This window comes from Mustela nivalis, assembly GCF_964662115.1.
Source record: "Mustela nivalis genome assembly, chromosome: 6".
Lineage (NCBI taxonomy): Eukaryota > Metazoa > Chordata > Mammalia > Carnivora > Mustelidae > Mustela > Mustela nivalis.
Window position 1 is genome coordinate 4768825 of NC_139025.1, and position 51639 is coordinate 4820463.

Sequence of the window (51639 nt, forward strand, 5' to 3'; positions counted from 1 at the left end):
CCAGGGTGTGTTCTCTCAGTACTTTGGTTCTTGTACTGGGAGTTCTAGCCAGGACAATCAGGAAAGAAAAAGCAATAAAAGGCAGTTAGTTTGAAAGTGAAGTGAAGCTGACCTTATTCCCAAATGATGAGATTATCTATAATAGAAATCTGATGGAATCGACAACAAAGTTGTCAGAATGGTTAAGTTAGCTTAACAAGGTTGTAGGACGCAAAATCAATGAACAAATAGTATTTCTCTATATTAATAAGGAAAAACCATAAAAGTTTAAAGATATCTTTCATAACAGCGTCAGAAGTATGAAATACGTTAAGGCTAAGTTTACCAAACAATGTGTGGGTTCTGAACACTGAAATCTACGGAAGTTGATGATAAAAATCAAGGGAGACCTAAACGCATGGAAAGACGTTCTCTGTCCACACATTAGAAGAGTATTTTGGTCACACGTGAATTCTCCCACATTTGCTGTACGGCTTGAATGCAATCCCAGTCAGAAATCCCAGTCCCAACGCCCTTTTGTAGTGCTTGACAGATGGATTCTAAGATTCCCTTGGAAATGGAAAGGACTGGGAAGAGCCCAGACAAATTTGAAAAATGAAGATTAACATTTTTAAATTTCAAGACATCATAAAATAACAGTAATCAAGGCAGTGTTGTACTTGCTTGAAAAATGCACGAGAGGAACAGGACAAAGCTCAGATATAAATCTACACGTCTATGAACAGCTTCACGGGTGTTCAAGGCAAGTCCGTGGGGAAAGCGTAATCTTGTGGACAGTTGGTACTGGGGCTTTGACCCAAGCATGTACAGAGCATTAACCCAAGTGGATCCTCATCCTTATCACAAAACCGAAATTTTAGAACTTGTAGGAGAAAGGGAGGAGAAAACTTTGTTGAGATTGGATTAGATGAAGATTTCTTTGATACAACAATAAAAACATGATCCACAAAAGAAGAGATTGGTAAATCAGACTTGATCAATACTAAAGACTGCTCTTCAAAAAACATTCCTAGGAAAATGAGCCGGCTGGAGGAAATACTTGCAAATTGTGTATCTGATAAAAGATGTGTCCAGATTATATGAAGAATTTTAAAGGCTCAGCGATAAGAAAATAAGTAATCTAACTGAAAATTCGGCAAAATGTGCGAACAGATGGCAAGTAGAGGCATGGAAAGATTCTCAACATCATTAGTCATTAGGGAACTATATGTAAATGAAAAACAATGAGTTGCCACTACACACCCATTTAAATGGATACATTAAAGAAACTGATCATAGCAAGTGTTGGCGAGAATGAGGGGCATTCGAAACTCTCATCCCCTACAAGTAGGATGGTAGGATGAGGAAGCCACTTTACAAAGAAAATATTTTGATGGCCACTCCGTTCCGCCCCAGAGAAACGGCAGACGCATGGACCTATGTCTACACAAAGACTCGCATGCAGATGTTCATAGCTTTGTTTTGTCAATTGCCGATATCTAGAAATAGCCCAAATGTCATCCGTAGGTGAATGGGTCAACTGTAGTATATCCATATGGTGGAATCAATCAGTCAATCATTAATAAAAAGAAATTATTAACATTTGCTAGGTATGGATCCATTTCAGGTTCATTGCACTGAGTGAAAGAAGCCAGGCAGAATATATACAGTACGAGTTCATTCACATGAAGCTCTGGGAAACTGAAAGTAATCTACGGTGACAGAAAGCTGATTCGTAGCTGCCTAAGGATGGTGGGGAGAGGCGTGGCACAGAGGAGCCCGAGGAAGTCCTGGGGGTGGATGGTGACGAATCATTTTATTATCCTGATTGCGGTAATGGTTTCGGTGGTTTATATGTGTAGAAACTCACCAGCTTGTATACTTTAAATATACGCAGTTTTTTTTTAATATTTCCTTTGTATATCAATAAGGTTATTAAATATTCAAATAGCATCTCCCAAACAAAATTGTTTGCAAAATTGTTGACAAAATGGTCCCCCTCCCAGTTTTTCTCAGTGCCCCTAAGACTCTCACGGGGATCGCTGGTTGCAAGTATAGACATCATTGCTGAACTTTACTTGTTTGTCCTTTACCCATGTCATACTGGCTGGATCCTAAGAGACACTTTCCCTGAGTTTGAGTTTGCTCTCCAGTCCTGGGACGAGCCAGATCACTGTTAAAACCTCAAACAGTATCATTGTCCTTGCTGTTGGTTTACCCCCGAATTAAAGTTGATATTTAAGGCTATTCCTTTGTTTTCCTTATGCCAGTGCAAAACCAACCCATCATTTAAGGGTTTTAGCTTTCTTGTCCATGAATTTTTACCATCTCTGTCGACTCATTGACTTTCTAGTCTGTCTTAGCGTGGCAGACAGCGAGGACCTCCGTCTCAGCTCTGTTCTGCTTAACACCACGAGCTCTTTAAGGCTGGAGTGACAGCTTGCCTTTGTGCTTCTGGTGTCGAGCTTAACCAATGCTGAAATAAACTGTTACTCTAGCATGTGAATACTGTACTGTATTATTTGCTAATGATTTTGTGTACTTTCTTCTCTTTTTCTATATTCTTGCCTCTAGCACAGACTTAACACAGGAAGCGACTAGTGCTTATAGATCAAATGATTTTACAGGGAGAATAGACAATCCATTAACAACCGATGAATAGCCTTAGAACTTGCTTCCATATGTCAGGACCCACTTATTAAATATGAATGCCTTCATCGTGTGCTTGGCTGGACAGAACCATTTCCTCTTATAAAAAAAGAAAATGAAAAGGTAATGTCTACCAGGCCTGTGTACACCAGTTACTTCATTCCCCAAACATCTGTTGTTGGTATTGGCTGTGGTAGGACATGTTTTAAATAATACTAATTAATTCACCTACAACAGCATCACACTAACAGGTACTCCTCGGTATGTGGTTTATGAGTCCTGAGCACTGTGTGTTTACATAGTTGTTTTTATTATAGAATCTGAATCACTAAGATTAGCTGAACTTGGGTTTTACCTAAGTTTTACCAAATTCAGAAATACTAGAGTCAGAGAGAAGAACTGAGATAGTTTTAGGAAATGTAAAAAGAACAGCTGTATGTAACCTGTTATTATTACGCCCAAGAGATGACTGCTACTTCTTAAAAACACGAACTCCCAGGGGGCTTAGGTGAATTTGCGAATGACCCACCCAGACCTTGGTATAGGGAAGTTCAAGAATGTTTGAGATCTTTTATCCATTTTGAGTTTATCTTTGTGTACGGTGTAAGAGAATGGTCGAGTTTCATTCTTCTGCTTATAGCTGTCCAGTTTTCCCAGAACCATTTATTGAAGAGACTGTCTTTTTTCCATTGTATATTTTTTCCTGTTTTGTCAAAGATTAATTGACCATAGAGTGGAGGGTCCATATCTGGGCTCTCTACTCTGTTCCACTGGTCTATGTGTCTGTTTTTATGCCAGTACCATGATGTCTTGGTGATCACAGCTTTGTAGTAAAGCTTGAAATCAGGTAACGTGATGCCCCCAGTTTTATTTTTGTTTTTCAACATTTCCTTAGCGATTCGGGGTCTCTTCTGATTCCATACAAATTTTAAGATTATTTGCTCCAGCTCTTTGAAGAATACCGGTGGAATTTTGGTTGGAATGGCATTAAAAGTATAGATTGCTCTAGGCAGTAGAGACATTTTAACAATGTTTATTTTTCCGGTCCAAGAGCATGGAATGGTCTTCCATCTTTTTGTGTCTTCTTCAATTTCTTTCATGAGTGTTCTGTAGTTCATCGAGTACAGTTCCTTTACCTCTTTGGTTAGGTTTATTCCCAGGTATCTTATGGTTCTTGGTGCTATAGTAAATGGAATCGATTCTCTAAATTTCCCTTTCTGTATTTTCATTGTTAGTGTGTAAGAAAGTCACTGATTTCTGTACGTTGACTTTGTATCCTGCCACATTACTGAATTGCTATATGAGTTCTAGTAGTTTGGGGGTGGAGTCTTTGGGGTTTTCCATATAAAGAATCATGTCTTCTGCAAAGAGAGAGAGTTTGACTTCTTCATTGCCAATTTGGATACCTTTTATTTCTCTTTGTTGTCTGATTGCTGTTGCTAGGACTTCTAAAACTATGTTGAACAAGAGTGGTGAGAGTGGGCATCCTTGTTGTGTTCCTGATCTCAACGGGAAGATCTCAACATGAGACAGGAATCCATCAGAATCCTAGAGGAGAACATAGGCAGTAACCTCTTCGATGTCAGCCACAGCAACTTCTTTCAAGATATGCCTCCAAAGGCAAAGGAAACAAAAGCAAAGATGAACTTTTGGGACTTCATCAAGATCAAAAGCTTCTGCACAACAAAGGAAACAGTCAATAAAACAATGAGGCAACCCACAGAATGGGAGAAGATATTTGCAAATGACAGTACAGACAAAAGGTTGATATCCAGGATCTATAAAGAACTCCTGAAACTCAACACACACACACAATCATATAAAAAAAAATGGGCAGAAGATATGAACAGACACTCCTCCAATGAAGACATACAGAGGCTATCAGACACATGAAAAAATGTTCATCATCACTAGCCATCAGGGAGATTCAAATTAAAACCACATTGAGATACCACCTTACACCAGTTAGAATGGCCAAAATTAGCAAGACAGGAAACAGCATATGTTGGAGAGGATGTGGAGAAAGGGGAACCTTCTTCTACTGTTGGTGGGAATGCAAGTTGGTGCAGCCACTTTGGAGAATAGTGTGGAGATTCCTCAAGAAATTAAAAATAGAGCTTCCCTATGATCCTGCAATTGCACTACTGGGTATTTACCCCAAAGATAGAGATGTAGTGAAAAGAAGGACCATCTGTACCCCAATGTTTATAGCAGCAATGGCCACGGTCACCAAACTGTGGAAAGAACCAAGATGCCCTTCAACAGAAGAATGGAAAAAGAAGATGTGGTCCATATACACTATGGAGTATGATGCCTCCATCAGAAAGGATGAACACCCAACTTTTGTAGCAACATGGTCAGGACTGGAATAGATTTTGCTGAGTGAAATAAGTCAAGCAGAGAGAGTCAATTATCATATGGTTTCACTTATTTGTGGAGCATAACAAATAACATGGAGGACATAGGGAGATGGAGAGGAGAAGGGAGTTGAGGGAAATTGGAAGGGGAGGTGAACCATGAGAGACTATGGACTCTGAAAAACAATCTGAGGGTTTTGAAGGGGTGGGGGGTGGGAGGTTGGGGGAACCAGGTGGTGGGTATTGGAGAGGGCACAGATTGCATGGAGCACTGGGTGTGGTGCAAAAATAATGAATACTGTTAGGCTGAAAAAAAAAAAAAAGAATGTTCGAGATTATGTCCTGCTCTCTTGCAGAACGATACCTAGGAAGGCAGTGATGTTACTGGAGTCCAGCGCTGGGCTGGAGAGATCTTTGGCTTATATATTGGCTCCATTATCAAGTAAACAAAATTTTCCAACTCCTGGTTATACACAAAATTCAAGCTTATTTCAGGAAAGTGGGAAAATGCTGAAAAGTATAAAGAAATAGAAAAGACTCATTCTTGTTACTCAATGATGATTGCTGTCTATGCTCTTTTTATTAGGTGTACTCTGATTTTTCTGCTATTTTATTATGAGAAATTTCAAGTCGATAACAGAAATTTTCAGTGAATGCGCATACATCCACACCTAGATTTTGCCATTGACATTTTGCTGTATGCGCCTTATCATATATTTACCCTCTGTCCGTCCCTCTATTCCTCCATCAGTATGTCTTATTTTACTAATGCTTTCAGAAATTCAGCATGTGTATGTAGAGCTCATTCTATTTTTCCTATTTTTAAAGATTTTATTTATTTATTTATTTATTTATTTATTTATTTGAGAGACAGAGGCAGAGAGCGCACAAGCAGGGAGCCCGAGGCGGGGCTTCATCCCAGGACCTGGAGATCATGTCCTGAGCTGAAGGCAGACACTCCATCATCTGTACCACGCAGGCACCTCCTGTTTTTCCTATTGATGTAAAATGCCCAATCTTAAGTCTTCATTCCCTGAGTGTGTTGGGTATACACTAAGGTGGCCCCTAGTGCTACTCACCTGGCATTCACACCCCTGTAAACTTGCTTGTAACCAATAGCTTATGACAAAGAGGTGAACCTGTCACTCCTGTGACTATGTTGTATGATTTCTGAGTCCATCATGCTGGTAGTTAGAGCAGGACTTTTTGTGGGGTTCATGAAGTAGGAGCCCATATTGGGGAAGCTCACATCACAAGGAGCTGTGGGTGGCATCTAGGGTCTGAGAGTGGTTTCCAGCAAGAACCAACAAAAAGCTAGGCCCTCAGCCATACAGCAAGAAAATAATTCTTGAAACAACTATGAGCGTGAACTTAGGTGAGAATTCTTCTCTAGCTGATCCTCCAGATGAGAACATGGTCTTGCAGGACCCTGAACAGAGGACCTCGCTGAGTCATGTCCAAGCTTCTGACCCACAGAAACTATGAGATAATATGTGTGGTGTTAAGTTGCTAAGTCCACTGGGATCTGTTATGCAGCAATAAAAATCTAATACAGGTTTTGGTACCTGGAAGTGGGGTGCTGTTGTAATGAATACCTAAAAACGGGGAGTGGTTTTGGAGCTCATCAGTGGCAAGAGAAGCATGATAGAGAAAGCCTACATCTTCCCGAAAAAGCTGTTACTAATAGAAACCTGGGCTTTTAAGGGGGATGCCGGTGAGGCTCATAAGGAAGTGAGAAATGTGCATTTGGAAATTGGAGGAAGGGAGTCTTTTTCAGGTAGTGGCTGGAATTTAAGTGACCTTGCTTCCAGTGGTGACGTGGAAAGTAGGACTTGTAGGTCTTGAATTTGGTTATATAGCTCCTGAAATGCCAAGCCAAGTGTTAAAGGCATCCCCTGACTTCTTCTGGCTGCTTACAAGAAAATGTGGGTGGAAAGAGGATTGATGGAGGAACTGTCAAATGGAAAGCAGCAGTGGGAGATTTGGAATATTCTACACCTCTCCAGATGACGACAGGTGCTTAGTTCTGGACAGCATGGTCTACAGAAAAATTGGAGGGTCTGACAGTACAACCTCTTGCTAAAACCCCCCCAAATCACAAGGTCAGATTATTCAGTCCAAGAGACTTTCAGAGGGCGTGCCTCACAGATCCTCTCAGTCAGGCCAGAAGACCTCTGGGAGGTGTGAGTACATGGACCCCCCCCCCCGCCCCCAACATCTCTCTCTTTCAAGCAGACAGGACCACAGTCTCTTCATGTGAGCTTGCTGGAACGAGGGGCCATGTTGCAGAATCCCACACAACAGGGGACCCAGGGCACCTGGGAACTGTGGAGGGGCTGTAGGATGTAAGGCAGTCTCCAGATGATCAGCAGAGAGCTGAAGATAACATCAGCTTAAGAGCTACTGGGACGCGAATTCTGACAACAACCTGAATGAGCGTGGAAGCAGATTCTTCCCCGGACAACCTTCACATGAGAACACAACCCAGCTGTCCCCTCGATTACAGCTCTGAGAGACCCCCAAGAAGAATATCCAGTTCAGTTGTGTGTGAACTTCCAACTAACGAAAACTATGAGATAATAAATGCGTGTGGTTTCAAGCCTCAGAGTTTGTGGTAACTTGTTATGCAATGCTAGAAAACAAATACACTGCATTTTGACAAATTCATACTCTGCAATCCAAGCTTCTGCCCAGAGAGAGAACATTAGCATCACCCTAGAAAGTTCCCTGCTGCTACTTCCCACTCAGTCTCCACCCTCAAACCCCAAGAGGCAGAAACTCTTCTGACATTTTTTTACACTATGGATTAATTTCTCCTGTTCTACAATTTCATATAAATAGAATCATACTGTATGTATTCTGTTGTTTGGCTTCTTGCGCTTAGCATAATTTTTGCAGTTTACCCATGTTTTTGTGTCTATCAGTAGTTTTTTTGTTGTTGTTATTGTGGAATGTTATTCTGTGACACAAACATACCACAGTTTGTCCATTTTTTGGTTGATGGTTGTAGGGATAGTTTCCAGTTTTAGGCCTTTACGAATCAACCTGCTGTAAACATTGTTTTGCGTAAGTCTTTTTGTGAACGAATATATATATATTTTCCTAAATATATATATATGTAATATGTATATATTACATATAAATTTGCAAAATATATATATATATTTTAAAGATTTTATTTATTTGATAGAGAGCACAAGTAGGCAGAGAGACAGGCAGAGAGAGGGGGGGAAGCAGGCTCCCTGCTGAGCAGAGAGCCCGATGCGGGGCTGGATCCCAGGACCCTGAGATCATGACCTGAGCTGAAGGCTTAACCCACTGAGCCACCCAGGCGCCCAAATATATATATATATATTTATTTCCTTAGGTAAACATCCACTTTTGGAATTGTTAAGTCATAGGATATGTGTATGATTAATTTATAGAAAACTTACAGATTTGTTTCCAAAGTGGCTGTATTATTATACATTCCCCCCAATAATATATGAGAGTTCTAGTTGCATTGCCTTCTCACCAACATTTGGTGTTTTCATCTTTGAAAATTTCAGCTATTTTAATAGCTATATAGTAGTATGTCATTGTGATTTTAACTTAGATTTTTCTGATTTTTAATGATATTGAGTACTTTTTCTTGTGCTTATTGGACAATTTGCGTATCTTTTTTTGGAAAATCTCTTTGTAAAACCTTTGCCTCCTGTTCCCTTTTTGAGGAGAGGTGTTGTTTTTGCTTTTACTATAATTGTTGAATTGGAGGGGTCTTTATATAACCTCTATACCAGTCCTATTTCAGATGTTTGTTTTACAAATATTTTCTTGCCTAATAATTTTCCTTATGATGTCTTTTTTCCATTTTATTTTATTTTATTTTATTTCTTCTCAGTGTTCCAGCATTCATTGTTTACACACCACACCTAGTGCTCCACGCAATCCGTGCCCTCCCTAATACCCACCACCAGGCTCACCCAACCGCCCACCCGTCTCTCCTCCAAAACCCTCAGTTTGTTTCTCAGAGTCCACAGTCTCTCATGGTTCATCTCCCCCTCCAATTTCCCCCAGCCCCCTTCTTCTCTCCATCTCCCTATGTCCTCCATGTTACTCCTTATGCTCCACAAGCAAGTGAAACCATATGATAACTGACTTTTCTCTGCTTGACTTATTTCACTCAGCATAAACTCTTCCATTCCCAACCATGTTGCTACAAAAGTTGGGTGTTCATCCTTTCTGGTGAAGGCATAATACTCCATAGCGTATATGGACCACATCTTCTTTTTCCATTCTTCTGTTGAAGGGCATCTTGGTTCTTTCCACAGTTTGGTGACCGCTGCTATGCTATGGCCATTGCTGCTATGAACATTGGGGTACAGATCGCCCTTCTTTTCACTACATCTCTATCTTTGGGGTAAATACCCAGTAGTGCAATTGCAGGGTCATAGGGAGGCTCTATTTTTAATTTCTTGAGGAATCTCCACTCTGTTTTCCAAAGTGGCTGCACCAACTTGCATTCCCACCAACAGTATAAGAGGGTTCCCCTTTCTCCACATCCTCTCCAACACATGTTGTTTACTGTCTTGTTAATTTTGGACATTCTAACTGGTGTAAGGTGGTATCTCAATGTGGTTTTGATTTGAATCTCCCATGGCTAATGATGATGAACATTTTTTGATGTCTTTTGACAAGCAGAAACATTTGATTTCATTAACTCTGATTTTACTTCTATGGTTAATGCTTTATGTGACTTGCTGAACCTTTATCTATCCTTAAGCCATGAAGATATTCTTCTGTTTTTCTATGCAAATACCACAGTTTTTGGATTACTATAGCTTTTTAGTAAGTTTTGAAATCAGGTAGTTTAAGCCCTCTAGTTTTGTTACTTTTTTCCAAGGTTGTTTTTTATATTCAAGGCCACTGATGACCAATAGAACTTTCTGCAGTGATAAAAATATTTTATACCTGCACTGTTTAAGGAGATAACCACTAGCCATATGTGAGTATTTAGCCCTTGAAATGTGGTTAGAACAGAATTTTTTTTTAAAGATTTTATTTATTTATTTGAGAGAGAGACAGTGAGAGATAGCATGAGCGAGGAGAGGGTCAGAGGGAGAAGCAGACTCCCTGTGGAGCTGGGAGCCTGATGCGGGACTCGATCCCAGGACTCCGGGATCATGACCTGAGCCGAAGGCAGTCGTCCAACCAACTGAGCCACCCAGGCGTCCCAGAACAGAATTTTTAATTGTATTTAATTTTAATTAGTCTAGATATAAATTTAAGTAGGTGCATATGGCTAGCAACCACTAAAATGTGCAGTGCAGTTATTGGCCTTTTTAATATCCATATACATTTTAGAATAAGCTTGCCAATTTCTATAGAAAAAAGGCATTAGCATTATAATTGAGATCACATTGAATCTAGTGATCAATATGGGTAGAACTGGCATTTCAGCAATGGTTAGTCTTTTGGTCTATTATCATGCTATATTTTCCCATTTATGTATACCTTCTTTAATTTCTCTCAAAATGTTTTGTAGTTTTAGGTGTACCAGTCTTGCACATAGTTTGTTACATTTACCCTGAATGAGCCCATATGTCCACCTGTAACGGATGGATAGAGAAGATGTGGTAGATTGATAGATAGATATAGGTAATGGAGTATTATGCAGCCATCAAAAAAGAACGAAATCTTGCCATTTGCAATGAAGTGGATGGAACTAGAGGGTATTGTGCTAAGTGAAATAAGTCAATCAGAGAAAGACAAATACCATATGGTTTCCCTTATGTGGAATTTAAGAAGCAAAACAGATGAATAGGGGAAGGGAAAGAAAAATAAAATAAGATGAAAACAGAGAGAGAGGCAAACCATAAGGGACTTTTAACTGCAAGGAACAAACTAAGGGTTGCTGGAGGGGAAGTGGGTGGGAGAATGGGGTACTTGGTGAACAGCATTAAGGAAAGCACTTGATCTAATGAACACTGAGTGTTACACGCAACTGATGAATCACTAAATTCTACCCTGAAACTAGTAATACACTCCATGTTAATTATCTTGGATTTAAATAAAAAAAAAAATTAACCCTGAAGTATTTTATGTTTTTTTATGATATTGTAATGGAATTATTTTTAAGACTTTTTCCAATTGTTAGCTGAAATTAACTTTTGTATATTTACCTTTTATCCTTCAACATTGCTAAATTCACTCTGAGTTCTAGTAGCAGTTTTGTTGATTCCTTTGGATTTTCTGTGTAAACAATCATGTCATCTGAAAATAGAGACAGTTTTTCTTCTTCCTTTCCAATCTGGATGATATTTATTTATTTAATTCTTTATTTATTTTTATTGGCTTATTGTACTGGCTAGAACCTTCAGTGCGATGCTGAGTCAGAATGGGGAGAATAGACATTCTTGCTTTGTTCCCAGCCTTAGTGGAACAAATTTTACTCTTTCATCGTTAAATATGATATTGACTGTATATATGATATTATTTCTAGTTTTTATCATTAACTCATTTTGAGTTTTGTCAAATGCCTCTTACATATTTGGTGAAATACTCATATAGTTTATCTCCTTTAGTCTGTTAATGTTATGAGTTACCTTGACTGATTTTTCAGTGTTAATAAAACCTTTAATTTCTAGGATGGCTGCTACGTGGTCACAATGTATTTTTATATTTTCCTGTATTCTGTTTACTAATATTTTGTGAAGGATTCTTGCATGTATGTTGATGAGGGATATTGTCCATATTTTTGTTTTGTAGTGTCTCTGTCAGGCTTTGATTTTAAGGTTTCAGTAGCTTCATAAAATAAGCTGGGGAGTGTTTCTTCATCCTCTATTTTAATTTTAAAAAAATTTTTAAAGATTTTATCTAATTATTTATTTGAGAGAGAAAGAGAGGGAGAGAGAGATAGAGCATACAACAGGGGGAGGGACAGAAGTAGGGGGAGCAGAAGAACTCTGAGATCATGGCCTGAGTGGAAGGCAGACACATAAGCTACTGAGCCACCCAGGCGCCCCTCCTTCCCTATTTTTAGAAAAAGTGCATATGTGGTTGGTGCTATTTTTTCTTCAAATGTTGTGACTAGTGAAGAAGCTATCTGGATCTGCAGTTTTCCTTGTGGGTATGTGTTTGATAAAGAAACTAATTTCTTTTGTAATTAAATGACAGTTGAGATACTCTGTTATAAAGCATTTGTCCATTTCATCTACATTATCATATTTGTTAGCGGTGGAATTGTCTCTAACATCTGTAGGATGTCTAGTAATGTCCCTGTGTCATTCTTTATACTGTTGATTTGTTCCTCCTCTCTTTATTTTCTTGATTAGAATATCTACGTATCAATCATATTTATTTTTCCAAGAACAGCTTTCGGTTACATGATTTTTTTTTCTTTTTGTTTTGTATTACATTGATTTCTGCTTTCCTATTTACTGTTTCCCTTTGTGTACTTACTTTTGGTTTTCTTTGCTTCTTTTCCTAGTGTCTTAAGTTGGAACTTTGGATCATTCGTTTTAGATCTCTCTTCTTTTCAAAAGTAAGTATTTAAAGCTTGATTTCTAAGCACAGCTATAGATCACTTCCACAAATTCTGATGTGTGTTTCCATCACCATTTTCTAATTTCTTTTGTGCTTTATTGTTTGGCTCATGACATTACTTAGCAATGTTATTATTTAACTTTCAAATATTTAGGATTTTCCAGATATTTTATTGTTTTTTATTTCTAATTCCATTGTGGTCAGAGATCATAGTCTCTGCAATTTTAGAGTGACTTGTTTTATGTTTTGAGGAATCCTGTGAGGAATTATGTTTTGAGGAATCCTTTGAGGTATCCTGTGCATTTGAAAAGAAAGTATATTCCCTAGGTTTTGGGTGTGGCCTTTTATAAATATCAGGTAGGTGGTAGTATGGTTAGATTGTCTGAATCTTCACCATTTCCGTTGGTTGGTTTGTTTCATTGCTTTGTTAATAGTTGAGTGAGGGGTGTTAAAATCTCCAACTCTGATGTTGGGATTGTATATTTCTTTTTAATTCTGTCAATATTTGCACTCGAAGATCTGCTGTTAGATGCAAACACTTTATGGTTTGTTGTGTGGTTATGGTGAGTCAAAGTTTTATCAATGTGAAATATTCCTCCTCTATCTCTGTTAATGTGCCACTCTTGAAGTCTATTTTATCTGATTCATAAGAAGGAATTTAAAACTAAAACAAGGACAAAGAAAATGGTACTCAACTATATGTCTTTCAGAAGAGGGGACATTTTAAGATATAAAGATACAGATCTATTGAAAATAAATGAGTGTAAAAATATGTATCATGAAAATGGTAAGCATCAGAAGGCTGGCAGGATTATAATAATATCAGATAGAATAGAATTTTTTTGTATTTTTTAAAATAATTTTTTATTTTTTTAGTAACATATAATGTATTATTAGCCCCAGGGATACAGGTCTGTGAATCTCCAGGTTTACACACTTCACAGCACTCACCGTAGCACATACCTTCTCCAATGTCCATAACCCCACCACCCTCTCCCTACCCCCCTCCCCACCGGCAACCCTCAGTTTGTTTTGTGAGACATAAGAGTCTCTTATGGTTTCTCTCACTCCCGATCCCAACTTGTTTCATTTATTCCTTTCCTACCCCCAAACCTCTCACGTTGCCTCTCAAATTCCTCATATCAGGGAGATCATATGATAATTGTCTTTCTCCGATTGACTTATTTTACTCGGCATAATACCCTCTAGTTACATCCATGTCATTGCAAATGGCAAGATTTGGGGTTTTTGATGGTTGAAAAGTATTCCATTTTAGATATATACACCACATCTTCTTTATCCATTCATCTGTTGATGGACATCTAGGTTCTTTCCATAGTTTGGCTATGGTGGACATTGCTGCTATAAATATTGGGGTGCATGTGCCCCTTAAGATCACTACATTTGTATCTTTAGGGTAAATACTCAGTAGTGCAGTTGCTGGGTCGTAGGGTAGCTCTATTTTCAACTTTTTGAGGAACCTCCATGCTGTTTTCCAGAGCGGCTGCACCAGCTTGCATTACAACCAACAGTGTTGGAGGGGTCCCCTTTTCTGCATCCTCGCCAGCATCTGTAGAATAGACTTTTAAAAATAAGATATTTAGTCAGTGACCACTTAAAAATTTTTTTTAAAGATTTATTTATTCGTTGTGGGGGAGGGGCAGAGGGAGAGGGAGAATCCTAGGTCAACTCCCTGTTGAGTACAGAGTCTGATGTGGGGCTCAGTCCCATTACCCATGAGATCATGACCTGAGCTGAAATCAGGAGTCAGTTGTCCAACTGACCGAGCCACCCAGGCCCCCTAGTCAGTGAACACTTAGTGTATTTTCTTGTATAGTTGAATTAAGGTTTACTATTTTTATTATTTGTTTTCTATTCATCCCACATATTCTTTGTTCATCTTTGCATTTTTTTAGTGGTTTCTCTAAGCATTACACTATGTGTCCTTCACTTGTCATGGTCTCCTTAGTGTCAATGTTGTAGCTCCTGTAAAAGGTAAAAACTTCCCAGTTGCATAAGTTCATTTATACCTCCCTTCCTTTTATGTTATAGTTGTTATATGTAGTACGTCCACATTATAAATCCATCCAGACAATGCTATAATTTTTCAATGAAATCGTTATAAGTATTTTTAAACACATTGAGAAAATAGTTTTTATAGTTATCTAGATATTTCACATAGTTACCATTTTCCCCAGAAGATCTGAACTTCTGTGAAGCACCATTTCCTTTCAGAATGAAGAACTTCATTTAATATTTCTTAGTGCAGGTCTGTTGTCAGCAAGTTCTCAACAATCTTTTATCTGAAATCGTTTTCATTTTGTCTCGATTCTTAAAGGACATAGTCAATGGGTATAGAATTCTGAGTGAGCAGTTTTAAAATTTTTTTTTTTTTATTTAGGATTTTTAAGGTGTCATTATATTGTATTCTGGCCTTAGTGGTTAACTGGAGGTCATTTGGATTGTTGTTCTTCCAGAGGTGATATTTAACTTTTCTCTGATAGCTTTCATAATTTTTTCTATTTTTGATTTGGAATTATTGCCTATAGGTGGCTGAATGTGGTTTTCTTTGTAGTGTTTCTGCCTGAGGGTCTCTGACTTCCTTATCTGTAAATGTGTATCTTTTATCAAGTGTGGGACGTTTTTGACCATTTTTTTCAAACATTTTTTATACCACTCTTCTGTCATCTTCATTCCAGCAATTGTGATAGACTTGTTAGTACGGTCCCACAGATTCCTGGGACTCAATTAACTTTTTCTAATGTTTTTCTTTATATTTCTCTAATTGGGTGATTTCTGTTGGCATGTCTCCAAGCTCACTGACGTTCTTCTCTCATGTCCGTTGCAGTGTTAAACATATACAATTAACATTTTATTTCATATGTTGTATTTTGATGCTTTAGAATTTCCATTTATTATTATTATTATTTTTAAAGATTTTATTTATTTATTTGACAGATATCACAAGTAGGCAGAAAGGCAGGTTGGGGGGGGGAGTAGGCTCCCTGCTGAGCAGAGAGCACAATGCGGGGCTCGATCCCAGGACCCTGGGATCATGACCTGAGCCAAAGGCAGAGGCTTTAACCCACTGAGCCACCCAGGCGCCCCCCCCATTTATTATTTTTTATAGTTTCTATTTGTCTACTGACATTTCCTCTCTTTTTGTGCACAGAGAACATACTTTCATTTATGTCCTTGTTTTTAAATCCTTGTCTTACAATTTTGACATTTAGATCATTTTAGAATTGGTCTCTGTGTATTACTGTTTTTTCTCTTGAGGATAGGTCACATTTCTTTTTCTTCTGTGTTGCATAATTTTGGAATAATCATGGACATTGTGAATGCCATCTGGATTCTGTTATATTTCTCTGAAGAAGGTTGATTTTTTTTTTTTTTTTTGAAAAGGCAGACTACTAACTTGATTGGATTGAAACTGCCAACTCTTTCTTTTGGAATAGCTAAAAGCTTAGTTGAGCCCTTCATCCTTTGCTTAGCTGCTTTGAATCTGCCTGTCACATACATGGTTCAGGTGTCACCTAGAGAATTTGGAATGCCTTGCCTCTGGTTCCCCCTCTCTCAGAGTTACCCCTCACTCTCCAGTGACCCTGGTTTTCCCTCAAGGCGACAGAGCAGAAGTCTGCCCTTTTGTTCTTCAGGCCAGAAAATTGGTTGGTTTTCTTTCAGAGATTTAGTCACTTCTGTGGTGACAAGTTTGAGTTACCCTCAGGCTGAAAACTGTAAAAAATGAGGATGCCATCTTGTGCCATTTTTTTTTTCCTTCTGAATGTTGACTTCCTCTAGAGTCTGCCTACCTTCTGTTCATCTTCCAGTAAACAAAGGTCTTGTTTTATATTCTTATTCAGAGTTGGTAGCTGTTATCTGTAGGAAAGTGGGGTCTAGGAAAAGTTTACTTGGTCATACTCAGAGGAAAATGTCCTCCCTCCCACATTTACTGAAGGCAAATGCATTTTAGTTTTAGACAACCTACATGACATATGTGTGTGTTTTTCTGAAGGACAGAGGCTAAGCTCCAAGTAAGTCAAGGTCGCAATAAATGAGGAGTTCAAGATGACATCAGTTCAATTTGTCTAATCCCTGGCCCATTTTTAATTTTATAAGAAAGATACTAAGTACAAATTTTGTTCAAAGACTTACAAAATGTTCTACTGCTGAGTAAATATTAAATGAATAGACATTATAATGTTATAGGAATCTTACAGATCATAAAATCATTTTCAAAATATGGCTTTTAATATCCACATACAGTCATAGTATATAACTATATATATTTATATATGGCATATATATGTATATATATGTGCAAATATTCATCATATGGGTATATTTTATGTTTCCATTTTTTTGCCTCTATCAGTTACTATTCCAAAAAATATCTTTGCACGTAAATGTTTGATGACATATCTGATTATAGAAGAAAGCTTTTCACCACTTCTCTCCTCTTAATTGATTGGCTGGCTGGATTAGAGTTTTCCACACGTTCTGCAGTGCTGACCACACAGGAAACATTCACCTTTACCCTGCTCCTGCTGTTTGGGATGGGTGCTTCCCTCGAGCTCATAACGTTTGTTCCCAAACCCCTCGATGCGAGTCGTTGCTGTGATTTAGTTGACTGGAATACTAACCTATGAAATAGAAGCAGGAGAAGGAAGAGCGTGGCTGCTTCTACAAAAACTATAAAAATGAACTTGAATGCTTTGGGGAGGACCCTGTGAAGTGAAGTCATGAATCTGCTACCAAATAAGATTATGGGCAAGGGCCCGTTGTCAATTTGAGGGAAAAGATGTAAACTATAGAAAGAACCTGTTTTCATACTGATACCCAACCATCTTTCTCCCATCCAAGTACTAACCAGGCCCGGCCCTGCTTAGCTTCCGAGATCAGACGAGATCGGGCGCGTTCAGGGTGGTATGGCCGTAGACCCCAACCATCTTTCTGTTTGTGCCCACCTCACAATGAAGACCGTGAACTATGAGGGTGTGGTTTGTGCTAGAAAGATATCACAGGGTTCTTATCAGGGATCAAAACTCTGAGAAAGGCCTTGCCCTTCCTTGTAAGACTGATGAATGAATCCACAATGAACAACTAATAACAAAACCTTTATAGTGTGTTTTTGCCATTGTTTATGATTTCCCCGTTTAACTGACTTTTGAATGAAGTGACTGGACTGTCCAGTTGCTGATCCCAAAAGTGCAAGAAAAGCAAACTTTGGTTGTATTTCCTCAGGACAGATTTTTCTTTTTTAGATCATACATGTCACCTAGTTGCCCATTAGAGAAGCAGTATGGACGGACGTTCCCACATAAGGCTGGTTCTTCAGTCTGCAATTTCCTTCCAGTGATGTCTTCTCCCCAGCGCTGGTCAGCAGTCACATGGTGGTCTTGAGTGCCTGTGGCCTGAAAAGCCTTGAAAAAATGTCCCAGTACTGTCCTTTAAACTATAGTAAAACAGAATGTGATTCTTCCCTTATTAATACCAGATTTTTGCGACTCCCAACCTCAAAAAGCCATAAAAGCTTTGGGGTTTTGTGCCAAACAGACCCAAAATTCCATCTCTCACTTCATAATATTCTGGCGATCACAATTTTTTTTTTCTTTTTAATGCTAGAAGGTTCACAGCGATCAGTTTATTAAACCCTTCCTTTTACAAATTAGGCCCTGGAACGGGTGACAGGGAAAGTGAGTAAAGCTCTGTGATAACTCGGCTGAGCCCAGAGCTCAAGGCTCCGGAGTCCCCAACTAATCTGGCTCTCTCACGGGCCTCAGTTTGCTTCTGATTGGGAAGGGCAGCGATGCGAAACTTTGCCATGTGGAATTCTGTATTATCAAGGGGCGGTGTGCAGAGTGTTATCCGATTATGTCTATAATACGAGCTAACATTTACTGAATGCTTACAGTGCCAGATTCCATTTTAAGTGCTTTAGTGGGATCAAATCATTTTATGATCCCACTTAAACTTCATAATGACTCTCCGAGGCCCCATTTTATAGATAAGGAAACTGAGCCACAGAGCAGTGCCCAGAGTTTTACAGCTAGGAAGTGGGGGAGTCAGGATTTTGATTGCCCACCGTCTTGTTCCAGAGCCTGGGCTTTTCCCCTTCCTGCTAAATCGCCTCTCCATAGGTCAGGAGAATGAAAAGGAGGCGACACTTTTCAGATATTTAGCCTGGTCTTTTAAGATGTTTTACACACCTAAAAAGATTAATCTGGGGAAAAAAAAAAAAAAAAGATTAACCTGGGGCACCTGGGCAGCCCCGTGTAATCATCCGACTCTTGATTTCAGTTAAGATCATGATCTCAGAGTCATAATCTCGGGATCATGAGCCCGCGTTCTGCGCCAGGTTCTCTGCCCAGCATGGACTCTGCTTGTCCCTGTTCCTCTGTTCTTCCCCGTCCCTTTTCTCTCTCAGAAATACATAAACGCAGTCTTTAAAAGCCAAGATTAATATTCATGGTCCCATTTTGAATTTGAACAGGTAAATATCAGGTATATTACATGACTTGCCCAAGGGCACGGTTAGGAGGTAGCAAAGCCAGAAATCAACCCAAGAGTTGACATACCCTGAAGCCTATTACAGAGGCTGGTGCTTTGGTCCCACGTGCAGAGCTTCTGATTTAATTGGGCAGGGGGACCACTTGGGTGGGGGGATTTGCCGCGGATTGCTGGGGATTCTCATAAGCAAGTGAGGATGCTGCCCTCCACCATGGAAGATGCACGTGGTTTTGGTCATACCACCCGATTTCATTCTTTGCCCAAATCACAGCACTCAAAAACATGTTTCAACAGTGCATTAATTTCCCAGGCCTGCCGTGACAAATGACCACAAATCGGGTGGCTTGAAACAGGAGGAACTTATTCCCTTTTGGTTCTGGAAGCCAGAAGTCTGAAGTTGAAGTGTTGGCAGGCCGTGCTCCCTCCGGGGCTCCTGGGAAGAACCTTTCCCTGCCTCTTACTAGCTTCTGGTGGTGGCAGTGATCCTTGTCGTCCCTTAGTTTGTAGACGCATCCCTCCAACCTCTGTCTCCTTCCCACCATGGTCACATGGCCCCTTCCCCTCTGTGTATCTGTGCTTCTGTGTCTGTCTCCTTGAGAAAGAAGAGAAAATATGTCCATTGGTCTCTGGCCCTGGTTCCTGGCACAGACCTTCTAAAACCGTTGGAATTTCCTCAGTGATAAGAGCCCTAAGAGCATCTTCTGTTCCTGTACTTGGTCTTTGACCCTCCCCTGAGCTAGGGCTCCTAGAACCCTTGGAACTTCCTGAGTGATAGAAGTGTGTTTTGTTCCAACGAGGCAAAGCTTGGGGGGCTCCTGCATGGGGGCTGGTTCCCAGCCTGGAAGCTCTCCAAAACCCATATTGTTGGGATCTTCACGGAGGTCGCTTCGCGTGGGCACAAACATGCACACGCAGCGGGAAGATGACACACCACAGCTCCATGGGGACAGACGTGCCTGCCCTCAGGACCCTCCCAGACCTTGCCTTGCTTGCCCCTGCCTCTGGATGTTCCCCTGTGTCCTTCATCCCAGGCTTCACTGTGTCATCCGTTGGTAAGCGTAACAGTTTCCCCGAGTTCTGAGAACGGGTATAGCAGAGTCGAATCCAAGGAGAGGGTCCAAGGAGCCTCTGATTTGTAGTTAAGTTGGCCTGAAGTGGTGGGTGACCTGAAGAACCATTCCTGTAGGCTGGCATCCAGACTGTGGGGACACTTTTGTGGGACTGAGCCCTTTGCCTGTGGTGTCTGCACTCTCTCCAGTTAGTCGCACAACTGAACTGTGGCACACCTTGCTGGTGTGGGAAAAACCTGTATACCCCGTGCCAGGAGCCCTGTAAGTGTGGTAGTAGTGTGCGGGGTCCAAGAGCTACTCAGGAGGAGACCTGAGCTCTCCCTACTCACTTCTCCACTTCCAAGGACCCAGTTAAGTCCAATAAGACCTCATTTTAAATAACCACATCTGCAGAAACCCTGCTTCCAATCGGGTCCTGTTCTGAGGTTCCTGTTGGATGGACGTGAATTTGGAGTGTGTGCGTGTGTCGGGGGAGCATTATTCAACCCAGGACCAACAGAAGAAAATGAATCAACGCCATGTTCTTAAGAAAATGTAAATCTCTAGGGATGGCAAATGAAATTCTATGGCTTTTGAATCTGATTTTTTTCAAAGATATTTTTTAATGTCTTAAATGTAACTACCCCCCCCCCCAAAATACCCAGCCATAGTAGGCATATTACTAAATTAGAGAAAGATCTGCACAGGCTGACACCCTTTTTGTCCCTGGGTCCCTGTAGCAGGCTCAGGAGCAGAGGACCAGAAGTCTCGATTTATTTGTCCAGTTGTGTGTGCATATGTCCGGAAGTTTCTGGAAAAGGTAGGTTGTTCCCAGTGGGATCTTTCTTCTACTATAGACTGACAGAAGAAAGGGACAGCACTTTGTAAAGGTGTCAAGGAGCTCTCCAGCATCTCTTCAAATACGGTTCCAATCCGGTTATGACCCAAAGCAACCAAAAGTTGGAGTTTGGTAACCTTTCCTTTCCTTTTCTGTAATGAAACGTGGATAACCACTAGAAGGTACTGTCAGTGAAAAGCCGAGAATCTGATTCTGAAAGGACATTTGCGGGTCCGATGGTCTATTGCTGTCTCCCCAACCCTCCCCCTCTGCCACCGTGAAAACAATACTTTCTACCAAACACCACTGTTCCGTTATTCGCACTGTCTGCTGAGAAGACCAGCTCCTCAGTTCCCTCTGCCTCAAGCTGATGTTGCTGGTCAGACTCTACAACCTTTGGACAACATCATAGTCTTCATGTGAGAAGTAACGGAAAGAATCCGGTTGTAAGAAGAGGTGAATTTCCCCCGAGGTTCTCACTGAAATCCCCCGACCCCGCTGGCATCGTGAGCACACCCAGAGCTGCTTCTTGGTGCTGATTATTTGTGATGCTTCTCTCGACGCTGGGCAGGCCATGTAGACAGAAGTGACTCATGGATGGGTAATTTACCCAGGACAAACAGAATAATTGGTACAGAATCTGTGGCTTTAGTTTCCTCACCACCCCGTGAGACTTTATAAAGCCTCAGTAGCAACATTAAGGCAATTTCTTAAATAATAAATCTCCATTTCCACCTGGAGAAGAGTCCTGGCTTCTGCGTCTCAAGTCAGCCTTCCTTAAAAAGGTTACACTTGGTTCGAACTTGTACTTAGCCACGTCCTTGGGCAACAATCGAAGGAGAGTCCACAATTTATTCTTCAGGAAGTTCCACGGAATCAAATCCTTAAAGGCTGCCGGGTGACATTATGGCAAACAAGTCATCTGCTCTGTGATACTGTGGAGGGGAGGCTTGCTTTCTGCGCTTTCCCACCGCTCCCCGAGAATGGACTCGTGGCTCTCCACCCCGGGACGCTGGGGACGCCGTCACCGGCGCAGGCCTCTTGATATCACACAGCTCTGCATTGTTAGGAGTGACCATAAATACCTAGCAAGCCACAATTTATTGGGGAGTTTCAATCCCTTACGCATTTAGAAATGACATCATGTCATTTCCCCTTCTGTGCCTCTGAGAAGTTACGAAACAAACACCCATTCATCGCATGGAGAAATAATTAGCAAATGCAATAGGTAATAAAAAAAAAAAACACAGAAAAATATATTTGTGTAGCTTTTCATTCAGCGAGTTCATTAGAGATCTGTGTCCAAGAGCCGGAGAAATGAAATCGCTTCGTGTGTCTAAAGTAGGACTTCCCGGAGTCTTCAGGGCCTCAACCAAGTACTGAGTCCCCCGCTGCAGACCAGCACACGCACGCACACACAGCACTTGGAAGACGGACGCTGACACCGAGTAGATTGGAATTTGGCTGATTCCAGCCAGCTCAAGGTCATGGCTGGTCAGTGGAGTTGGTGAGCACTAACATTCTGGCGTCCACAAACAGGGTTTTGAGGAAGCCCTAGGATGACCCTCAGAGGTGGTCCCTTGGACACCTGCAGGACACCCCAGCCCGTGAGCCCGAAGCAGTTAGACCCGGCAGCCGTCCCGGGCTTGACCTTGGAGGACTCGGATGCTCTGAGAACACGGAGGCTGGACCCTGAAATTCCGATCTGCCCGAAAGTCTGGCTCTTTCTCACTGACTGTGAAAAGTAACGTCCTGGGTGGGGGAGGATCGGGTGTCACACAGTTTAACCGTGGTGGATAAGCCCGTTGACTGCTTTTAAAAAAACTTTGCTGGTCAGAGTGAAGGGCAGTACCTCGTGCAGCTGGTGACGCTGCCGGGGGCGGTGGCTTTAGGGCGGACACTGGCCCATCTTCTGCTCTTCCTTGGTGCTCCTGGCCCCGTGGGAATTTGAAGAAACACTGATTTGATTTGCTTTGTCTGCAACTCACAGAACGGGGCAGGGGGCTCGGTGAGCACCTGTGCCTGCCTGTTACCTGCCCGGTCCCATCCTTCACGGCGGAACACCTGGTGGGCAGGCTTTGAACCCCAGGCCCTCCCCCTGGGGCCCTGACCGTGGGGACAGGGCTGTGAGCATGAGGAGGGCTGCCTGCTTCCCAGGTAAACCCAGATATACCCGTCCCCGAGAGGCGGATCCGTCACTTTGGTAGAACTGGCCTTCCCAACCTCCGTTTTAGTGACATCGCGGGATGACTTCATCAGGCCAAGCCCAGATGGCTTACACAGTTCATCTGGATTCACTTGTGCAAAAAAGCTGAATTTTGGAGGAAGGAGGCATGTCCTAGCATCAAAGGAAGCCTAGAGGCAGGGTTGTGTAGGGAGTCGTGAGGGTGTGAGGAGCATTTGTTGTGTGATGCTTTCCCTGGGGGCAGCCTGGAATTTGGGACGCCGGCGGGGGCGGGGACGGGTGGGCGTCAGGCCTGAGTTTGAACCCTCGTCCTCTGCCTGCGTGTTACGTGGACTCTCCGCGTACCCGGCAGAGCCCGGAGGACTGAATGAAGTGTGCAGACGTGTGGGGTTCTGGGCCTGTGCCCCATAAATGGTGACCTTTCTCTCTGTTCCACCGGCAGACCAACACCTGCCCTCACGCCTGTCCTTACTAAGGCCAAACCGTTTTGTGCAGATTGTGGAAAGCGTCTCTTGCACACTCAACCAAGTGGGTAAGAGTTCTGCCAACTGAACAAAGAAGAAACAGACCTACAGACACAAACGCTCACAGACTGTCCGCCCAAACAGGAAAGGGGGAAGTCTCCCCAGGCCGCCGCGGCCCCCCTCAACTTTCTGACCAGCACGCTGGCCCCACAGGGAGCACGGGGCCCCGTGAGGGAGGAGCCGGCCCCAGACGGAAGGTGACGTGGATTTAAATGGAAGCAGATCTGAAGGAAGACAGCATTCCCTTTTAAAGACTTCTGGAAACATTTGCAGTAGAGGAGGCCAGACATCGGAGTTTCTAACGCGAGGACGGAGGAGTCCATGCACTTCGCGAACAGAGGCGGAGAGGCAGGAAGAGAAACTCCACCCAGAGTCATGCTGACCCTGCCGCTGAGTCACCCGGCTCTCGCCGCTCACATCCTGGCTCCTGGGGAGTTTCTAAAGTTGCCACTCCACGGAAATGTTCGCTCTGCCACTGAGCAGAAGATCGTCCTCTGGGGGCCCGAGCGGGCCAGGGCCTCTCTGTCTCTGCGGCTCTGTGGAGGCTCCAGGCCAGAAGGCTGCTGGCACACGCGTCCGGAGCAGGACTCAGAGCCCAGAAATCAGCTTCTCTTTCAGCAGGACGGGCGCACGCTGCTGTCCTCAGAATCAAGGACCTTGTTTTTCACTCCTGACGGTCTGTGGGGCGCCTGTCACAGCCGGTGCCTATGTGAGCGTCATGGCTCTGTTCTCGTGGAGTGGACGCATGGCAGGGAAAGGAAGGGCACAATGGAGAGCAGGTGGCTCTTTCTTTGGGAAGGCTCTGGTCTTGGTGTTGTTTCTTAGAAGGACTCAGGTCCTCTCCCTCCAGGTCTTGGGCCCCTAAAGGGGCCCTTGAGTACCGGGTGGACATGGGCAGGCCACTCTGGAACCTCATTCTGGAGCCAGTGTTAGTCACCGGAGGCTGAGCCCCTCAGAGACAGGGACTGGGTTTCAGGCACCAGACCTGGCCCTGAGTAGAAGCTCAGTCATGGTTCCTGACTGAAGGCTAGAGGAATCTGGCCTTTTATTTCAAGGGGTGAGGAAAATGACCTTCTAGAAACTTCTGAGGAGTCTGAGAAGCAAAGGCAAGCCAGTTTCTCACCATATTCTTTTCTTGCCTTGTCCATGTTTGTGGCTGTGGCTTTTATGGCCATGCCAAGAGTGGCCTCTGGAGGTTGGCGGAGGCCCTGGTGTACTGGCCAGCTCCGTGTTGTTGAGCAAAGTGTGGCTTCTTGAGCCTCCCATGAGTTCCCGGCGCATCCGCCATTCCACGGGTCCTGGCTCGTGGCTCCCCCAGCCGATCCCATCTTCCGATTCTGTTCTCTTTAGCAGGTCAACAAAGAGAGGGCGGGTGAGGGGGTCACCTGTCCCTGCAGCGGACCGCCTGCTGGGCGGGGGTCATCCCAGGATCCCCCGCCTGAGGATGACAAGGCATTCTGGAAGCGGGTCGGCCTCTCAGTGAGACGCAGGAGAGATCACGACATGGGCAAGTGGGTTGGCGCCGGCCGTGGGTAGCTCAGCAACTGGTCGGTGGGAAGATGCACGTCAGGGGCTCCGTGTTCCGGAGCTTCCGTGCGCTGTGTGCTCTAGAGAAGGGAGGGGCCCGGACGGCGCGGTTCCCTAGCCCAAGGCTGCCTTGCCCGACTGTCGACCGTGACCTCTGACAAATGGATATCTTCGTTACACCAAAGGCTGGAAGGAACCACAAAATGGGATACATATTTGAGGAAATATGCACACAACCCGGTTTATTTTTCTTATCTGATTTTTTTCCCTGCTGCAACATGAGCACTGTTGAGCGCTTGGCAGCCGCCTGTCCATACTTGAGTTGTTTGTCATTTCTGGGGCTGCTGATGCTGTTATGATCTCCCTTTTGGGAGGAGTTTGCAGGCACATGTTGACCCAGCTGAATGGGAACAGGGAGCAGCCGGGATCATGAGCAAGGACGTTGCGGACCAGGGGCTCGTCTCGACGCCGCGGGCCAGAGCGGCTCCCCGCCTCTCCGGGCAGGCCGCTGGACGCGTCCCGACTCCAGTGTGGAAAACCCGGATCCTCCCGTGGCCTGGCCTTGAGATAAACCCACACTCCTTTCAAACCTCCCCGGAGCAGTAGGCAGTTGGCGCTTTGTTGCCGGCGATCGGGAAGGCGCGCTCGGAGCCGCTGTTGCTAGGTGAGGCCTGGTTTCCCAGAGACCAGCTCAGGCCCGATGGGGAGGCTGCTGGCAGAGCGCCGCAGGGGACAGAGGGGACACTCGAGCCTGCGCCGCTGGACAGGACGGGAGGCAGGCCTGGTGGCCGGCCTCCCCCTACCCCATCCTGCCCAGCCTCCCCCTCCTTTCCCAAGCCCCCCTCTGGCCTCTCTCCCCTGAAAGACCTAGCCCGTATCTCATTCCTACAGATCCACGTGTGCAGAACTCACCATGTTTTCTGGACATTTTCAACCTGCCAGGCACTGGGGGTTAGGAGATGAAAGGGCGGTGGGCTCTGCCGTCCAGGAGCTCAGAGTCCTGTGGACAAGGCAGGCCCTGTGAACGGTGAACCACAACCCGGCCCTCACCCCCCTGTGTGGCTGGGGCCACTGTGGTCACCATGGATGCTGCTGGCACCTCACCTGTGTCCCTCTTTTTACCTGACAATGGTCTCTGGTCACGGGAGCTAATACCCCCGGGAAGACGTTCAACCATTGAAGTCTGGGAGTTGTTGGGACAGTTCCTAAAATGGGTAACGACAATAAGATTGGTTTTGTGTATATTACCATGACTAAGCCTGGAGCCGAGGGAGAGGGAGAAGGCCAAGAGCCCTTGGAGGATGTTGGGCCCAGGGGTCCTGGCCCGCAGCCCCTTATGACCTCCGGGGTCTCCACCTCTCCCCTCCCTGACGACGGAGCGGTCAGCCTGCCCCCCAGTGTGGCGTGGCACCGGTAAGCATTGCAGAGTGTTTCTGTTCTTTGCGTCTTCCTGATGCTTCCCTTCCTCCCTCCGCTAGTGGCTCCTGCTTGCACCTCCCGACCTGAGCTGCCTGCTGGGCAGGTGACAGCCCACGGCCATGTCCCAAATGTCCTCCAGGCCTCCAAGCCCCGCTATGGCCAGTGACCGCCTCTGCTGATGAGGAGGGAAGGGCAGGTCCGGAGTTTAAACAGAGCATTCAGCGGACAGCGCCGCAGCACTGGACGGCTCCGCAGCGGGTCACAGCCCCTACCCTTCCTCCACATCCCTGTGTGACCCTCAGTCCCCACCAGGTCGCTTGGGCCCCTTGGACGGGCAGCCTGTTGCACCCAGCTGCTCTTGTAAGACCATCAGCATGATTGCTGGTGTCCCGCACTGGCTTTTCCCGAACTTTCCCCTACTCTTTTTGCCTAAATGCCTTATTTTCAGGAAATCTATGTCGTAAGACTGGAGTCGGCAAATGATGGTCCGGGGATCAAGTCCCTCCCACAGTCTGTTCTTGTAAATAAAGTTTTATTGGCACAGAGCCCAGCCCATTCATGGCCGCATCGCTGGCAACTCCGAGCTTCCAAGACAGAGCCCAGTAGTTGCGACAGGGGTCATGTGACCTGCGAGGCCCAAAATATTTACTATCTGAGCCTTCGCCGAAAACTTTGCCAACATCCTGTTGTAAGAGATGCTCGAATGAAATTTTTTAATTCTTTAAGGATTGGGGCACAGAATTAAGTTTTTGGGGTTTTTTGTTGTTGTTGTTGTTGTTGTTTTAAACTACAACATGTTAGAAGAAAGAAAACCGATCTGCTCTAACGTGCTGTTACAGTCATAAAGCGGCCTCATGGGGTCTTGCCTCCTGGAGCAGTTACTGGTATTTCAGTAAGTGCCAGCTGTAGTTGCACAACACCTAAGGAAGGACCTAGAAGGAGGCAGGGAAGTACTCCATCAGGTTTCTCCCGACCTAACAGCGGGGATATAGGCTGTGAAGAAATCACATCAAAAGCCCTTTGGGGATGTGATCTGCAGCCCTAACGGTTTGTGTGCATACATTTTGAGGGATGGATCTTTTTGTTTGGAAATTCTTGCTAAATTCCAACATAGAGGTATAATGAGTTGTACAGTTTGGGCCTTGTTCTTTAACTCTTATGGGCACTTAACTCCTATGGGACGTTTGGGGTCAGGGCGGAGGACTCCAAGAGAGCCTGTCCCCTCCCCGTATTATGTATGAAAAATCTCACATGACTTCAGATCCACTAGACCAGGTTTTTGCAGCTGCCACACTGTGGACATCTGGGGAGAATTCTGGGTTGTAGGGGCTTTCCTGTGTACTGTAGGACTCCCGGCAGCAGCGTCTCTGGCCTCGCCTGTCAGATACCAGGTGTCAACAAACCCTCTCCCCACCTGCCCCAGTTGTGACAACCCATACTGTCTCCAGACACGGCCACACGTCCCCGAGGTGGCCACAGCACTCCCCGTCCTGTCCGGAACCACAGAATTCACGCAGGGAGGAGGGTGGCTGCTGCTTCCAGGGGGAGGGAGGAGAGGCTTTTGCAGGTGCCTCTGAGGGAGGAGCCAGGACCCCTCGGCTCTGATGGCTCTGGACTTGATGCCTCAGAGCCCTGAGGTCTGGCCCCGTGCTCATAACCACCCTGAGCAGGTGAGCCCGGCTCCTTCCCCAGCTGGGGGCCCCTCCAAAACTCTTGGGACAGAATGGGCATCTCTTCTGTTCAAAACCAGTGCACTCCAATATTTTTCCCGGAGAGGTGTGTATCCTTCATGGCGCACACATGCGCGTACCTCAGATCATGGATCTTTTAGGTTGGAAGTTCTTTCACAGGGAAGAGGTTGGTCTGGAGTAAAAATTCCATTAACTTTAGGGTACAGAGTTCGACCAGACAGGCAGGAGCTGAAGGGCTGGGACGCTTAACACTGCCGAGAAACTGACAGTTAACAGGCCTCTCAGAAACACCGTCCCCCTCCGAGGGCCATTCCTGTGTGACTCTGTCATCAAAACCACAGCTCTTTTCCTTGTGAAAAAGAAAAAAATGGGTCCCACCTCGCCATCAACAGAATCGTGGTTTTGACTAATCTCTATAATCAGCAGCTAATGTGTCTGAGGAGTATGCCGTTCTGAAAGAGCGTGCTTTTCTCATTTTATTTGCCTGTGATTATGTAAATCCCAGATATAGGGTGAAGGGAAGGGAAGCTGTGGGAGCCAGCGGGGAGGTGCAGAGAAGGGCCTTCTGCTAACGAAAGGAGCCAGCTTTCACCCCCTGTGGAAGGAATGTACTTTCTGCAGATTGGCTGAAACATTGGATGGTTGAAATACAATGTGTTGGAAAGAGCGCAGAGCAGGGAGCACTGTCCTTCCTGCTTTCTGGTTTGGGGCATCCCTGGGGGTTCTCCTGAGCCGGGCGCCTGGCTGGAGAGGCCTGCACCCGCTCTGGGTCTCCGTCCCCACCATGATCCCTGGCAGGGTCGCTCCTGGAGGTCTCAGCCTCTGCTCTCTCCCGGCCTCCATGGGTCACCCCCAGAAGGAGAAGATGGCCCCGAGCTGCTGTCGCTGAGGCTACTGTCCCGTGTGCCTGGAGGGTGAGCCCCAGAGCTGGGCCCCTCCCGCTCCAGCCAGCGCTCCCACGGTCTGCCTCTTGACTTTCCCCATTAGCCGTCACAGGAGGAGCGTTGGCAGTGCATGTGGCTAAATTGTTTGTGCAAACTGCTGTTCTTCCTCACGGGTGTCTGCTATGCCCAGAGCTCTGAGACGGCTCTCTTGCAGTGACGAAATCACTGGGTTCTGGAGGACTCTCAGCACGGGGGTGTCCAGTCCGTGGTCAGGACAGGTGGGCTCCGGACAGGTGAGCCTTGGGTCTTGGCTCTGTTACTCCGGTCTTGTAGGCAAACTACTTCACACTCCTGTGTTTCCTTTGGCTTCATGGTGACACAGGAATCATCACCCTATTTCATGGGTCGTCGGGGGGCAGGAAAGACCTCCCTAAACACTGTCCATGTTACTGTGGCAGGTCACTCCCGGGCCAGGGACCTCGAGCCCCACTGAAGGGACTCAAGTCTCATGTGTCTTACTACTGGCCGATTCAAGGTCAACAACAGCTCCGAGATCATACTGAAGAGTGATTGACAGCAGGGCTTCACCTAAGGTCGTGCAGGCACTTGCATATAAAGGAGTGTTTTCTGCAGACCAGCCATGGCTCCCAGGACCTGACCTGGATGTCTTGTTTTGCAACCAAGAACAGGCTCCATGTTACGGATGGGGAAATGGAGACCGGCTCAGAGAGGGTGGCTGTTTGCTCAGTGTCACACAGTACTGGGTGGCCGGCAGAGCAGATTCCAGAGGTGGGCCATCTGGCGCGGGAGCCTCCCTGTCCACCCAGCGTGTCAGCCACAGTGGGCTTGCATTATTAAGCCTGTGCAAAAATGCTGATTTCTCCAGTTTTCCCCAACTCTTATCTATTTGGAGCCACTCTTCCATGCAACGACAGAAGAGTCTGGGTCTAGTTGCATCAGAGAGGGGGGACACGTCCATTTTAGAACCAAATATCCCAGCTCAGCTTTTAAATCTCTGGGGCTAGGCGGCTTTTTCTCCTCTTCTCTTTGCCTAGTACTGCATGCACCCATCCTAGAGGTAGAACGTTCTTGTCTTACGTCACTCTATGTAATGAGACACAGACACACTCTAGTGTCTTGGGGAAAAAAAAAAGCCCCCACGCTTCCCTTTATTTGTTTACTGGGCAGTTTCCACTGGTCTCCAAAGTCGCTGAAGGACCAGATAGTTCCTAGGACCTGGAAGTGAGGGTCCTGTGAATTCACTCTTGGCTTGGGCGTGTTTAAGTGCAGAGCTCAGCTGGCTGACTCTCCCAGCTGCTAGAAAACACTTCATGGAAACAAATATTTGGTGTTTGGTGAAACAACATTTCACCAAAGACGGCTTGAGCTCTGAGGACAGTGTTCTTTGCAATGGCTGCAAACCGCATTTCCCCAAACCAAATTACAACGAAGGTAAACCAAAGAAGTCCCACTTTTCATTGCACTCTTCAGGGTATAATTTTGACGTTGAGAGGAGTTTTAGAGTGTTTGGGAAAAAATGTTTTTCTAATTACACAAAACAGCAGAGGCGCAGAGGGAAATCTGTAGAAACCTGGACTGACATCTCGAGAAATCAGGCTACTGACTCGCACCCCCAAAGCTAGAAGTGGCTCGAGGCTGGTGTGCATGGCCGTGCATTTTCTCTTCCGTGGCGGTTTCAGAGCTGCTCAGCCGCAGGATGGTTCGAGTCTCTGCCCACTGATCAGAGCAGTCCCTCTGCAACAGGCCGTCATCTGCTAAGTGGACAGAGGGTGTCCGTCGGCTGTTTGTGGTGATGCACGAGGCTGAGAAAGGCAGCCGCAGGGTTCTTCACACCAGCCCCAGGGGGCAGGGAGGCCGGATTCTGGAGTTGGCTCCTGCATGCGCCGGAGGCATTCAGGGACATGGCCCAGGAATCAGAGTGCTGAGAATTACTCACATTATCTTTAAGATACCGCCTCGCGCTGCTCTGCAATTAGGAGGAGCGTTCCCGAAGCCGGTCTCGGTTGGGAGAAAGCTGGATGGCGGAGCAACAGGATAATTAGGCACAACTGAATGAACTAAAGACTAAGTGTCAGCCTCCGCGTTTCATGATACCCAACTCTGGAAGGTCTTTGTTTTTGTTTCATTAAATCATTTTTAAGCAGCACCCAAAACACCAAGAAGACGGCGCGAGAGTGAGCACAAGTGAGGTCAGTGTATACTCCGTTAGCTCTAGCTGGAAAATATTTAATTGGATTAACTCCGTTCAGACAGTGCTCAAGCGGGACTGTTACCTTACGCACAGTTCACACCCAGCAACTCCAGCACGCGGGCACCGCGGCCCTTCTGGCGGGTTCGCTCTCTCTCCCTCAGTTTTGCGTCTGACTTGGTGGGTGTGGAAAACACGAGGAGAAGAGATTTTCTGCAAAGACACCTCCGAGGGTGTCTCCACTGCTTTCCAGTGGAGACACGAGCTGGACTGGGAAGGGCGTCAGGGGTCTCTAACTTGTGTGCACCGATACCCCACGTGCACGTGTGCCCGACGGAGAGGCGGTGGGGGCCGAACCTCCCCACTCTGTCCCATTCGACGGGCTCTGGGCTCTCACACTGCTTCTGCCCGAGGGGAAGGAGTGTTCGGGTCTTGGTGGCACAAGTCAAGGACTTTGCCTGCTCATTGACCCCTGTATCTGGGAGCCATGGCCACCCAGAGAAGACACTATTTACTAGTTCCCCTGCAGGTGCTCTAAGGGCTAACGGCGGCCACGGGTACCGGCATGTTTCCATCCACTGAACGTTTGCTGAGCGCCTTCCTGGGCAGCCCAGTGGGCCCGCAGGGCTTTTCAGGGATGTTCAGTCAAAATGGGATCCCATGTTCTCACCTCCCTCCTCACCTCCTCCCTCTCCTCCTCCCTCCCCTGCATTCCTCCCTCCCTTCCTCCCTCCCCTGCAAGTCCATTCTGTTGGAGGGACATCCACCGCGGTCGTCTTTGTGTCGGTCCCATGCTGGTTGTTGGGAAATACAGAGTCAGCCCTTTGGGTTCCGAAAAGCCAGCCGAGGCGGAATGGGTGCTCTCATTGAGATGCTGTGTTTGGCAGGAGGCTCAGTAGACCAAGAAACCGGTGTCCTTTGAGAGCTGATGGTGAATAAGGACCTGGGGGGGCAGACGGACATTGTCCCGACCTGTCTTCCTTTGGGTCTGCAGAGTGCCTGGGGAGAGTTTTCTGGCTCCCCTGGACCGTGCCTTTGGCCTTAACATATCTTTCATTAGTTTTTGATGTACTGTTCCATGATTTTTCCTGTATGGTGACTAATATAACATAATAAAAAATCTATTTTCTCTTCTTAAAAAAACATATCTTCCGATGACTCTAATTTTTCAATATGCACCCGTTCATGTACTGTGTGGTAGGATGGTGGCCCGCCCTTCGAGGTGGGGAAGACAGATTCAGCAGAAAACAAACAAAATTAAAATAATAACACCCCCCCCCCCAAGGATGCCTGGTTAAATTTGAGCGTGAGATAAGCCGTAAATATTTTTTTCTTTTAGTATAACGAGGCCCTGTGTAATATTTGGGACATACTCATTCTAAAAATATTTGCTTTTGTTTATCCACTATTTATTTATTAAGATTTTTTTTATTTATTTGACAGACAGAGGTCACAAGTAGGCAGAGAGGCAGGCAGAGAGAGAGGAGGAAGCAGGCTCCTGGCTGAGCAGAGAGCCGGACGCGGGGCTTGATCCCAGGATTCTGAGATCATGACCTGAGTTGAAGGCAGTGGCTTAACCCACTGAGCCACCCAGGCACCCCTGTTTATCCATTATTTTAATGAAACTGAGTATCTGGCCCTCTTCTCCGAGGGGCTCAGGAGACATGACTTAGAGCCAGGTGTGAGTTAAATACTTAGGTTTTATGACACAGTCCTTCCAAAAGAGAGAGAGAGAGAGAGAGAAAGAGACAGGGAGAGAGAAGCTAAAGTACACAATATTGAAACTTCTAACATTACAAACGATAGTGCAACTGCAGAGTTTCTGTGGCAGAATGGAGAGGACACAGGCCCTGAGCTTGGATAGATGCGGGTCCCATTCCTGGCTCTGAGCCACCGGTCACCTGACAGGGTGTCCGGGCGCTCGTGCGCGCGTGCTCTCTGGGCACACACTAGGATGGCCTTTCTCCGCCTGCTCTTCGTCGGCTGTGCCCAGTGGAGTGGGGGTGGCCCTGGTCACTTCCAGGGGGCAGCAGGAAGGGCCAGGACACCCCAGCTCTGTCTCTGCCACGATGACCTGCTGCGCTCCAGGTTTGGATGGCCCCCCGGTCCCCTGTGACACTCTGGAGGAAGGATGACTGTCAGCTCAGAGACGCGCCCCCAGGCCGCCGGCAATTGTGTGTCCCTGTAAGTCGCCGAGACTGGGGATTGTTCTGCACAGCACGATCACGCCTCTCCTGGCCAGTACACGCTGTCTGGGGACCTCGGACGAGCCCCCGACTTTCCATCACACTTGATGTCTGTATTTGAAAAGATCTGGATAATATAGCCCATCTTTTTCTACACAAGCTTTGCCTGTGGAAGTAATTTCATACTCTCAAGAAATTGCAAAAATGACCCCGGTGTAGGCTGAGGCCCCAGTAAACAGCACTTACCAGCCCTCCTGGGAAACCCGGGTCTGGTCACCTAAGGCACGGACGTTCCAGGTAAGGAAGGGATACTCCTCCTGCCGAAGGGCTGCAAGTTGGTTCTCAGCGACGCCCACGTGGTCGTCCCGGGGAGGCGGGGGCCCTCCGCGTGGGTAGCCAGCCTGCTGCTCGGCCCTGCCACCCCCCCAGGCCTGGTGAGGAAGCATGAGCTGCTGGTGAACCACAGGCTGACAGTTAAACTTTCTTCTTTCCTCAGGGAACCGTTCCAAAGGGTTATGTAAGTTTTCTCTCTTACACACATTCAAAAAAACATGTTAAAACAATACAAAATGTCTACTGTAACCACATGAGAGCTGGAAAAGCAGGCAGGAGCCCTTCCTTCCATTTATCACACGCCCTCCACGGGCCAAGCTCTTGGGCGGAGTCTTTTTAGAAAATTTTGTCCTGGGTCTGGGGCTGCTGATGGCACGTCAGCCCATGGGTGCGTCTGTGGCCAAGTGGGATTTACGGGCTCCCCTCGGAGTAAGAGGAGCTGTGAAGATAGGGACGGCCAAGCAGCGTCCCAGCGAGGGCAAGGACAGAGAGGGCCGGGACACTTCCTATTTTCACTGGTACCGACCTCCAGGGAAAACCTCCTGGCCACCACCCGTTCATGAAGCATCTGTCCATCTGTGACTCTGCAGACTGTAAAACGAGAGGTCGGATGCTTTCCTTTCCCGGCTGCCTTCTACTTCAGGAGCTCTGTGTTTCCTGGTCCTTGGCCTTTGGGAAAACCCGCCCCATCTCCTCCCACCAAACCAGGTCTCTAACCTTGTACCGAGCCTTGTCAGGAGTTGATTGCCAGCAAAGAGGCCCTTGGAGAGGATTCTGGCTCTCTTAGGGCCCGATGACCTCTTCAGCCCGATCTCACCAGCATTTAAATCATTTCAGTATTTAAGGTTTTTGTTATTTAAAGATAAGTCCAGACCCTTGAACAAGAAAGATGGAGTGAAATGGAGACAAAAATCATTTTTCCTGGGAGCCACATGTTTAACGTGACGAGGGAGTCCCTTACGATATTGGTATACTTTTTATCGACATTTCGGTGCCTGCCATGGATGGATTTTTTGGTCCCCAGGCTCGTGCTGGCGTAGGTTCCCACAGTGCAGAGACCATAGCCTGCTTCTTGGACTAATTTCCATGTATTATATAATTTTTTTTTTCTGGATACACTTATTTAATGCCATGTCTCGATTCAGAGCTTGGTCTCTGAAGCTGCCAACGATTGCTTGTTCTGCTCCTGGATTCGTTTCAAGTTGCTCAGAGCAGGAATTTCTGAGGCTGCGAGAGGATTCCGACACAGGTAGCGGGGAGCGAGCACGGAACCAGCAGGGACTGGAAACAAACCGCCTCTGGGAAACTGGTCTGGTATCTAATGCAATCCTCCGAGTGACCCGACGGGCTGGGGCGTCCGCAGAGATGGGCTGGTGGAGGGTGAAGTTGTTCCATCTTGGGCTGGTACACTTGGATGTGCTTGCACAGCCCCTCCCCCACCCGATCCTGGCATGTTTTCACGGCAGCCCCTCACTTGCCGAATGGCATTTTCTTCCTGTCTTAGTCAGCTCGGGCTGTTATAACAAAATACTGTAGACCTTGGGGCTTGGGGGCCGGGGGTGCTGGGGAAGCACATTTAGTTCTGGAGGCTAGGAAGTCCAAGGTCAAGATGCTGGCAGATTTGATGTCCGGTGAATTTTCCTCCTGCGTGGCAGGGGGCTCCCTTCTTGCCCTGTTCTCACAGGATGGAGAGAGAGAGCTCCCATCTTTTCATCTCCTTTGGAAGGACGCCCATCCCATCATGGGGACCGCCCCATCATGACCTCTTCTAAACCTCATCATCTCGCCAAGGACCTGCCTTCCACGTACCATCACATGGGGGATTAGGGCTTCAACATAGGGGTCGGGGTGGGGTGGGGCTCACATTCAGTTCATTGGATTTCCCCCTCTCCTCCCACATTCCCTGAGCACTGACTCGATGCCCGCCAGGAGGCGGAGGCTCCACACGTTGGCAAGACCTGACCCCTGCCCTCCTGATACATTGGTTCTCACGCTCGAGGAGGGGCAGACGGTAAGCTGGTGGTGGTGCGTTGGGGCAGTGAGGGCTGAGCTGGAGGTGTGTGCTGACGGCTGGTGGTCCATCTCAGAGGCATGGAGTGAACTCTCGGGCTCTCTAGAAAGCTGAGAAGTTAAGGGGGGGGTGGGGCTCAGCAACACGGTAGTGGCGTGCAGGTGCACAGTGTGTCCAGGGAAGGAAGACCGGCCTGTGCTGTGTTCTGGGGAAGTGGCAGCAGATGGACCAGGATGGATTAGGTGTGGTTTGCACGTGGTGATCCTTGAATGCTGAACCAGATCTAGTAGGCAAGGTGGTAGCTGGCTGGTTTTTTTCTTCATACTATGTTCTGTATGTGTAGGAGTTGTATCTTAGGTTGAGTGCCTTGGTGTGTTGGGCCGCTGGAGAGGGGACCAGGTCCTTGCTTCTAGGCAAGGAGGTTGGCAAGGCATTGCTGGAGATGAACAGGACATGCAGGCTCTCCCCCCACGCCCCCACCAGATAAGGCTCTAATAGATGCAGCCTCTGACTAGCTTTTCAGGAGAGATGCACTTCTTGGCTGTAGCGCAGACAACTTGAGTGGCCATTCAGATCCATCCGGGCCCATTCTGTTACGTGGGCATCTTTAACATATTTCCAGTGCCCAGGGTGCTTATGCTTGCACGTGTTACGTGGAAGGAAAAGATACTTCTGTCTTATTTTAGTCGCTTTTATCCTGGGGTATTGTTGGAGCAGCTGACCTCGTATCCCAGATAATCTCTCGGCTGGTTGGCTCTGCCCTTCACAGCCAGCCTTTCCCTGGGGTCCTCTCTGAGACTTCTGTCCATCTCCATCAAATCAGCTTCCTCTGGTTGCCCATGTACCTTCCTACCCCTCTAACCATCCACCCACCGTCGGTCAAGCTTACAAGGCCCAGCTCAGACCATGTCTTCTTTCAGGAGGCAAATTCCAGCGGTGTGATGTGGCCGGTTACCTGGCCTGTCCAAGCTTGAGTTTTCCCATCGTGTAACATGAATGACAATAGTATGGTATTTTAGGCGCTGGATGAGTTATCTGGCAGGTATTCACACATTGCATTTCATCCCTATAGCAGCTCCATGGGTTGGGTCTTATTATTATGCCCATTTCACAGATGAGGTAACTGAAGCACAGAGAGGGAAAGGAGAAAATAGCTATACTAAGGTATAGCTTTCTCTCTGCATGGAGAGAAAAAAAAAGGTGAGGAATAAAAAAGCATGAGACATTAGAGAAATGGCAAAAATGCCTAATAGTTCTATGATTTTCATCTGAGAAGAAAAAGAGAGGGGATGGGGAACAGCAGTATTTGAAGTTACAGCAGTTACACACTTGTCAAAAAGTGATGAAAGATATCACACTGCAGATGCAAGAATGACTGGGAACGCCACAGAAGACACACACGATGAAGGCTCCGTTGAAGCAAGTCAAAGTGCTGAGAAACAATGCCGAAGAGAAAAGTCTGGGGAAGGCAGAGGCGCAAAGCACATTCCCTTCAAAGAAGCAACACCATGATTTAACAATTTCATAAGATTTTTTAAAAAAGATTTTACTTATTTATTTGACAGAGAGACACAGTGAGAGAGGGAACACAAAGAGGGGGCGAGGGAGAGGGAGAAGCAGGCTTCCTGCCAAGCAGGGAACCCGATGTCAGGCTCCATCCCAGGACCCCAGGATCATGACCTGAGCCGAAGGCAGCCCTTCGCAACTGAGTCACCCAGGTGCTCCTGATAATTTAGTAAGATTTAATAACAGAGTTACTTTCAGAATTAAATATGGAGGTGGGCCTTCCTTGTAGATGATAAAATGCTACATGCCTATTTACATTGTGCAATTATACAAAATAATGCACAATACAGTAATAATCCCTGTTTCTTTCCCAAAGTCTGATTCACATCCTGTATTGCTTTAAAGATTTTGATATCTGACTTTTACTTCTGACTATGAGAGAGTCAGGTGTCTGAATTTAGATCAAATATGTGCAACTGCTTTTTCCAACGGTAGCCGTCAGTAAATACAGGACTGCAATCCTAGGAGAAGGGGAGCATGTGGAATGAGCCCAGTGATTGCCCTCCCTTTCTGCATGGAGGGGATTTGGGGTCATGGTGCAGAGAGGGAGAATCTAAAAGGTATGGTACCATTTAGAGTCTCCCAGGTGGTACCCAGGTGATCTTCCTAAGTTGAGAGAGAGAAAATTGATTTGGGGGAGGTAGATAGAATCTGGGAGGAAGAGACCGGAGAGGAAGGAGTTACACAGAGAAGGACCTCCAGAAATAGTACAGGCATTCCGTGAGTATTTGGCTAACTGCTGTTCTGCACTTACATAAGGCTAAGCACCATGAGGCTGGGCTAAGAATGGCTTCCAGAAAAAGGACAATTACTAGGGAGCTGTAAGATGAAAAGTCCCCAGATCTTACACAGGATCAGGAATGATCCAAGATCCTATCAGCCAGAGGAAAGAGACCTCATTGGATAGAAGTGCCATTTCATAAAGAACCAGAAGGGTCTTGCTGTTGGATTGAAACTAAACTAGTCTTTGACAAAAGGGATATTGTACATGACCTTAAAATTCTTCAGAACAAGTCTCAAAAGGACCAAGGTGATTGGAAAGAAACTTAACTGGCTGCTGTTCTTTATGGGAAGACAACAAAATCCAACATATGAGAACATGAAATTCACAGTTTGAGCCTCTCATCAAAATTGACTAGATGTGCCAACAAGCAGGAAAATATGGCCCATAAGCAGGAGAAAAGTCAAGCAATAGAAGCAGATCCAGAAGTGACAAAGATGATGACATTAGTATAAAAGGACATTGAAACGGCCATTATAAACGTGGGCAGTATGTTTCAGGATGTGAAAGGAAATGGGAATGTAGTGGCAAGAAAAAGGAATATATATATATATATATATATATATATATATATATATATATATATATATATAATCTCAAATGAAAGTTCCAGATATGGGAAATGCAATATTGGGCATAAAAAATTCACCAGATAGAATTAACAGGAGATAAAACATAACAGGGGAAAAAAGATCAGTATGCTTGAATTTGTAGCAACAGAAGCCATCCCAAATAAGGACTGGAAGAAAAACAGAGTATCAGTGACCTGTGGGAAGGTATCAGCTGGTTTAGCATATACATAATTAAATTCCTAGGAGGAGGAGAAAAGGGAGCAGAAAAACATTTGAGGTAATAATGGTTAAAAATTGTCAGCTTTGATTAAAACTATAAACCCATTAGAGGCAAGGATCTTTACAAACCCAACCAGGATAAACACACACACACAAACTCACACACACACACAAACATCATAATCAAACTACTAAAACATCTTAGGGAACCTGGGTGGCTCAGTGGGTTAAAGCCTCTGCCTTCGGCTCAGGTCATGATCCCAGGGTCCTGGGATCGAGCCCAGCATCCAGCTCCCTGCTCAGCGGGGAGCCTGCTTCTCCCTCTGCCTCTGTCTCTCTGTGTCTCTATCTTTCATGAATAAATAAAATCTTCAAAAGAAAACATCTTAAAAGCAGTTGAAGAATTAGGGCACTTTACATATCAAGGAACAATGTAACAATATTGAAGACTTCTTATCAAAAATTATGCAAGCTAGGGACAATGGAACATCATCTTTAAAGTGCTGAAAGAAATGCCAGCAAAATACTGTTAACTCAGAACTGCACATCCAAAGAAAATAAATCTCAAAAACGAACATGAAATAGGCACTCTGCAGAAAAACAAAACTTGTATGAGTTTGCTGTAAGTAGACTTGCTGTATAAGAAATGTTGAAAGAAGTTCTTCAAGCAGAAGGATGGTGATACTAGATAGAAACTTAGAGACCAAGCAGTGGGGAATGGTGGGAGTGGTAAATATGTGAGAAGGTATAAAAATTTTCTTCCAGCCTTTTGATTTCTTGATGCACTACGTAATTGCTTAGCTACTTGCTATGATTCACCCATGAGGCCACCTGAATTGGAATTGTTGTGGGAAAGTATGTTATTATAAATCTAACTCAGTGATAGACATAGAGCTATGCAGTTGTCTGTTTTTTTTTAAAGTCAGTTTTGATTGTTTGCTTGTTCCAAAATTGTGTCCACTTCATCCAGGTTGTAAAATATTCGGCCTAAACTTGTTAATTGTGTTGTTATATATTTTTTAAAGATTTTAAAAAATTTGTTTGACAGAGAGAGATACAGTGAGAGATGGAACACAAGCAGGGGGAGTGGGAGAGGGAGAAGCAGGCTTCCTGCTGAGCAGGGGGCCTGATGTGGGGCTGGATCCCAGGACCCTAGAATCATGACCTGAACCGGAGGCAGATGCTTAACAACTGAGCCACCCAGGCGCCCCTTGTCAAATGTTTATTAATTGTATTGATCTTTTCAAAGAATTGGTTTTTGGTTACATGGATTTCCTGTTGTTGTTATTGTTTTTTTTTTTTAATTCCTATTTCATTTATTTCTGCTTTCTATTTTCTTATTTTCTTCTTTCTACTTGCTTTGGTTTCCGTTTGCTTTTTCCCCTCTAGCTCAAAGTGCTGATTGATTTAAGTTCTTTCCTCTTCTCTAATGTGAACATTTAAAGCGGGAACGTCCCTGGGTCAGTGCTTTCGCTGTACTTCAGGCTTAGGCTTTATAACGCGTTGTGGTAATAGTTTCACTTGGTTCTAAATATTTTTTAATTGTCCCGGTGGATTTTTTTTTTTTTTTGGTCCTCTGGGTTACTTAAAACTGTGGATTATATTTAAAATTCTGACATTTTGAGGATTTTAAAGATTTCTTTCTGTTATTGATGTATAATATAATCTTATTTAGGTCAGAAAATATATTCTGTACATTTTCCTTCCATTTTTTTTTATAGAATGAGGTTTGCTTTATGACCCTGGATATGGTCTGTCATGCCAAATATTGTGTGCACCTCAGGAGAATATGTTTCCACAGATTTGGGGTACAGTGTCCTATAAATGTTAGGTCAAGTTAGGTCAAGTTGGTCAATAGTGTTCTTCATGTCTTCTCTAACCCTATTAATTTTCTGTATACTCTTTCCATCAATACTGAGAAAAGAATGTTGAAATATTCAACAAGTTATAAATCTCTTTCTCTTCCCAATACTTTCAAGTTTTGCTTCATTTCTGTTAGAGTTTTGCTAAGTTTTGAATAAGGATAATGTTGGAATAAGGATAATGTTAGCAAAACTTAGTTTTGCTAAGTTTTGAATAAGGATAATTTAAGCTGGCTGAGCTTAAGACTTAAGATAGAGCTACCAGAATCAGGGTAGCATAGTAGTGTGTGTGAGGACAGACATACAGATCAACAGAACAGAATAGAGAAATGGGCCAGGCATAAGCAGCCAACTGAGATTTGATAAAATACCAATGTTCAATGGGGAACGGGATGACTTTTCGGCAAGTAGTGCTCAAACAGCTGATATCCACATGGGAAAATATGAAACTTGATCTTGTCCCATGACATACTAAAAAAGATTAACTCCAAGTGGAGGGCAGACTTACCCCTAAAATCTGAAAGAATAAAACTTCTAGAAGAAAACATTGGAAAAATCTTTTTACCTCAGGGTAGACAAAATTTTCTTTGATAGAACACATATGCACAAATCAATAACCTTGTGTGTCATCCATACTCAAACAAATGACAGAAATTTGGGGGGCGCCTGGATGCCTCAGTGGGTTAAGCCTCTGCCTTCGGCTCGGGTCATGGTCCCAGGGTCCTGGGATTGAGTCCCACATCGGGCTCTCTGCTCAGCGGGGAGCCTGCTTCCTCCTCTCTCTCCTTACCTTTCTACTTGTGATCTCTGTCTGTCAAATAAATAAATAAAATCTTTAAAAAAAAGAAATTAATTTGGACTTCATCTGAAGCATGAACTTTCTCCTTAGGGTACACTATAAAGAAAATGAAAAGGTAAGACCAAGAATGGGAGAAAATACTTACCTTACATGTCTTATAAAACCCTGTATCTAGAATATATAAAGAACTTTAAAAGCTGAATAATATGGAGGCAAATACCATTAATGTTGGAGAAGCTTATTTGGAAATTTAAAATGGGCTTATTTTGTTGTATTTAAGTTACATTTTTAACCCCCAGAGTGGATGCAGGTATTTCTTTTGATAGAAAGATAGAGTCCTGGGGACTTGATTTATCCACATGCCTAAAACAACCATAAAACTACAAAATAAAAGCAAGATAAGAGATGTACAGCAATAGTTTTCAAGGCGCTGGGTGCCAGGCAACAGAGGACATGGATCCCTAAAAATGGGAAACAATCGAGGGAAGCCTAGGATTGCTCCAGCTTACTTATGCTTTGACTGTGGTGCAAGGAAAGGGAACCCAGAGGGAGCCTGGTTGGCTTGCTGTGTTGAGGACAAAGATCTGAGAGTCTGGGAAGACCAACGTGGTTGAGGTTAGAAGGCCAGAATAGTGGAGTGCATAGAACCAACAGAGTGAATCCAGAGAACTGTAGAAGTACATTCGTGGAATTCTCAAGAGGGTCTTGCCACACAAGTGAGCAATGGTCTAGGCCCACCTAAAAAGTCATAGAAACCATTTCTGAAAAATCAATTTTTTCCAAGTCATTTGCTATCATCCTTAAGTTATGTGAAGAAAACCCCCAAATATTTATAGAAACAAAAGCAATCCAGCAACCAACAAGGCAAAATTCACAATGTCTTGTATCTAATCACAAATTACCACACATGCCAAGAAGCAGGAATATATGACCCAGGCAAAATTGACCTACACCTGACACAGATGCTGCATTTAGCAGACAAAGGCATCGATCGACATGGTCAATACAACTGTATTCTGTATGTTAAAAGAAAAAAAAAAAAGTTAGGTAGAGACACAGTACATACAGAAATGATCCAAATTCAATTTGTAGAGACAGATATTGTGCCGCATGAGATGAAAAATCTGCCAGATTGAATTAGTGGGAGATTAGACACTGCTGAAAAAAAGATTAAGGAACTTGAAGACATAACAATAGAAGTGATCCAAAAGAAAGTACTCAGAGAAAAAATAATTAAAAAAACAGAGCCTCAGTAATCTGTGGGAAAGCTTCGAGTGGCCAAATATAAGAGGAATGGAATGAGAATGCCTGAAAATGGGGGAAGGAGAGGGGTCAAAGGACCCATACCCAGAAATAATGGCCACATTTCTAAATTCTGTGAAAACTGTTAACCTACAGATCCAAGAAGCTCAGTGAGCCTTAAAAACAAGAAAATATGATGAAAACCACATCATAATCAAGATACCTCATAATCCAGTTGGTCAAAGCCAACAGAGAATATTACAAGGAACCCGAGAAGAAAGACACATTGTATACGAAGGATGACAGCGTACTCCTCACTGCGAGTGAGAAGAGCAGCATCTTTAAAGTGCAGAAAGACAGTGTTCTCGACCTAGCATCCTCTACCTAGAGAAAGCATTTTTCAAATGTGAGGGAGATTTCAGACATACAAAATCCAGAAGAATTTATCATCAGCAGGAAATGGACGAGAAAGTCCTCTAAGAAGAAGGAGAATGATACAGGCTGAAATAGGGGGCCACGCAGGGAAGGGGGAAGAGCCCCCCGAAAGCAAACTACACTGGTAAACACGGAAGTTATTTTCTTGCTATTTCCATCTCTTTAGGAGAGCGCTGGCTGTTTGAGCAAAAATTGTCACAATGTGTTTTCGGGTTTCTGACAGTGTGTAAGTTAAATGTATGGAAGAGTTGCAGCAAGATTAGGTTGGGAGAAATGGAAGTAACATTCTTCTGTGTGAAATGGCATAATACTGCTTGAAGGTGATAATATAATATAAAAAAGGTGTATACTGCATACCCCCAAACAACCATCAACCTAAAAGAGCAAAGACAGGTAGTGAAGCAGCCAGGAAAAGAGGATAAAGTAGAATTCTTTGTATGAGTCTCCGTAAAAGACCGATCGAATGCAAAATGATCAATGTAATGTACGCTTGTTGCCTGGGGCTGTTTTCGCAAGGGGAGAAGATTAGTTAATGGAAAGTGGGTCTGGGAAGCTCTTCAGGGTGGTAGAAATGTTCTATACCTGGTTACCTGAGCATATACTCTTGTCTGAACTCGTTTGGAGACTTAAAAGGAGTCCGTGTTCTTGTACACGATCGATCCCTTTAATCCTCAAAGTGTATCACAGAGCTTTTTCATGTCATCATCACGGCCATCCCTGTCCCCACCACGACATTGACTGGAGTAACACCTATTCAATACTCATTATGTGCCAGGAACGCTGTTAATTGATTTGTGTGTGTTGGGTCTTTTCAGTTGTCATTGTGTAACCGCATGGGTCATGTGCTTTTATTATCCTCCATTTACTGATGAAGAAACGTGGGTGTACAGAATTTCAAGCCTGGATTTAATTTCTGGCAGTCCAACTCAAGAGGCCAGTTGAAGAATATCCCTACGGCTTTGTCTTCCCCCCTTCTCCACATGAATGACAGCTACGTTTCCACGGGAAAGTGGGTCATATGGCTGGAACCACTATAGAAATGCAAATTTCCCTGCTTGTCATTGTAATTCTCCCCTAACCTGGCAGCTGCAGAACTCTTCGGGTTTGTACTCGACTAAGGATGGTTTCTCAGCTGAAGAGCAGTGATAAATGAAAGTCACAGGGACCGTCCCAAAGTCCTTCATGGAGCCTGTACCACCCAAGTGCAAGCGAGGGTTTAGCTGACGTGGTCCTGGGCCCCCGAGAGAAAAGCACGAAGGGTTATCTTTGAAATGAGGGGGAAGATCAGTGTCTTCTTTAGTCAGTCAAAAGCACTTAGGGACTGTATATACAATAAGATCTCAGTTACGCAGAAACATCTTAAGTATAAGCACACACATAAACTCAGAGTTACATATCCACAGGAAAAAAAGGACTGGAAAGAAAGGCACCAATTGATAAAGCTATTATTTTTACGAGTGGGGATTGTGTGTGCCTTATACGTATACCCTTTCTTCTTTGTGCTTATCTGGGTTTTTCATATTTTCTCTAGAATCATGTATTGCTTGTGTAACCAGAAAAGCATTGAGTTTTTTAAAGAGGTGGAAAGTGCTTTTAAAATGAAGAACCCGAGCACTGAGCATTCAGGCTCCCAGCCCCGAGATGTGGGGCTTACGGGGATGAAGGCTTCCCAGCGCACAGAGCTGTGGAATGTCCGTCACAGTCTTTCCAAAGCCGCTGCTGGACCCTGGCCCGGGTTGGGGGGAGGGGGGCTCCGTGGTCTTCTGATAGGACCCTTTAGGAGTCGGGGACTACATATTTAGAGAAATCACGACTTTCCCCATAAAATGAAAGGACTGGCTACATGCAGGCGAGAAGTTTTACCCATCACTGGCCGGGGGAAGCCCCAGGAGGCCAGATGTGGAACACTGTCCAGCGGCTGTAGCACATGCTGTTGTGTTTTCTCTGTTCATTTCCTCTTCCGTTCTGCTCTTTTGGCTTCTGGTTATTAAATGAGAAGGTATTTGTCCTTCATGTGATTTCCCTGTTCCTCCCACTGCATGCCACTTTCTCCTTTGGAGAGCTCACTAAGTGTAGGAAGCAGAGGAGCATCTGGGGGCCTCAGTCGTTAAGCTCACGTTATGGTCCCAGGATCCTGGGACCCCGCATCAGGCTCTCTGCTTGGCGGGAAGCCTGCATCTCCCTCTCCCATTCCTGCTTGTGTTCCCTCTCTCGCTGCGTCTCTCTCTGTCAAACAAATAAAATCTTTAAATATGTATGTATATATATGAAGCGGACTGCAGGGGAAGGAGCAGAGCAACGGCCGAGACCCTTTGCATCCGGCTCTGCCACGCTTCTATCCTCGACCGTGAACACTTCTGTAAACTCCCTGTGCCTTGGTTTCTTTTCAATTAATTTTTTTCTTTATTAAAATACAAAACTCACACAAAAGATCATGTATGCGATGTGTTTAGGTTATAAAGCAGAATGATAAACAACCCGTGAAACCAAAAATATGCATCTCTCTGTTCTTTCCCTGTCTCTCTCAGAGATAAGCAGCTACCTTAAATCCGTTTCTTATACTCTTACTTAAGAAAAAAGATCTCATGTGTATCTTTATGCCTGACTAGATATTGTTTCATTTTATTGGCTTCAGACTCAGAATGTTCTGTTGCAGTGTGGAGCTGTAGTTCCTTTACCTTTGTTGCTACATCATATTCCATTGTAGGGTGTTTGGGTTTGTTTCTTTTATGAATATACCCCGGAGTGGTGTGGCTGGCTGATTAAATATGTTATTGTTCAACTTTGCAAATAATGCCACAAAGTGTTTGTGTCCATTCACACTGTGCTCATCTGTGTATTCTCTAACATTGGGTGTAGTCAGACCTAATTGTTTGCAATAAAGAGCAAAATAATAGCTTATTGATGACCTTAATTTGTGTTTTCCTGATTACTAAAGAGATTAATCCAACTTTCATATATGTATTAGAATTTGTGCTTCTTCTGCAGAACGCCTATTTGTGTATTTTTAAAATTTAATTTATTCCTTTTGTTTTTCATTAAAAAATTTTTTTTTTTTATAATTTTGTTTTTTAAGATTTTATTTATTTGTCAGAGAGAGAGAGTGCGAGCGAAAGTGAGCACAGGCAGACAGAGTGGCAGGCAGAGTCAGAGGGAGAAGCAGGCTCCCTGCCGAGCAAGGAGCCCGATGTGGGACTCGATCCCAGGACGCTGGGATCGTGACCTGAGCCGAAGGCAGCTGCCCAACCAACTGAGCCACCCAGGCGTCCCTAAAAAATTTTTTTTAAAGTATTTATTTACTTGAGAGAGGGAGAGAGAGCACAGAGGGAGAGGGGAGGGAGAGGCAGACTCCCTGCGGAGCAGAAAGCCTGCCTGATGCGGGGCTGGATCCCAGGACCCTGAGATCACAACCTGAGTCGATGGCAGAGGCTTAACCAACTGAGCCCCCCGGTGCCCTGATTTATCCCCTTTTGATTTGGAGTTCCTTATATATTTTGGGCACTAATTATTTGTTTTTTGTATGTGTTTCAAACACTATATCCCAGTTTGTGGCTTCTCTTTTCACTGTTTTGTGGTGGGTTTTGGCGAACCTGTTCTTAATTGAGATAACTTAAAATGCGCTAATATTTTATATTATGTTTAACACTTTTTGGTGTCTTAATACTTTCCTACACCAAGATAAAAATATATTGTCTTATATGTTCTGGTATAATTTTTTGTTTTGTTTTCACATTTGAAACTTTAATTCATTTAGAACTGACTTCTGTTAATGGTTTGAGATAGCGATCTAATTTTACCTTCCTCCATATAAATAACTATTGAAAACAGAGCCATTTGCTAAATAGTGCCTCCTCTCTTCCCAGATCTTCAGAGTGGCCTCTTGTCGTATGTTAAAGTTCCACGTGTGGGTGGATTTACTTTGAGGCTTTTTATTCTGTTCCAGTGGCCATTTTGTCAGTCATCGCAGCAATATCCCACTAATTTGCCCGAACGTTACGAATAAACCTTCATATTAGGATATATCTCTAACTTACTCTTCTTTAGGAGTGCCTTAAATATTCTTGACCCTTTGCCTTCCCATAAATATTTTATAATTTAAAACGCTTTTTTTTTTTTTTTTTTAGTAATTTGAGCTGTAACTCTCCTTTTGGGAGAGATTGCTCTCTCTGTGATATTAAGTGCACCTATCCATGAACATGGGCTATCTCTCCATTTACTTGGGCATTCCTTAATGCATTTTTAATAGAGTTCAATGATGCTAGAGTTCAGTGAAGATTAAAGCAAACAGACCTTACCCATTTGTAATTAGATTTGTTTCTGGATACCTTTGATTTTGGTTGCTACCATAAGAGTTGTTCTTTTTACTAACTGGCTCCAAGTATTTGCTGATGGTGTATAGAAATGCAATGTATATTCCTATGTAGCCAGCCCTTTGCTCAACTTATTAGTCTAATAGTATTTATGTAGATTCTTTTGAGATTTCATGTAACATTTGTCTCATTTTCTTTATTTTAAAATAGATATAATAGTTCACCTCTGATGAGTTATAAGGGAGTTCTACATGTAAAATGCTGAGTAGTATGAGCCATACATATTGTCATTATAATTATTATTTTAAAGTAATGGCTTTATTTATTTATTTTTTTGATGAAAGTTTTACACACCATTACGAAAACTAAAGCAATACAGAGAAGTATGAATAGGAAACCAGCAAATCCCCATGACCCACAAACAAGTAGGGCTAACACTTGGTGAACATCACGCCAGGCTTCTCTATAGGAATAAATAGAAAAATAGGTGAACATATAGATTGACAAGATGATATTATTCCCCAAAAAGTAGCATCATATTTTGCACGATTAAAAATACAGAATTTTAATTTTACTTGAGCTTAAGAAAAGTAGTATGGTGGAATAGCTGAACCGTGGATGAACCCCCTCATCACGAGAGATAGCAGTCTTTGAAGACCCTCCTTAGGTTACTGAGAAATATTTAAAAGTCACTGAGCAGTCCTGAGGTCTTAAGGTTTCGCGGCAGGTCTTGACTCCTCACCTACACGGCTGGGTGTGTGGCTCTGTCACACCACTGCATTGCCCCTTTCTCCACCGGTTTTTGTTGCTGGTGTGAGTTCTTCAAGAACAGACAGAGGTGTGAAAGGTGTAGGGGGAGCAGCACCTGCAGAAGAAAAGAGCATGTGCAGCTGTCAGCGTCTAGGGCTGACCTTGCAACCCCCCTACTGGTCCTGAGGAGCCCCAGGGCAAGGGTTCCCTTTAGAGCCCCCCTTCCATTCTGTTTATCCCACGTGATAGGGCAGCTGGGTCCAGCCTTTCAATGTGTATGATGTGTGTGAAGGCGTCGTTTTCCCATTTACTGGGGGCAACTTGGTCTTCCTCTTTCTGAGCTGTACTTTGAGGACGGCCTGTCACTGGCAGGCAGACTCCCCGTGGTCTGCGGGAGGGAACAGTCAGCAAAGGGGTGTCTGCCTAGGCTGAGAGCCCCAGCTCTGTCATTGTGGAGTGTTATGTCCCAGGGCCCAATCAGGCCCTCCGAGGGCATGCTTCTCCCTCCCGCAGACATCAGGTTGCTGTTCCAATGGAGCACGGTGCCCTGGTAGGGTTTCTGGATAAAATACAAATATAAATTTCAGATAAACAACTGATAATAGTTGAGGATAAGTATATCCCAAAGAGGACATCTTGGCACATTTTTATGTGCTAAATCTGGCAGCCTGGAAAAAGCATTTTCTCTCTGCTGAGCTCCCTCTGGAACACGCAGGGACTTCTGCTCTTGAAGTTGAACTTCAGTTTTGCCGGTCTGCCCAAGGCCACTGCCCCTTGTGGAGCTTTGTGAGAATTCTCAGTATGAATTCCTTTCCTCCGAAGATCTTCTAGGGGTGGAGGGTGTGGTTAGGAATTGCACATCTTGGTGCCAAACCGGGACCTCCTGCTTCTCGCTTCGCTGTCCTTTTTGATGCTTATGGCGTTGAGTGGTCATTGGTGATGCATTTTGTCTTCTGACATTTTCTTTTCACCCTGTTGGATATCAGAGAAGAGTGTATCTGTGACTCTTTTTCACTCTGCGGTCTTCATCCAGAAGCATGCCATTTATCAATCTGTCTCTCCCTTCGTCCATCCATCCTTTTATTATAAGTGTAGTGGACGCACAATGTTACATCAGTTTCAGCTGCACCACATGGTGATTTGGTGATTCGACACTTTACAGTGTGCTCACCACAGGCGTAGCTCCCATCTGTCACCGTGCAACGCTATGACAGTACCACTGGCTATGTTCCCTGTGTGGTGCCTTTTGTCCCCTTGAGTTACTCATTCCATAACCCAGAGCCGATGTCTCCCACTCCCCTTTACCCGTTTTGCCCATCCCCCCACGCCCTCCCTCTGACAACCACCAGTCTCTCTGTAGTCATGGGTCTGCTTCTGCTTTGTTGGTTCATTTCTCTTGTTTTTTTAGATCTCACATACGAGTGAAATCACACCATGTTTGTCTGGCTTACTTCCCTGAGCATAATACCCTCTAGGTCCACCCATGTTGTGGCAAATAGCAGACCTCGTCTGTTCGATGGCTCAGCAATACCCCGTTGTACAGACGGACCGCCTGTCCTTTATCCACTCACCCATCAGAGGATCCTTGGACGGCTTCCAGATCTTGGCCGCTGTAGACATCGCTGCAGTCAACACAGGAGTGCTTGTATCTTTTCAGATCAGTGTTTTTGTGTTCTTTGGGCAAATACCCAGCAGTGGAATTACCGGATCATGTGGTATTTCTATTTTTAACTTTTTAAGGACCCTCCATAGTGTTCCCCCCGGTGGCCGCAGCAGTTTGTGTCCCCACCAACAGTGGAATCTGTGCACTTTAATTGTGGGTTTATGGATCGAATACTCAGTGAGCGCAGCCGGCGTTCCCCACCGAGATAGGAGAGACGACGCAGGGATTCTTGGTCATTGTGACAAGACCGTCACAGATGCTGCGAAGGGTGCTTGCCTTTTACACTTTCTTTTGGTTCTCCACCTGGGTTCTTATCTCCCCATTAGACTGACAGTTCCTTCGGGGCAGGAATGGGGGGCGTGGGGCCCCTCCATCCTCGCCGGCAGGGGTCACAGATGTGTGATGCACAGATGGCCGAAGGAAATCAGGACAGGCAGAGCTGCAGGAGCTGTGGAAGAGGAGGGGACTCCGGGCCTAGAAGAGCTGGGGGGGACAAGGACATTCGAGCCCTGGTTCCTCCAGCTGCCCGTGCAGGCTGGGCATACAAGGATGGAGCTGCTCACGGGTGGAACGTGCTGGCACGAACCTCCTCCTGGACTGTAGATCTAGAAACAAACTATCAATGCAAAGATAAAGATAGGAAACATTTAGCAGGCAATGGGGGAGCTTAGGGATCAGTGAGACCCTTAACTCAGGGCAATTAGTTATCAGGGATGTGGGGAGAGAGAAAGCAAACCTGTTGGGTCACGGGGTTTGATGGGGACACGGGAGGCCAGAGAGGTCAAGGCAGTGCCAGGCAGAGGAGATGCTGGCATCATGCTTCCTGGGTTGGAAGGAGATTTCCCAAGGAGGGGGTTAGGGAGGGAGGCCAGGGGCATTCCGGTTGCAGAAGGGGGCAAGGCACAGAGTGTGAAGGGCAGAGGCCAGTCCCAGAGCTGTCATGGGGCCCCCGAGGGAGCAGGGGAGATAGGTGAGGCTCCAGGCAGAGGGGACCTGTGCACCGTGCTAAGGGTCTGGACCACGGTCAGTGTGGGGTCCCCGACAGGCTGGAGCAGAGCTAGCGGGCTGGACCACAGTCAGTGTGGGGTCCCCGACAGGCTGGAGCAGAGCTTGCGGGATCCCCAGGCCGCCTCCCTCAGAGTGTGAACAGATTTGCCTGAAATCCCCAAGCTTGCGCCATCCTCCCACTAATTACTAGACATGCAGGAAAAATAGAGCACCTCCGGAGCGAAGTTCCCAAGCAGTGGGAACAGCTGTCACCCCATGTGCTTTTGGAGGTTGAACAGGGAGGAGAAGGGAGGTCAGCTGTTTCTGGAACATCTTATCCACTTATCTTGGCCACACTGTCTGTGACCTTTCTGCTTCGGTGACTCAGTGGGTATGAGCGGCTTGTCTGTTTTCAGGCATTCACGTCACCCTTTCTGTTCTGGGTAACCCCAGAACCATCCAGAAATCATAATTCTTCCCCTCTACTTCCAGCTAACTGGAAACACGTTTCAAGAATCCTCTTTCTGTATATACAGAAGGTGGCATAATCTCCTCCAAAGATATGCTCCAAAAAGCAA

The 51639-nt window shown here is 45.0% G+C and overlaps 1 long non-coding RNA gene across 1 annotated transcript; it reads right to left on the bottom strand.

Annotated features, from left to right (window-relative positions):
* Nucleotides 1–27076: 27076 nt before the first annotated feature.
* LOC309867407 lies at nt 27077–33964 on the bottom strand. Its single transcript, XR_014313155.1, has 2 exons — nt 33778–33964; nt 27077–31171 (listed from the first exon to the last, which is right to left on the bottom strand). It is a non-coding gene; the product is annotated as an uncharacterized lncRNA (long non-coding RNA).
* Between the last annotated feature and the right edge of the window lie 17675 nt (nt 33965–51639).